General features: G+C 40.4%; 6 protein-coding genes and 2 long non-coding RNA genes across 8 annotated transcripts in view; 3 read left to right on the plus strand and 5 right to left on the minus strand.

Moving 5' to 3' along the window:
- Positions 1 to 1,286, minus strand: part of LOC145459434 (gelsolin, cytoplasmic-like) — an 8,147-nt gene extending 6,861 nt beyond the window's left edge. The window contains exons 1-2 of the mRNA XM_080338069.1: positions 1,129 to 1,286; positions 570 to 711 (exon numbers count right to left, since the gene is read on the minus strand). Of these exons, the coding sequence (XP_080194195.1) occupies positions 570 to 711; positions 1,129 to 1,179 (193 nt within the window). The 5' untranslated portion in view covers positions 1,180 to 1,286. The remainder of the gene's footprint in view (positions 1 to 569; positions 712 to 1,128) is intronic.
- A 3,869-nt stretch (positions 1,287 to 5,155) lies between these two features.
- Positions 5,156 to 14,716, minus strand: LOC145459437 (bifunctional methylenetetrahydrofolate dehydrogenase/cyclohydrolase, mitochondrial-like). The gene is made up of 8 exons (XM_080338071.1): positions 14,534 to 14,716; positions 13,542 to 13,726; positions 11,336 to 11,467; positions 9,809 to 9,952; positions 8,802 to 9,002; positions 8,390 to 8,515; positions 6,308 to 6,406; positions 5,156 to 5,549 (listed from the first exon to the last, which is right to left on the minus strand). Exons 1-8 carry the CDS (start codon positions 14,647 to 14,649, stop codon positions 5,500 to 5,502), a joined length of 1,053 nt encoding a protein of 350 aa, XP_080194197.1. The 5' UTR covers positions 14,650 to 14,716; the 3' UTR covers positions 5,156 to 5,499.
- Positions 14,717 to 14,719: 3 nt separating this feature from the next.
- On the plus strand, positions 14,720 to 16,630 carry LOC145459439 (uncharacterized). Its single transcript, XR_013921417.1, has 2 exons — positions 14,720 to 15,432; positions 16,187 to 16,630. It is a non-coding gene; the product is annotated as an uncharacterized LOC145459439 (long non-coding RNA).
- Positions 15,870 to 18,246, minus strand: LOC145459438 (uncharacterized). The gene is made up of 3 exons (XR_013921416.1): positions 17,559 to 18,246; positions 17,327 to 17,485; positions 15,870 to 16,153 (listed from the first exon to the last, which is right to left on the minus strand). It is a non-coding gene; the product is annotated as an uncharacterized LOC145459438 (long non-coding RNA).
- Positions 18,247 to 23,370: 5,124 nt separating this feature from the next.
- LOC145458620 (leukocyte elastase inhibitor-like) lies at positions 23,371 to 31,181 on the plus strand. Its single transcript, XM_080337039.1, has 8 exons — positions 23,371 to 23,541; positions 24,214 to 24,414; positions 28,414 to 28,615; positions 28,989 to 29,138; positions 29,724 to 29,886; positions 30,289 to 30,419; positions 30,485 to 30,670; positions 30,775 to 31,181. Exons 1-8 carry the CDS (start codon positions 23,462 to 23,464, stop codon positions 30,943 to 30,945), a joined length of 1,284 nt encoding a protein of 427 aa, XP_080193165.1. The 5' UTR covers positions 23,371 to 23,461; the 3' UTR covers positions 30,946 to 31,181.
- Positions 31,182 to 33,244: 2,063 nt separating this feature from the next.
- On the minus strand, positions 33,245 to 42,923 carry LOC145458645 (uncharacterized). Its single transcript, XM_080337081.1, has 17 exons — positions 42,033 to 42,923; positions 41,488 to 41,651; positions 41,013 to 41,131; positions 40,619 to 40,881; positions 40,319 to 40,547; positions 40,096 to 40,218; positions 38,787 to 38,933; positions 38,433 to 38,720; positions 37,676 to 38,140; positions 37,562 to 37,616; positions 37,025 to 37,237; positions 36,783 to 36,967; positions 35,893 to 36,752; positions 35,416 to 35,827; positions 35,302 to 35,349; positions 35,064 to 35,241; positions 33,245 to 33,408 (listed from the first exon to the last, which is right to left on the minus strand). Exons 1-17 carry the CDS (start codon positions 42,180 to 42,182, stop codon positions 33,336 to 33,338), a joined length of 3,972 nt encoding a protein of 1,323 aa, XP_080193207.1. The 5' UTR covers positions 42,183 to 42,923; the 3' UTR covers positions 33,245 to 33,335.
- Positions 42,924 to 45,229: 2,306 nt separating this feature from the next.
- On the minus strand, positions 45,230 to 56,439 carry LOC145459311 (uncharacterized). Its single transcript, XM_080337960.1, has 4 exons — positions 56,237 to 56,439; positions 55,981 to 56,171; positions 52,059 to 52,137; positions 45,230 to 46,131 (listed from the first exon to the last, which is right to left on the minus strand). The coding sequence occupies exons 2-4, from the start codon at positions 56,113 to 56,115 to the stop codon at positions 45,500 to 45,502; spliced, it is 846 nt and encodes a 281-aa protein (XP_080194086.1). The 5' UTR covers positions 56,116 to 56,171; positions 56,237 to 56,439; the 3' UTR covers positions 45,230 to 45,499.
- A 14,920-nt stretch (positions 56,440 to 71,359) lies between these two features.
- LOC145459445 (carbohydrate sulfotransferase 10-like) overlaps positions 71,360 to 72,089 on the plus strand; it is a 10,462-nt gene continuing 9,732 nt past the window's right edge. The window contains exon 1 of the mRNA XM_080338080.1: positions 71,360 to 71,910. Within this exon, the coding sequence (XP_080194206.1) occupies positions 71,827 to 71,910 (84 nt within the window). The 5' untranslated portion in view covers positions 71,360 to 71,826. The remainder of the gene's footprint in view (positions 71,911 to 72,089) is intronic.

Genomic DNA, 72,089 nt, shown 5'->3' on the forward strand with positions numbered 1-72,089 from the left:
CGGAAGACCTGAAATCTTGATGGGCTTTACAACAACATATGTCATGAGGTCATGCATGTTGATTTAGTCATAGTGACGACCATTTTGTGTAGCGACACTACAACGAAACGCTATAGTCATAATTATGATTAACAAATATGAAAATATTCATTTTGATAGGTGGAACTGGTAATTTAATTCTGTGAAAGGTACAATACTTGTAACTAAACCGACTTTGACTTCACATATTGACACGAAAAGTAAACGTAATCGTAATCAATTTCCAGGAGGCATTCGCGTGTCTGACTTAATTTTACATGATAGCACCGTGTAAGGTATAGCCGCGAGTGAGTATTGATTAATTGGCAAGCACTTGCATTTGCGTGAACCTATAAAACCCGTAATATCGGTTCGTGCAGCCGGCCGCACAATGACGTATCTACCGCATTCGTGTCTGAAAACATACGCTCAAGCTTAAATGCGCGTGAGCCGAGAATACTTGGAAGCGGATATCAACACAACTGATGTGTATGTAGATGTACGCGACCCGTGTAATAGCCCATGTGATTGAATGCATTTCCTGCACTTGCCTTGCCAGTAATGGATGTTCCATTCTAGCGATCCCGATTTCGTCTCCATCGTATTAAGCACGATATAAGAATCCCCTTTGAAGAAGTAGCCGTACTCTTTCTTTGGTACAGGTACCATTTCGAATTTCTCTATCCTCCATATCTAAAAAAGAGTATGCGAAACTATGATAAGATAAGTGCGACTCTGTTGCTATCCGAGTATGGAATTTCCACATTCTAATTCCCACTTGGACTTACAAGTACTACTGCATGCAGTTCACATTGTCATTTTAGTTACAGTGTGGTCACTGGTCACAGTTGCCCTCGATCATTGCAATGATGAGGGTCTGTAATAGCTACGCAAAGGCTGAAATAGTTGAAAATACGCTTTCTATCGGACGAAATTTAAGCGTAAAGAGTAGGTAATTCGGCTTTAACGCTGTTGAAGTATACGTGAAAGTAATCTGAAATCAGAACTACAGGAAAGTGAAAGTCCAAGTTGAACGAAACGAAAAGCGGTAAGTCAAACGATTAATTAAACAACACTCGCCACTGTGCCATTCGAAATTACTAAACAAACCTGCAATCCAGGGGCCTTTCCAGCCGACTGCATTTCTTCGCTAGTTCCCATATTTCAAACGTGATAACGCACTGACAATTCAATCAGCACTATAGCAAATAAAGCTGCAATGGCACGAGAAGCAAATATTTAGATATCCGGAGAGACGCATATTCAAAAATCCGCAGAAGTCACAACTGAACTGTCGAAAATATGCGGTTGCTTAACTCTAGTTTTTCCAGCAAGTCGATACAGCTAAATTGTCTTCTGAGCGCTACCACGAGTTTAGCTGCTAGGCTAAATGTCACCAACTCAAATACAATATCGAACTTAATACTGAAAATGACACAATTCTTACTGCGTTCACTTCGTTTAACCTCTACAGCTCCTTACAATCGCTACGACGTCCCGTACAACTTAAAACGAAGCAGCTCAATATAAGAATAAGGAGGATGCTTGTTGCGAAGGTCAATGAGTTGAAGTGATTGTATTGAACGCGTAGGTTGTAGATCGAACATGGCATATGTAGGCCTACATTGTACACTTGTGCAGTACACTATCCCTCAACACATACAGACCAACTCAAGAAAATTTGTAGACGCAATCCGAAAGATCGATAGCGCCTTCGATATAACGTGTGCGAATCGCAGCCGAGCGATGCCGGTTGGAATCAAATCGTTCTTTTCGCGTCCAAAATGCCGACTGCTTCCTACGCGCGTATATATTATTCATTGTCAAGACACGACTAAATAATTGAAGATGATTACAGTAGTTGAAAAATGGCTTGTAGAAATTATATTCTGAATGCATTTTGCTGACACAGAGCAATAATTATTAATCTATATGTCCATGCGGGATGCTGATTGGATGATGAGCGATTTGCGTGCTTATTGCAAATCTTACGCCTCAAGTGTAGGTCTATAAAACCGGCAATGTATGCAAGGAAAATACTTTATTTGGTAACCATATCAGGGGTGATTATAGGAGCTACACGTCTGTGGTCTCAGATTAGTATGATAAAATTTATTGCACTACGCCGCGTTAACTGGCTTTGGTGCCATAACAAGCTGCTGATATTCTTATCACTGTTTTGCTTTAGGGATTGTATTTTTATTTCCGTTTAAATTAATCATTTGCGCTCACCTTAATAGTATTTTGATGTAACTCAAACATAGTTTCGTATGCCGGTATGTAGGGAGGCTATATCAACCGAAAAACAGATGCCGAGGCATAATGCCCGTGACGATCATAAATGCATTACACAGGGTGTTGTATGATTCTTAACGACGATCCAGGCGATACACATTTTGTTAATGATTATGAATATACAAGATGTATTATACATTTTATTCACTTGTCATATTCACACCACTCCATATAGCCAATGGAAACCAAAAGCTCGTCCGAGTCAAGGAATGTATCCAATTAAACATCTGGCTGTTTGGTATGTTCGCAGACCAGTGCTGAAAAACTAAACAAAATTGCCGTGGCAATGCGGACCCACTGCGATAAAGCCTGTCTGCTCACGGTACTTAATATGCTCATGCTCACATGTCCGTAATGTTGAAATATCGGCTAAATCCAAAAAATCCCGTTCGTTACATTCTGTTTAGGCCTACACGCTGCCACACCAATTCAAATGTAATACGCTCGACGTAGCGTTGCGTCACCAGACATATATGGCATCGAATCGAGCTATATCACAAACTCAGGTCGATCCCAAAAACTGTAGCAAAACAACAGAATCGAGTGGTATTTTCAAACACGATTCATAGAGGCACAAGGCAACTAAATTGGAATATTTATTGGCTCTCGACATTCAAACTGGTGTGATTTTTCGAGAAACGCTGAACTATAAGTTTAGGAAGGTCTGACAATAATCGGAACAACAGCAATACCGGTATATGATTTGCCTATCTTATGACGCAAAGCTACCAACCCTCAGGCACTTGAAGCTGTGGCAAATCTGGGAAGTGAACCCGACGATTACTCTTCAGTGTTCGATGTTCAATTGTTCATGCATTGGAGAATGTACTCCTTGGAATGAATACCGGCAAACACATAACACTTACGGAAATTTGGTGGGTTCTGCAATCTGGGTAATATTGTAACTATACCACATCCTCCACCTCCACGACAGACACTAACCAGAATTACGCGATAAAAATTGAACACGGCTCATGCGTTAGCTCCCAGCCACCATCTGTTTCTGACGAATCGCGAATACCGAGCGCATCTACAGATATCCCATGAGAATATATGAGACACCCACACGAAGATGAATTGTTTCGGACAATCATATTTAAACCACCGAAGTGATTTCAAGTATGATAAAGACGTGATACGGTTTGTTCATTGTTCAGCTACGCCCGGCACGTCATTTCAATAACAAATGCAATGGTGACTGTTTGAGTTGAGAAATGCATTTGCATCCAACGTATATAGTAGGCTATAGCATATCGACAACAAGTGGGTCAAAAAATGAAGACAACCATAGGGCATGTAGGTACACTCAAGGGACAGCATATTTTGAAATCCAAAAAAGAGGACAATTTTTAAAAGTTATAAAAGAAATAATAGCGGACGAGAAAACTGGTTATTTAAAAAAACGTGGAATATGATTGGGTTGACTAAAAACAAGGTCATTTTTCCAACTCGAGTCCCAAAAGACCCGCTGCCATGTCAAATCGGTTTACGTTGGCCATTTTTCAGGCGAATTTATCGTAATTGCAGTCGAAATCCAGATTTTACGTCATTTATGACATTTTTTAGTTGTTCCCATACACAATCGCCTGGATGTCAAAAGCTACAAAGAAAGACGAATTGTCAAAAAGGATGACATCTTCGATTTCATCAAAAAGAAGGCCAAATCCTCCAAAAGGAGGACGTATGGTGATTGGTAACCCTAGCCAACCCGGACCCTTCAATAACGGCTCTGAGAATCCATGACGCTAGAAAACATGCGAGGCATGCGAGAAGATTATGATTTTATATGTCACTGGCTAGCTTCTCTGCAAAGTTACGTGATCCTCGTAAAATGCACCATCGAACTGGCTTGCGCTGTATCTTGTTGCTATGGCTGACGCCAGATCGAATACTAGTCCACACCACGATTCATGCCGTTGCTCGGCAGCAAAATAGTTCTACACAGTTCTTGGGCGTGGTATAAAATCACGATTTTGGAACACGTCCACGGAACGTGCGGCACCCATCGTCGATAGATCCACGCCGCATCACGAAAACAATACGAATAACTGAGATCGATATATGCGCCACCGCGAAGCTCTGCAGACATACGTAAAAGTGACGCTGGTCAAGCACCACAGCGTACTACTATAATTATAGCATCCGTTGCATCACTATGTAATGAACGGATGGAAAGATATTTATCAATCTAACATTGACCTAGGAACTACTGATAATAATGCCCGACATAACAGTGTTCAACTGTTCAATCAAGCACCACAGCGTACTACTATAATTATAGCATTTGTTGCATCACTATGTAATGAACGGATGGAAAGATATTTATCAATCTAACATAGACCTAGGACCTACTGATATTAAAGCCCGATATAACAGTGTTCAACCAAGCACCACAGCGTACTACTATAATTATAGCATTCGTCGCATCACTATGTAATGAACGGACGGAAAGATATTTATCAATCTAACATCGACATAGGACCTACTGATATTAATGCCCGATATAACAGTGTTCGATCTTTATCTTTCCATTACCATCCGTGTACTCGTTCTTCTTCGCAACCTGTAGTGCCAACCTATTAACCAACGGCGACATCTCCCCTGCCTGTCGCCTCGGCACCATTGCCAGGGGCGCAAGCATCAACGCACCATCAAATTTTCGACATGACATTCTGACGTCATTCATGACGACTACGACACAATGGATATTCATGAAGCCACGACATTCAAGAAAATTTCGACCGTCATGTTTGCCCTGGCTACACCAAATGCAATCAACTCCTCAATAGAACAACCCCGCGCCTCTGAATCCCCAGCAGACTAACCAACATAGTCACACGAATTCAGTTCACGTTGTGCAATAATTATCAGGCAAAATTTCGTGACATGGTACACCCAATAAAAACGAATCACGAATATACATCATACAGCCAACCTCACAGTCTACTAAAAGCTACACAGCTACCACGGATCGCGTGCGACTCATTTTGGATCCAATATAAACAGGAAATATGAAACACATTTTGATTGCGACTTTTGTGTACATAAAGTGATATCAGGCTGTGCTGTTGTTGACTCCCGGTCAACCTCTACAGATGGTAAAGTCAATTAGACGAAACCGGCTTCGAATCTACCACCGCCCAGCTATTGGCACCATATCCGCACACGAAGCAAAGTGTTGCCCGCCTATAGCCGCCAGAGTCTGGTTGAGGATGGTTGCTCGGCTTTATTGAGCTCTGATCAAGATGGCAAAATGAATGACACGAAGTTAAAACGGAACTCAAGTGCACGGTAAAAGTACGTGTGAAACAGTTTTCTCATCAGTTACAGAAACGAAGTCAAATGTGTGCACTGTGCAATCGTTTAAAGCCATGCAATAGATATATTTGTGTAATGGAGATGCTATGGGCTAGCAGATCGAACAAATGTAACAGTTTCAGACACAGTTTTCAGACCAAACACAGGTTATTCGTAATATAGGTAATATAACCAAAATTCGACACAGTAACAGTCGATAGCATTCAATTGAAAGTAGTCACGGTTTGACATATGGAATTGGATGGCTATTGAGTACAAGAGCTTAAATACTCCAATTTGTGAAATGATAGTAGCTACTAAATGCAATAATATAGGGTACCGGAATTCTAGTCACTCGAAAAGATGTGCTCCCGCATTCACAGTATTGAGACATGCCCATACACACGATATGAATTTATACATTAAAATGGGTTTCACCCTAAGCTGAACTTGAACTGCTGAATAATAATTTTAAGCCAAAAACAATGAAAAGTGCCTTTTGAAAGCGGTCTGTTAGAGACAGTATCAATCAAAACACTTAATTATAAATCGTACGGAACTACACGCTATCACAGAGAAAGTTCAAAAATAAACGTCATTGGCTACAAGCCGTCAAAATCCCTACCAGGGGAACAGCAACTAAATTTGACACAGTGTAAAATGACAAAGAGCGCGAACACTCAGAAGACGATTTCACCTTTCGACGCGATCAGCGTGTTTCTACAGAGCATCGCCACAGTCATAGGACCGACGCCACCAGGTACGGGTGTAATGTAGCCGGCAACTTTTCTGACACCTGCCAAGAGATCGAATTGTTATCAAACTCAAACACACTGGCACACTTCATAGTATCTCTGTTAAAATCTCCGAGTTACATAATGATGGTATCACAATCACATGGCTATAGTAGCTGGAAATACGTTGAAAATTTCAAGATTCAATTCCCGGAAAATATGTTATAGAACGGCTGATATAGTGCATCTTCTCAGAGTTAGTCACTAGCATATGAGCTCAAGAATTTCCCATAGGAGTTTGTTCATTCGCCAACCAAAGAAATAGGCATTGCACAACCAGTTCTAGTCAAAGAATGAGATATGTCTTATTATAATTGCCCAACAGATATAGCATGGTAAAGGCATTGGGAACTTAACAAGCAGACGTAGCCAACCTCAACGAAATTTACTTGGTGCTGCAAATCCATGTTAACGATGTGTCATACAAACATTATATCACCAGGCCCTATATCAGTGGTTCTCAACCGGTGGGGTCCGCGAAGCCTCTAAATTTACAAAATAGTTGATAACCTAATTCATATTTTTTTAATCAGGAAAATCGCGAGGCAGTTTTGCGTCATTACTAGGCCAAGTTTTTGCAACTTTTGCAACTTTTTTTACAGCTTCTGGAAGCTTCGTAAATACTCATAAAGTATGTAGTATGGTGTTTTAATCTGTTTGGAGGAGTTTTATGTTGCAACTTTTTGCAACTTTTGTCTATATTTTTCATGCAACTTTTATCAACTATTGCGCAAAATACGCTATAAAACTATAATAAAGACTAAATTATTGGATTTCAAGTGACAATGCGGCCCACCATAGGCGGCGGACGCAGGTATACTGGGTATGCCGTGTTTACCTAGCAATTTTTTCGGGCATGCGGCATACCCACTATTACATTAGTCTAGTCATGAAACTCCCTGAACCAACTGTGCGAACCCTATGTAAATAAAAATGTAACCATGATCGACTGAATAGCGAAGGAAGAAACGGACCAAGCAGACACCATGCAAATTTTAAACTGCTGGAACCTTACGAGTATCTCATACCCTCATGATTTCAAAAAATTGTATAAATGCAACTTCTGCAACTTTTGTTAAAATTAAAAAAATAAATGCAACTATCTCAGGCTTTTAGTGCAACAAAAACTTGCCCTAGTCATTACTAGTATTAAAGCTCCAGAACTCACATAAACAGAATGGCTGTCAGAGATGAAATATCCTACTGGGTAGACTCATTTTAATTGCTAAATTACCAATAGTCTACTGATACATATATTTTGCTGTTTATAGATGTATTGTTGCGAATTGTGGAAAAAAAGTTGGAGATTAGTGAGGCAAATCATGGTGACTGCAAAAAATCCATTTTCTCCTGTGATATACATAACCATTTTCCGATAAGTTCAAGATGTGGTGCTTGATAGAAATGACCAGGCTTGACGTTATATGTTCATTACAAAATTGTTTGTCAATTTTGGTGCAATATATTTTTGCGATCATACCCAAATATGTCGTCGGAAGCGTTCCGCGTTATTTCTACATTCACCACTACCTATCTCTGTGGAAATGGATTTTCTGCAGTCGTTCATATCAAATCGAAGGCGCGGATTTTCAAGACAAAACCACATATTTCAAGAAATACAGTTGCAAAATTCAATTTGATATAATAAAAGTCAACCCAATTTCTACATAAATAGGCCTATGATTTTTTTCAAGAAAAGACATTTTGTTGCTGATAATCACTAGCTTACAGATATCATTTGCACAAGATTGCACGATATTGGAGCTAAATTTGAACTAAAACTTCGGGAGGGTCCGCGGGGGACCGTGACTGTCCAGAAGGGGTCCACGAAGACAAAAAGGTTCAGAACCACTGCCCTATATACTTCAATCACCGATCGACAGATAAATAATTTCCATGGTAAGCAGGATACCACTGATCAAGTGAGATTCATGGAAACGCAAGGATGGGAACTAACAAATGTGATACAGATACGTTGCTTTTACCTTCAAAGTCGACATCCCCAACAAGTTTAGTTCTGCCAGTCTTTTTGTCCTTTATACGATTTATGCCCACGTCGATGACGCAAGCACCCTCCTTGATCATGTCAGCAGTAATAAGGTTCGGTTTTCCTAAAAAAAGTCCGAATTCAACACAGCAAATCACCAAAAGCAAATGTTTCCACGCAAAATAAGGATGAAACTGCATGAAATTCGCAGTATAATCACCGACGGTGTAAAAATGTTGCACAAAAAGGCAGAACAGAATCTTGGCAAGAAAGGCAGACACACTATTGCAGTCATTCAAGTGAAGTGGGAAAAGCCACATGCACAATTTGCCAACGTAGAGTGCATTCATGAAAATACAATCCAATGATATGTTAGGTCTACTCAAGCGTAGAATATAACAGGAACCTACCAGCAGCCACGATAACTATATCTGCCTGTTTCGTGAACACTTTCAATTGCTCCTTCGGTGTGAATCTGTGAGTCATCGTCACCGTGGCATCTCCGCCTGGCCTTTCGTGCCTATGGTCGGTGTGTAGCAACATCGCTATAGGCATCCCCACATTTTTGGAACGTCCGCACACGACAGCCGTTTTTGCGAAAGTATCGACACCTGATGGAGGAAAAATCATATTAGAGGAGCACCTGTAACCTGGGCAGCGAACAAATGCAAGAGTTCCAACTGCAATGATGAAGTCAATTACAGATGCCTTGCCACCGATTATCTAAAGTTGAACCAAGTCTCAAACATAAGAATCCACAATACGGCCCGCATCCAAATAGCAAGTGCCATGATAGTACATCATTAAAAATAACCCAATACACGTAGCAGATTAAGTATTCGTCTAAATATCGTTTTATGCAGTGCAGCATGGACTCACTTCTTTTGATGTATATAATATGGCAAGATATTCTTGACCATGTCATTAGTGCATGACGTTAATTTTACTAAAATTAGAAATTGCAAAATGGAAGAGGTTCAGAGGTTAGTCCCCCTCTCAAATATTATCATTTCTCGGCGGTGGAAGATTGCTCGTAACATCAGCTACTCTCGACACAAAATCGCATCGCTAAGGTACTTCTATACTTGGACAAGATGGAAATTGATGTACGTTACTGCAGTAAACACCAGTTCAACTTCATAGTCATCTGGCATTGTTTCATCGTAACAATTTTTATAAGAGGCTGGTATCAGCTCAGTGCGGAAGTAACTGGCTCCGCCAAACTTTCTTGGCCTCTTCTTTGATATTAATGTACATTGCTGTAGTAAACACCAGTTAAACTTCAGTCATCTGGTATTGTTTCGTCACAAGAATTTTTATAGGAGGCTAGTATCAGTTCAGTGCGGAAGTAACTGGCTCCGCCAAACTTTCTTGGCCTCCACATGGCAGGACTACGATACTTTGTTAAAAGTCTTACCGGAACGCTGTAACATCTCCCAAACTCCAGCAGGGGTGGCCGGCAGAATAGACGGAATATCGAGGCATAACCGTCCGACGTTCGTTACATGGAAACCGTCGACATCTTTTTCCGTTGTCACAGAATTGCACACTGTTCTTTCATCTGCAATTTTTATTGGAAAGTAACAGCAGGATGCATTGCAATACAAGTTGCAGACAATTTTGATTTATGTTGACTTGCACATTGTGCAACCATGAAATGCAAACATGCATGTGAATTCTCAAGCACAGATCACGCTATAAACGCTCATATTCCTATGAAACTATTAATGGGTTGAATGATGCTGCATTGATTCAAAGCCAGAAGTCAAATAAGATTACCCAAGTTCCATTTGTCGTCGCCCTGAGCTGACTGTTTGGTCAGGGTGAAATGGTATGGTCAAATCAGATTAAGGTTGTACTCGAAGCAAGTATGGAAAGAAGTCATGACCTTCCTTGATTGGATCAAGTCTCAAATCTGATTTGACAATAACATTTTTACATATTAGTTACCAGTAATTCCCATGTATTGAACATCGGTACATAAACGGTTCAAGCATCTTGGCAACTCGGTGCATTATGGTTTTGGCTTGAAATGAGATAATATGCGACAACTTCCAAAATTAACTTGCAAAAGCATATCTCAGAAATGCAGATAATACCTCATTTCACTCATGTATATTTTGATGTACACGAACTGTGTTACCGTCACACATATTCGTTCCGTCTCATTTTCTTCAGTTATTAGGCCCGTTAACATGATGAATTTACTTACGAGTTGAGGTATCTTGGATTTAGTCATGAGAAGGCTTGGAGAATGCAATTCCATTTACAAGAGCCTATTTGTATGGCCACGGCCATTCACAAATGTGCTTGGGGATTATGCTAGGCTAGTTGTAACAACCAGTTGACAGTCCTAGAATGGTCAGGCATACCTTGTGCATTTATCATCCACTGAACTGAGGAAGTCATATTTTGGGATATAGCTTCATATTTTGTGGTCACGCGTTACTGACACTAGAACCAAACACTTTTATTTCCATGTTGGTTTGGTACCAGTACTCACATAGTCCCTACGCCTATCTGCTATCTTATATATGACGTGTGCACGAGAGAGAGAGAGAGATATGGTATTCTTTTTCGCCTGCACCATCGAGATGCTTTGACGACGGAGTTGCGATACGGCCCCATCAGGTCATCTAGTCTGCGCCCCCGTTTTTTTTCTCCTCCATGCTATCCGTGATTGCTGAGCGCCTAGCACCAATTTTCGAGTCTTTGGTATGACCCGGCCGGGGATCGAACCCACGACCTACCGCTAGAGGAGCCGGACGTATAACCATTACACTATCTCGAGAATATGGTTGGTACTGAAAGCAAGATACTAACAAGACTGATACTGCTCATGCCGTTACTAAGTTCAAGACGTCTTGAAGAATGACTAAAATCGCTATGTAAATGAGCCTGTTGATTGTCAATTTGATAACCAAGTCATTAACGTGTAACTCACCAATGTGTTCCGGCAGAGGCAATTGGACAAGTAGACCGTCTACAGATGCATCATCATTGACTGTGCCAACAAGGTGCAACAATTCATCCTGTGTGACTGCTGTTGACACGTGTATTGTGTTGCTGGTTATTCCTGTTGAAACAACTTCAGTTCAAAGCAAGGATTGTCAATTGCAACCATGAATTGATGAGTGTATGATTGTAAAGAGAGAGCTATGAGCTCACGCGGATACCAATTAGCAGTTATGGACAAGTCTGATGACTTTGTCAGTCAACTGAACAGATTTTAGATAATACAAAAATATTATTGGCCTTTTACACCTTTCTTACTGGATGCAAGGAACAGGAACAGCAACTGTTCCGATTTGAATTCCCTTTTCTCACAACAAGTGATTATAACATCACTTAGGGAACGCCCTCTATTTGAAGGACGCACCCCTTTTCCTAGCCAATTGTGTGTTGCTTTGCTTCCAATGACGCCTCATTTTGAATAGGTCCTCCAATTCAGGAATTCAATTGTAAATATGACTCATTTTGTAACTAACATGAATTCAACCCACAAAACGTGCTGTGATGATGAAATACTTACATTTTGTTAAAGTGCTTTATTAATTGAAATTACCCAAAATTACATTATAAATTATTTTCACTTATAATACGATCTAATTTTCTACAAAAGTGATAACATAAGCCCAGTCAAAAAGTGTAGACAAACCAAATATTACGGATTAAATATTATTAGATAGGCCTACCGTAGCAAGACAGTTTCTTCTTCATTCACAAATAGCCAACAGAACAGATATTATAGATGCATTTGATACCAGCCAAGATTACAAACTACAACTATTTGCCTATTGACATGAATGTAACATGCAAATGTTATATTGGATTGCTGCTAAATACCAAATACAGTTTCTGAGTGGTCACTATCTCTATAGTTCTTGATATTTGTGCATCCACAACATTAATGCAAGACTAATGTTAAGTAGAAAATAAACTGGAGTAACTTCGATAACATATTAAGTCATGACACTGTGTACACCAGTGGTTCTTAACCTTTTTCATATCATTACCCCCAAGAAGAAAATCACGGGATTCAATAATCCCTTTTCAAAAAATAACAAGTTACAGCTTGCACTCAATTAATTGTAAAACAGCACAAGTAGGATGTCATAATGTACACTGAAATGCACGTTAGAAAGATCAAGTCAATGGGATCTGGCAGTTGTTGTTATCCAGTGGTCAAATCTATACCAAGGGTAGGATAATGGACAGCATCTCATGTAATTGTCAATCACAAACATATTTCGTTTTGATAGATACCATTGCAGAAACTCCTACTTCACAGCAATAATTTGAAGGAAATTCAATTAAAATGTTCAATACAATCAGGACAATGATTGGTTATTCATTTTGAAGGCGAACACAAAAGCCATTTTGACGATTCCAGACTCAATTTTGCTGACTAGAGTAGACCTCTACACTTTTCAATACTAACAACTATATTTCTAATACATTGATATTACATTATAGGTGTAAAGCTAAACTTAGACGTCCCTGTTGTCTTTCAATTAAACAGCATGGACAACAATATATGATCTGCACTATTGCAAAATAAATTGGACTTACCAAGCACTATACTAAACTACATTCGGTCCTGTTATTTATAATCACTAATGGTTACTATATCACAGCAGGGATGGTGTGTTAAGTGAAACGAAATATGTACAAGCTCGCAAAAGTATATGTTAGCCTACATTAATATTTACGTTTGAAAATACTTCAGTGCATTGTTATAAATACCGGTATATAAAAAACGTCAATTCGAATTACCCATAAAAAAATTGGTAAATTACCCCTTTGGGGGTAATTACCCGAAGTTAAGAACCACTGGTGTACACGATTTTTTGTTTGGAATTTCATTTTGAATTTTGGAAATGCTACTATTGTGTAAAATAAGGACCTGCACAAAGTGCACATCTTCAAGAATTTAAACAGCGGGCAACAGCATGTACCGGATATCAACAGCAAAATAGCGATTGCGGTAACTCGTGATCCAGATGGATGACTTTTTGCTCAATATTGGGTGCAGAACCGACAAAGACATCGGGCATGCACATGACATCATCAATATCATACTGGCCGACAAGTCATTCGCACCAATGGCGTACTAAACTCACATGAGAACAGATACTTTGCAAACATACCTACATCATTACAAGCTTTAATTTTATTCCGGACATATGTTTCACTAGCTGCATCGTTTCCCACTAGGACAGCGGTTAGATGTGGTGGCTTGTGACCTTCCTTAGTCCTGGAGGATATCTCCTGTTTAATTTCGTTTCGAATCTGCTTGGCCATCGCCTTTCCATCAATAATTTTAGCTTGATGTCTGCATGAGAAATTACGAAACTACAGCAATGAAACTTCAAACCACGCTTGTTTCGATTTTCAAGTCGATCATGATACAGTGGGCTACATGCCCCACGTCTCGCAATATTTCCTATCGTATCCAATCATTCCTGTTTTCTTGGGGCTTAATTGATGCGTATCACTGACTATGGTCAGGGTTAGGTCTAGGCGACTACAAACCAGACTGGAATCACTGGTTGTTTTCGGCAATAAGTTGCGCGTGACAGAAGGGTTTCTTCCATAGAATAATTAAGGAATGAAACGGAAAGTTGCGCGTGACATTTGCCACCATTTCCACTCTGGCAAAACATAGGGTTCTCCAGTTTTGAGAGAGAGGGTGTAATGTATGTGACAAGGGCTACGGGAGGAGCATGGCTCTAGAGCTGGAGACAATGATTCGCGTACTCAAATCTGAATAGAGCATTAATTCTAATGATTTGAGTTGAGTAGCACAGTAAGATATGATTTTTCAAGAACTGAAATTATACGATCCTTGCCACTGAGAGTTAATTTATCAAGAACTATAGTTTCGACAGTAATTTCAACTGTGGACGGTTGTATTGTAGAATACCAAACACATTAAAGATATGCAGCACGTTAGTGGAATGGAAATGACATATCTGCGAAGTCGAGATCAATCGACAGCATTGTCACAAAGTGCAATGAAATTCATAAGGCGTATAAACACCCAATAACGTGATGTAGAACTGGGATTTTATTACTTGTGGCCGCATTAAAGATACATTTCCACATCATTCACAACTATTTAGGAGCTGCTGCAACTCACCTTTTTTCTGAGCTGTGAAAAGTTCGTTTTTGGCTACTGGAATTCGAAGTTCGATACAAAGTTTGAAACGATAAATGTATCCGGCAGTATAGTGTTCTCGGTAAGACAGCCGCCATTGCCTTGATTCGGCGGCGTCACAGGCTCACTTCCTGGTTCCTTACAACTTCGAACTTCAAATTATAATAGACACTTACGTGACCTTTGACACGAACGAATCAGGTTGCAGTAGGATGTAAACAAAGAACAAGCCCGGGCAAGCTTACTATGAGCTCTTATGGAAAAGGGTTGAAAAATATAGGTTTTTAGCAAAATTACATTGAATTGGGAATAGCTGGCTTTGCTGAATGGTAATAACGTAGAGCTAGTATGTATATGCAGTGTTATAACCTACAATAAGCATGAATGATGGCAAGCACGCATCAGCATGGTATGTCCAAATGAATGAATTTCTGACAACTTTTCGGATGAAGCAACTATTGCTGTATTATCCTTAGTCGTATACTATAGGATTGTTGTAGCGAATAGAGTGTATTAGAGGAATATTGAGTCAGGATATGTGTGGTATCCATTATGTGGCGTTATATGCGTTCTATTTATGGAATCGACATTTGTATATAGTAGTCTACAGTCTGTATCATTATCTAGCAAATTACTGTTACACTGGACACTTGTCTGCATATTCAATGATCATATTAATATGATATATGTTAGGCAACATGATCTGTTCCCGGCTGAAATCGTCATTTTTTGTTCTAGCTCGTGTATTGAATCTATCAGGATAAACACTGTGCTAATAGCCTGCGTAACATGGAGATGGCTACCCAGACCTTTCCTGGTGTGCGCTTTTACCTTTCCCAGAGCCAATGACATGCATGGAAGAATGTAAAATCTGGATAAAGGCATGTGGACTTCCTTGTAGTCATCTGAATTCTCATTTTATTAAGAAAATGACATATCTATTATTGTACCAAAAATATTGAATCGTGACATAATCTAGAATCTAGATCAGTCGTTCCCAACATGGGCGATTTGGCGGTCTAGGGGGGGGCGAAAATGACGAAGGGGGCGACAGGGGGGCGAAAATGGACAAAGGGGGCGAAAATAGCGAAGGGGCGATTCGGGGGGGCGATGACGCGTCAAAACGGCTGACATTTTTTCAATTTTTTTTTTATTTTTAGTCAACCCACGGAAATTTAGTTACAAAAGTGTGTCAAATTAGACATCGAGCCGAAAATTTGACCCTTTTTTTTAGTCAACCTGCCGATGATTACAGGTTTGTATGCCCAATTTTCGGTACACAAAATTTGGGGGGCGATGATCGGTATTGACCTTGAAAAGGGGGCGATAGGTCAAAAAGGTTGGGAACCACTGATCTAGATGAAACAATTCTGTGTTTCAAAATGAGTCCAATCTGAAATGCAGTCACACTTGATGCCACAATCGACTTGGTGTGTCTCGTTTTATTCCACTCCAGTTTTGTTGCTTGATGGTGTGTAATGTATTGAAATTGTTGAAAACAATGTATTCAATAATGAGACGAATAGTTGAAATTGGTAGCGGTGATACGTTGTACGAGTCGGACGAGTACGCCTTGATAGGTGCCTGCACAGCAGTATTGCTCTGTAAAATAAACATATTATATATTTTGTGCAGGCTTGATGGATATCTTTTATGAAGCTGCAGAAAGAGGAAGTCGATGGATAAAACGCAAGAAAATCAAATTTCTGGAAGAAGCATAGAAGCACAAAACAGTAAACTCGTCCAGGAAAATTACAAATTGACGGACAATTATTGCTAGTGAAGTTCAGTTCTCAGAGGAGCATCATAATGTCAAAAGATGCGGAGAAGCTGAAATTTTATGCTAGACTACATTAAATTCTTTCTGAATTGCCCGACTTATCCTACTGACGTCAAATTTATAGTATTGCTGTAAGCATAGTATTTAACCATTGGGTCAGCCATATGTAACTGCTTCATTAAATCGCGATTTGGCCATGTAGATATGTGGTTCTTGAAAATGCACCATTTGCATTCATTCATGATTTCTCAAATCTAGAATGATTATTGACTGTCAATAAATCACATACAACTTTGAAAGGATTGATGGATTGTGGTACACTTACTTTTGTGCAGGAACTATTTACAGGGAGCATTTCAGATCGAAATATTAGTTAAATATGTGGATTCGACAAGAAATGTAAGAAAATGATGGAGTTCAGCTATGGTGAGCCAGGCAATGCTATCATGGCAGAAAAGGGATTCACCATTGAGTCTGAAATCAAGAAATTGAATCTAGATTTAAATATTCCTGCACGTGATTTACACACCGTCAAATGCCTGAGCCAGACTGTTCCACAACAAGAAAGATGGCGAGAGAACGTATTCATATTGAACAGCTGATCGGAAGAATCAAGGAGTATAAAATTTTGTCTGGTGTCATACTATGCAGCATTGTGTATCACAACTAACCAAATATATATGGACTAATTGCATACTCTAATTCAAGATTGAAAATTAAAAATGAATGACGCAACATATTCGGCAATTGTGCAAATTCAGTTCCATTGTCAATATCGTAATGCCTAATAGCATGCTACGGATCGTAATTGCGCGGTGCCATGGTCAGTCTGTACCAACAGTGCATGTCTAGATATTCCAGTGGTGTGTATTATTGAAGCTCATTTAGATGCCCAATTTGTTGAATGAACAATTCTCCAGATGAAAATGTTCTAGGATTATTTGTGTTTGATGGAATGTTATAAAACTGAAGACACCAGATACACCAAAATCTACCTTGAGGCAGGAGTTGATCGGTTGCGAGTACGGTGGAGAGATTGCTTGTCAATCACGATGGAGCTCACTGATGCTGATGCAAATCACAATGTAGTCCTTTTAGCTTCAGGTGCTGGATTGTCTTAATCAATGCATATGCATGAGAGCATATATCAGAACCTAATATGAAAATAAATCATGGTTAAAATATCTATTGAAGGAGTCTCTGAAAAATGTCTTTTTCCTTACTTACCCTGTCTTACAAGTGCAAGACGAATCAATAATGGATTTTCCGAGAACGTGTATTTCCATTGAGTGTGTTATCTCACTTTTCCGCAAGTTGCTATAACATTGGCTGTTCACTAGAATATTGCTTCTAAAAAGAGTGGATTGTCTCCTCAATCTTTATCCCTAAATCGTGTGCATAGCGCTCCATGAAATACTTCGTAGCTTTCTCCGCGGTGTTAGAAGAAGATGCTGTTCCACTCAAATCCATAAATTCGATAGAATCTCCATAGCTTTCAAGTTTCATAATCAATACACAAAAATTGTGATGTGTGGCAGCAGCTATATTTTATAGTATATATATTTCTGAACATGAGATATGCTTGAAAATTTTGCTCGAGACCTGGAGCCTATGAAATCGTCAAAATATGCATTACCACAATCCTATAGTATAGTATACAACAATCGTCGCCTAATCAGAAAAGTTGTCAAAAACCCGTGCATTTGGACACAGCACGCTGGTGCGTACTTGCCACCATTCATGTTCATCCTAGATTAAAAGCTGCAACCACATACTAGCTCTACGCTATTACTATTCATTAAGGCCAGTCATCCCCAATTCAACGTAATCTTGCTTAAAACCTTCATTTTTCAACCTTTTTCCATAAGAGCTCATAGTAAGCTTGCCCGGGCTTGTTCTTTGTTTACATCCTGCTGCAACATGATTGGTTCGTGTCAAAGGTCACGTAAGTGTCTATTGGTAGTTTTCTTTCTCGACATGGTCGATTTGTCTTATATTTCTCACTGATATCGGTGACATTACGAATCTCCGCTAGGTGGCGTCCAAGATTAAACTATATTAGACGGCAAAGACTTCCAATCGAACACCCAACTTGGCCTCTGAACAGGACCGTAACTGCCGCACGAGCTCGAAGAGAGCCAAAATTATTTGGAAAATCAACGTAAATTTTAGAGCATTTTGTGGAAGATTTCGAACAATTTCAAAATTTTCTTCGCGCTTGGCGTGGTTTTGTTTAATCACATGATGTCCACTTTTTATTATGGGTACCCACAGCGCGCCAAGAAAAAATATGCATCATTTATGAAAAAATAAGCATTTCAGAGCCGGCCGTTACTTCTACTCGACACACCAAGACTTTTGAAGTTTCAGCCAACCAACATATGCGACTTCCCGCAGTGTGTTACCAAATAAAATCGTGACCGAAAATTACATCCGCATGTCGCCCGAAACCATCACAGGATCACAGTATATAGCCTTCGGAGTTGGATCAATTGTAATTTGTAATTGAGCTGAATCTAATTATTACATTTTTCCATGTAATTAATACGTTCGAGTTTTTTTGGGTTAAAGGGTATTCTACGTATCATGAATGAAGCATGATTAGCTAGAGATTGTTTCTAATTACTAGGGATGGTGTGAACCTCTGAAAGGTTCAGGTTCGTGTGAACGCGAACGTGAACCTCATGACGTCACGTGACGTCATATTGCTAATTCCAACCCTAAATTTCAGTGAGGTGATAGAAGTGATGATCCCTCTAATTTTGGACGAGTCTGCGCACACTCACCAACTCACTGCGCAGACCCTTGGACAACAGTGCGTAACGACTTAAAAAAAGGTCATCACGTCTGATTTTTTGTGCGCAACTTACTTTCTGTGCGCAGATACCGTGTCAGCACTGCGCATTTGCGCACGTGCGCAGCTTAGAGGGAACATTGGTGTTCGCGTATATATTAATGTATACGATACCAGATACCTATATAGCGACGACTCGGGCCACATATTGCCACAACGCTGCAGCACATATAGGCCTATTGACGTTTTAAACTTCGCCAAATGTATCAACTGGGGCAATCAAGTGATATAATAATCTCATAAAACTAATGTCTTCCGTCGATTTGCCAGCACTTTCGACGAGGACTTGCAAGGGAATATAAGCTTGCGCTTTAACGGTCTAGGCCAGACCGGACAATGTATTGCTACGTAACATGTAAAATATAGTAGGAAAAAAATGTATACTATTGGACGTGAATTGTTTGTGAACATTGCCTTTACTATATTTCATGGTTGACGAATAAAAGAATTCTCTCTCTCTCTCTCTCACGTTGATATTGAGCAGAGTGTAAAACGGGTTTCTATACTTGATACCGATCAGTGTTGGGATCAAGTCACTTCCTTCGAGTCACGAGTCATTTCGAGTCATTGAACATTTTGACTCGAGTCAAGTCAAGTCAATCGATTTTCGAAGGTGACTCGAGTCAAGTCAAGTCACTCAATTTTTGGAGGTGACTCGAGTCAAGTCGAGTCAAGTCAAGTCAAGTCACGAGTCAAGTCACAATTCAAGTCAAGTTGCCTCTTCGAAGTATGAGGCATGATAACGTCATTGCATTTTGCTAGCTGTCTGAATTACAGATTTAGTGGTCATTGATTCTGAACCAACCGATGAACGAATATAGAGTTAAATATACACGCAAGAAGGCGCTGTATCGCTCACATATACGAAGAACAGCTAAACTACATTAGTAATTGCATAGCCTCAGTTTATAGTTACCAGCCAAAATAGAGAATAGAGAAACGAATTCATAAGATGCAACACATTACCCATTTACAAATTGATATGATACAATTCGAGCCTGTGGCAATGGTTGAGGACTATACAAACTATGTTCGAATTCAATTTCAGTAAAAAAAGAGGTTTGGAGTTTGGTTAAGGTAAGATCAGAAAACAGAAATATACATTTTGCTACTAAATTACTTTACTGTACTAGTTTACGACAACGTAAGCTGTAACCTTCGATCAATTCGTTTGCGGACAATTTATTTGTGAGAGAACAATGGAGGTTCAGTAAAACGTACGATCATTGAATGATTGGTCGCTCTCACGGGTTACACCAGCGTTTTGCGAACAATCCGGCCATATTTAAGATACAGTGATTTTTATCGACACCAATTACTTGATGACTTGAAATTGACTCGTGAATTTTGCTCCGAGTCACGAGTCAATCCACATTTCTGATACGCCGAGTCAAGTCAAGTCAAGTCATTTTAGCAAAGTGACTCGAGTCAAGTCAAGTCATACGAAAAAGGTGACTCGAGTCATCCCAACACTGATACCGATATTACCCAATTAACAAGTTATACAGCAGTAGCCAACACTCCAATCTCACGGATTTTCTTTTTTTTATGATACAATAAACACATATGAAGTCAAGATTGAACCCGTACGCCTGCTATATTTTTTACATCAGACAATGATATCAATTTCATTGATTGGTTGAATAAGCATCATTCGTTGACTACTAACTTATTGAAGTTGTGTGATTGCGGGTCAAGTTCACAGCAGAGAGTCACTAAATATTCACAAACATATTTCGAGCAAGCTTTTGTAACCAGCAAGTAATATTTTTGAGATTGGTAAGGTGCATGCCAGTGTTGGGATCAAGTCACTACCTTCGAGTCACGAGTCATTTCGAGTCATTGCACATTTTGACTCGAGTCAAGTCAAGTCAATCGATTTTCAAAGGTGACTCGAGTCAAGTCAAGTCACTCGATTTTTGGAGGTGACTCGAGTCAAGTCAAGTCAAGTCAAGTCAAGTCACGAGTCAAGTCACATTTCAAGTCAAGTTGCCCTTTCGAAGTATGTATGAGGCATGAATACGTCATTGCAATTTGCTAGCTGTCTGAAATACAGTTCGAGTGGTCACTGATTCCGAACCGATGAACGAATATAAAGTTAAATATAAGCGCAAGAAGGTGCTGTATCGGTCACATATGCGTAGAACTGGTAAACTACGTAATTGCATAGTCTCAGTTTAGGGTTACCAGCCAAAATAGAGAATAGAGAATCGGAATGATAATGATGCAATACATTGTAGCCTACCCAGTTACAAATAGATACGATACTATTGGAGCCTGCGACAATGGTCGAAGACTACATAAACTATATTCGACTTGAATTTCAATAAAACAAGAGGTTTGGTAATGGTAAGAACAGATAACAGAAATATACATTTTGCTATTCCATTACTTTACTGCTTGAGTTACGACAACGTATACTGTAAGCTTCTATCACTTCGTTTGCGGTCAATTTATTTGGGAGAGAACAACCGAGGCTCAGTGAAACGCACGGTCATTGAATGATTGGTCGCTTTCACGGGTTACACAAGCGTTTCGCGAACAATCCGAACATATGCAAGATACTGTGATTTATATCGACACCGATTACTTGATGACTTGAAATTGACTCGTGAAGTTTTCGGTGTTAATTTGCTCTGAATACTCATTAAGGATATGTCCTACCACCACATCATCTACTGCGAAGCCATTTTTCTCCAGCGCCCCCCATATCGCCCCCCTGAGCCCAGCGCCCCCCATATCGCCCCTGAGCGTTTCCGCCCCCTTCAAAATCGCCAGCGAAAATCCTGGGTATTACGTGACTTTTATGAAAATTAAATGTAGGACGTAGGTACTACGTGAAAACAGCCCAGAAATTCCTTATTCTATCTTTCTTATTGGGGGATTAAACTACTTCTACTTGACAAACTCAAAATAGCGAAAAGTAAGTAAGTAATTCACATAATATTACGAAGTAGAAGTAGCGAAAAAAATATGTACTTGAGTAAGTACCAGAAGTAGAGGAAAACTACTTGAGTACTTCGAAAAAGTAGAAGCACTTCGTTACTGACTACCTCTGTAGGCCTATATATCCCTGGGTGAAACCCATTTGAGCAATTGAGCATATTTAGGGATAGGATATGTTATATGTGTATAATGTATGCTACCGTACATGGACTAGCATACGAATAAAAACGGAAAACTGAATTTCCGAGAAGGCTCGAACTTTTTTTCAACGTCACTTTACCTTTTAGATATGATTACCTCAGTATCAATATATTAATGTAGTTTACATGTGACAATGTGCCATAGCCTCGTCATATTGCTATGGTTTTCCGAAAACATGCATCATCGACTGTTATTCAAGCAGTGATGATTGCTAACTGTTACATGGTATCTTAGTATTTAGAAATTGAAGTTGCTCATGAAGAAGAAAATCACTGAGCAAATAAACGATGCCTGTCGTAATATTACCTTATAAGTCTGGATTTTGCCTCGTCGTGGGTGACGTGCATATGACGTCAATCCACCAAAGAAACCATCGTAAGAAGTCCTTCCACGAGTAAATTTCCGGTACAGGCTTATTTAAGAATGATCTCTGACCTTGCGAACCTACGATCGTTCCAACGAGGTGAACTCTATTTATCTTGTGCCCATAAGTCAGTCGTTTCAGTCGTGAATTATTTTAGATAACTCAATCTAATTTCATCGCGCGCTTGTATCCTACATCGCAATATAGCAGTTACTGGATGACTGGAGTCTTTCTCAAAGTTTCAATCAGATAGGAATTTGGATCGAAACTATGCAATTGAAGGCATAACAAAATACGAATTTCGACAATGATGTCACAGAGTGTATAGCTGACGTCTTCAGGTCTTGACTAATACTAGTTACCCCTAATCACTGAAGCGAACTGCCGGCACGCCGATTGAGAAAAGGAAAAGGGTATGATGCCATTATGCAAAATGTCGTGCAGCTCTGGCCAAAAAACTGCATCGTTCAATTACTTCCGAAATTTTTGTAATTGTATAAAAGACCATATTGCCTCACTCTTCGAATGGGACGCACGCAACGCTATGAGACTGTATAGGCACTTGTAGGACTTTGCAGTCGAGTAATTGCAGTTTCCATCGTACTGAGGGTTTCCACGAGAGAGACATGCAGTCAAACCACTCTCGGAGGTTGACAATCAGTGAAATCGATATCCAACAATTTTTACTTTCAGGTATATATATTAGACCTATAATTATAATTATAATTCGCGCTATAACCTGTAAAACACGACGTTAGCGTCAAGATGAATACGAAGTTTGGAATCATCTTCTGCTTGCTCGGAATAGCAAATTTTGGATTTGGATCACCTACAGGAATGTGCGAGTAAGAAGTCCGCGATAGTGCGTTATTTGTGTTGCATTGGACAATATAGTAGGGTTACCATACGTACTCCTTTAGGAGGATTTGTCCTCCTTGTTCAGGTTTTTGAAAATGTCTTGCGAGGACGCCTAAATGTCCTTCTTTTCGAGATTTTGTCCTCTTTTTTGAGAATTTTCGTTAAATATGTAGGGCAAATTCGCCTGAGATACAGTAAATCAGCACTGAAGTAACGCTCCGGCGGCTATTTCGGGAGAATAGCCGGAAAGTTAACCTTTTTTTAGTCAACCGGCCATGAAATGGGGAAAATTTACCATTTTTCAAGATTTGGCTCCGGTATTCTGAGTTTGAAAATTTTCCCGATTCCAGGTAACCCTACAATATAGCAATATATATAATCTAATTTTACACCAACCCGTATCAATAAATGAAAATACTCCGAACCACAGTTGACGAGATTACTTAAAACACTGTATGAGCGGCTTGATGAGTGGCAATGAGAAGCCATGGATATTTCTCAATACTCAGCAGCAGTATTGCGTCGTCGGCGTCGGTGAAATTTCTAATAAGAGTAATTCTGGGTCTTATGACCACTTGGTTTGCCCTCTTCTCGGATTAGGCAACGGATATGAGCAATGTCGTAGATAAGCCTACTAACCTTATGCTGTTACAACACAGTTATGGCGCAGTGGCACAAGCAAGCAGGAGGTTTGCTTTCGAGCTGTACGAGACGGTCTCAAAAAGTGATGACGTCAGTGATTCGGGGAATATTTTCCTTGCACCTACCACTGTGACATCAGGTCTGACAATGATCCACGCGGGCGCAGACGGAAATACGAAGGATCAGATATGGAGAGGTCTTCAGCTAGACGCTACATAGTAAGTATAGAGTCTCGCTATTTTGAATGCCTCACTATTATTACGCTCGCCGTTTTGACACTCGGTATTTTGAATGGATACCGATTTTGAACACGCTAGTTCGATCAACAAACCTTCGCCCTACTCAATTGAGATTACAAAATTGGTAGAAGCTCTCCCAATATGTTGCCCATAGATATATCCTCCGGATCTAAATGCAACGTATTTGTTGAAGGAATAAGGTTTTGAAATATATTTGTTAAATATTTTATATTGCAGAGCACCATCCCAATTTTGGAACAATTAAACTACAAAATGTGAGGTTAATTTTACATTCCGTCCCACCGATCCATCGGTATCATAAGACCCCATTCATAAGTAGGGCGATTTTTTTTACCAAAAAATGGAAAATTTTTACCTATAAAGTCAAAATGTTGATTTTTATTGACCTAAGCCAGTGGTTCTTAACCTTGCCTCCAGCGCCCACAAGGGGCGCTGGCGATTTTGAAGGGGCGGAAACGATCAGGGGGCGATATGGGGGGCGCTGAAGAAGAATGGCATCGCAGTATAGATGATGTAGTAGTAGGACATACCCTTAATGAGTATTCAGAGCAAATTAACATTCAACAAAACATGTCAAATCCCGAAATTCACGCTACGCGACGATGTTTGCTACATATGTTTTCACAAATGTAGTGGGTTATTATAATTCATGTAAAATGAATTGTGCGTACTTTTAGATCGCCAATTTCCCGTTAAAACACTGCCGGCACGGTTGCTAGGGTAGTTTTCAATAAAATGTTTCGGATTAGGTATTATATCCAGCAGCGCAAAGCTTGTGGAAATGGAAGAAGAAGGCACTGTATATCACTTTTGAGAGTGAGAGCCCCTTGAACATAAAATATGTTTTGAAGCTATGTGCACGAAATGAATAACTAAATATACTTGTATTTGAGAGCTACAAAATTAAATCGTCATAATATTTCTTCATCGTAGCACAAAGGATGATACTTAGTGTTCTGGTTCACAACCTCACATTGAACATTATACAATATGAGTTGCTTATTTTTTTGGAATACATTCATGTTTAAATTAATTGCTGGGTATAGTACTAAATTCAATGTGAGCAGATATATGCATCCCATTCTCAGTCGACTTACCTAGTCACACAAAGCACTAAAATAAAATCCAATACCATTGATTTCCCCGTATGGCCAATCCCATATGTGAATTCTGGATGGTCCGAACCACAGGGTATGGGACTGTACCCGATTGTTGTTATAGGAACCGGAATATACCACATACAATTATTATATGGTTTGTTATAGTCGAGTGGTCCTCGAGCACGATTGAAGCGCGAAATATTTCTAATACTGAAGTCCCGAAAAGACCGACCAGACTTTGACCTCTTACCAGGACCGAAACTGCTGCAACCCAAATCCCCAATCAGGGAGGGGATCAGCTGGAAGGGTGCCCTAAATTATTTCGGTGAATGAACATGAATTACACATCATGTATTGACGACTCCCCCACGAAAAAATACGCATAATTATAGAAAATAGAAATAGGCATTTTGGCGTTGGCCATTACCACGCCACGATGCACGTAGATTTATGAAGTTCTGGCCAATATGTGACTCCGAGAAGTTTGCCGAAAGATCGTCATCGAGAAAACCTTAGCCGAAGATGATTGTCCTTATGTTGACCGTAATCGTCGATGCATAGGCCTATAAGTCTAATTGTCCATAGGTTCTTAAATCGCTCATGCCGAATTATCATGTCGTCGGAATCTGCACCCCTTACATGACAAATAACATCCATCAGAGAAAGATCATTTGCCAGTGAAGAAATACCAATTTGGAATCGTGCGCTTATTTTATTTTAATAAGTTTATGCGTTTCAATATCTTTTGACTATATAGCGGACAAGAGGTAACGAAATAACAACATGTAACCAAGTAATTGTACCAACGGGCACGCCCGAATATGTTTAATTATTAATTACGTGGCCTTCATTTTCCAAGACAACAGGTCACTCAGAGCTACTGGTAAATCTGATTACGTAGGCTGGGAGGATAAAAGGTTTATATCGACACATATATGCAATAACCACCTACTCATTCATGTATTAAAGAAAATTTTGGCACCTCCATAGGGCGACCAGGCCACACAAACTTTGCTGACTATCGAAATAACGCGACGGGGTTCTTGCCTCCCTCTTACCCATTGTCTTTATTACAGTCCTTACAATATGGGGGGGGGGGCGCTAGAGCCCGTTAATTTTTGAAAGGGGGCGCTTGAGGAAAAAAGGTTAAGAACCACTGACCTAAACAAACTGAATTTTGACCAAATTTTGACCTAACGTAGGCAAATTAGGTGTTTTCCCACATAATGTTACAATTGTACCAATTATATTCATTTCTAGTTGGAATTGGCTGTCCAAACGAAGTAGTTTGGCCTGGAATAGCGTTTTTGGCTTAGAAGCAGGCAAATTTTTACATGAAAAAACAATATTTTAACGAAATCTCACCCTATGATGAATTCCAGTAGTTAAAATACGTATTATGGTAGAAATAATTAAAGTTTATTGTAGTACAACGAGAGATACTTTCCTACATTCTTGGGTAGAAAGGGCATGTTTTTACTGAGAAGCTTTGCCAAGAATGCCGAAAGAACGTTCAACAGTAGCAGTAGTTAGAACAAAGCACCAAAGCTAGGGGTACGAAATGCATTGGTCTTGCGTCCGCGAATTGTGTTATCTGTTGTGAATCATGTGTCTAATGGTAGTGATGAAATGCTCCGTATCACAAGTTGTGTTGAGAGTAGGGATGGTGTGAACGCGAGGTTCACGTTCGTGTTCTGTGTGTGAACCTCGGAAATTTAGAGGTTCGCGTTCACAACAGAACCTCGTTAGGTTCTGCACTGTGAACCTTTTTCATAGATTACAATTTTCACTTCATTGTAACATCTTTGGTTCAAATTTATTATATTTCAACTGCGGGCCACTCTATGTATGGCGCTGGCAGCATTAAAAATCAACACTAAACGAACATGCACCTTGACAATCTCAAAAGTTTTACTTGCTTTGTTACAATAGTTTGCTCGAAATATCCAGCTTTCCGTTTGTGGATATTTAGTGACACTCTGCTGTGAGCTTGAGCCGCAATCACACAACATCACGAGCCGAATACGTGGTCAGCGAATGATGCTTATTCAACCAATCAATGAGATTGATATCGTTTTCTGATGCAAAAAATCTAGCAGGCGTACGGGGTCAATCTTGAATTCATATCTTTACTGTATCATTAAAACCAAATCCGTGCGATTGAAGTGTTGGCTACTGCTGTAGAACTTGTTAATGGGGTAATATCTGTAGCAAGTATAGAAACCCGTTTTACACTCTGCTCAATATCAATGTAGCAATACCCAGACGCCGAATACATTGTCCGGTCTGGCCTAGACCTTCAAGGCGTAAGCTTTTATTTCTTCGTATGTCCTCGTCGAAATTGTTGGCAAAGCGACGGAAGATATTGATTTTATGGGAGTATTATATCCTTTGATTGCCTCAGTTGATACATTTAGCGGCGTTTAAAACACCAATATGTACTTCAGCATTGTGGCCTTATGAGGCCCGAGTCGTCGCTAGGTATCGTGTACTGTACATTAATATAGGTTATCGTTTCATTGAAAGATAGAGATGAAATTAGCAAAATGACGTCACGTGACGTCACGAGGTTCACGTTCGTGTTCACACAGAACCTTTCAAAAAGGTTCGCGTTCACACGAACCTGAACCTTTCAGAGGTTCACACCATCCCTAGTTGAGACCCATATGGGTGCCCAATACCGGGGTCTGGTGGTGGCCTGGCAATAGGCAAGGGTAAGGGAGATTTTTATGAAAATCATAGGAATACGAGTGATAACAGGGTGAAGAAACATTGGTCTGACGTATACGTATATATATAGTTCAGTGTTCGCTGAAATATTTTTATAGCAGAAACAACTTAAATCTGTCTCGTACAGTCGGCGATTGTCGGAAGCTGATATGCCTTGCGTCATCGAGCTCAGTAACCCGGCTCAACCGAATAATGAAGCTGGTATTTCAATCCCAAAAGATGACGAGGTAGTGTTTCGCACAGTCACTCGTCTGTATGGAGAGAAATCATACCGATTCCGGCGCGCCTTCATCATGCGCACGAAAGAACTGGGCGAAAAAATGAAAAGGGTAATTAAGTCGCAGTAGTATATATAGAGGACATGGCATACGCTATACCTAATCGACGATTGACGTTTCACAACAGTCGTTTTTGGCTTTTAGTGCATTTATAAACCTTGTAATCGGCCCTAGTCAATTCTGGTCTCTAAAGATTAACGGCGGGTGCAATCCCGGGTTTAGTCGAACTATACCAGAAAGTTCGCCGAGAATGGCAACATCGTTAAACATCTGCACTCGTGCGCTATAGGCCAATATACTTGATGATTCATTTTGAGTCCCTTCTTATAAGCCCATATATTGACGGATTAGGAGAGAAAACATATTAATGACATATAGCACAATTTGATATTTAAACTATTCTAAACTATTCCTCATTTCGTAGGTGAGTTTCTCCACGGAACCCAGGGACAGCAGAAATCGCATCAATCACTGGGTTTCGAAAATGACGAACGATAAAATTCCGCGACTCTTCAAGAAAGCCGATATTACTTCAAACACAGTGATGGCAGTTGCATCTGCTGTGTATTTCAAGGTAGGCGTATATTCCTTCATATGTATATCTTCGCGGACTTGCGATTTTATAATTGCTTTTCAGTATTAGGCCTTAACCATTTTTCCGAAATTTTCCAATATCTATCTAAGGCAGTAGTTCTAAGCTTTACTAACCCGATGAACTTCTATGCTAATTGCCAAGCATTGGTGAACCCCAAAATTTCGCTTGACCCACAAAAACAGAAATCTACGATATTACACATCTAAAAAGTTACTATGGAGTACTTGCAAATCATCATGACTTCTGCTGTATGAGCTGGGTGTGTGTCATGACATCCGCTGAATCCTTGAGACTGCATCAGCGAACTCTCGTTAAGAATTACTGATCTCATGTAATGTGACGCACACACACACACACATACACATGACCATAAATTGACGAATGCTGGACTGCTGGTGCATGCGAGCTGAATTACCAGCCATCATGGAGACCACAAGGCTCACGCTCGTACACAAGTCTCACATCTTCGGATATTGGAAAGCTATACTAATGATCAGACACAAAATTACAGATCGGTCCGAAATCTAATCTTCTGGAATTGAATTATTTTATTTCGATTTTTAGGCCCCTTGGCAGACACCCTTTCGTGACTTTAGAACGGCGGAGTTCACGACAGAAGACGGCAGAGGAGTGATGGCTCAGTACATGAGGAGTTTAAGTCAATTCAAATGGACTGTTTCGGGTGATCTGAACGCGGAATTGATAGAGTTGCCTTATAAATATTCCGGTAAGTCGATTCCATCTCATTAAATAATTAGATATGGATAATATAATCTCGGGGAATGCGGAATATAGTACCTAGTTAGTTATATAGTAATGTATAGTGGAACGAAGACTTTAGACGAGAACTTTACAATGAGCACAGAGCCATAAAATAGTATCAACTTCCAAATTTCTAAGAAGTATTTCTTCAACTAATGCGAAAAACGACCAATTGGTAATTTAATGATGTTGCAACTAGGTGTATGATTTCGAAAGTACAATATACAGAGTACATATGCTCGCATAATTCAGGCAAATATGCCTATGACGATTTCCTTTCATAGAAATGACTCGAATTCATGAACGACATATACGTCGCAAGATATAAGTACTTCGATTTCAAAAAGCGTTTTCGTAATAATTGCAGACGCGGTTGGCTCGAATATCAGCATGATAATACTAAAACCAACCACCACAATGGAGAACTTGGAGTACAGCCTAACGGAGCAAATTACACACAAAGCGATACTGGAACTCAATCAGGCTCCGGGGCAAATGGCAAATAATTTACAAATAATGTCCGTATATATCCTTAATCTATACTATTTTAATGACCTGGACAGTGCGATGTCGTGATACCGAAATTCGAGATGTCTCTTACGTACGATCTAAAGCCTCTTTTGGGAGCGATCGGAATGGACGATATGTTCATCAGTGGAATTGCGGACTTGTCCAGGATGGCGGATCCAAACCATTCACCGGCCGGTGCGCTGTATGTATCGTCCGCTGTTCACAAGACATTCATCAAGGTAAATAAATTTTCCCGGCTTGTTTAGTGCAGAGGTCAGTGCTAGCCATATTTGCATTTCATAGGCTTTGCATAAACATGCACACTTCGTTATTTTATGTATAGGTGACTGAGTTCGGCACGGAAGCAACAGGCGCAACAGGACTCGGCATAGCTAATAGAATGCTACCGTTACCAGTACGCGTTAACAAAGCCTTCATCACCTTGATCTACGACAAAACCACCGAAACAGTTCTGTTCATTGGAAAAGTCAATGACCCATCTGCAACTGAATGAATATGTCCAAGAATGTAAAGCTGAAGATATGATGCAGCTTGCTTTATCCGTTTATACCTCTGATATGTCAATCGTGCCGTACCGCATAGCATTAGCACGAAACAATTTGTGTGACCGCAACATGAATTCGAAAGTGTTAATTGCCGGACCTTCTTTTTTGTTACTTCTTGATTTGTCTGTTGCTGATTTCCATATATGTAAGAGACGGGAAGAATTATAATTCAAATGGTAATCAGTCTACGAGGTTTCAATCCAACGGAAATTTTCGTGAATCGTGAATACTGACACTTCTAGACCAGTGGTTCTTAACCTTGCGATTTTGAAGGGGGGCGGAAACGCTCAGGGGGCGATATGGGGGGCGCTGGGCTCAGGAGGGCGGTATGGGGGGCGCTGGAGGAAAATGGCTTCGCAGTAGATGATGTGGTGATAGGACATATCCTTAATGAGTATTCAGAGCAAATTAACACCGAAAACTTCGTTACATATAGCCTTCAAAATACATATAGGTTTAATTGTCCATGGGCGCCTAAATGACTGACACCGAATGTTCCTGTCTTGGCAATCTGAACCCCAGAAGACGAATTCCATCTGGCAGGGGAAAATTATATGTCAGTGAAGAAATACCAATCTGAAATCGTGTGCGTCTTTTAGTTTAGTACGATTGGGCGACAGGGATATTCCTGTTGGGCGATATCCCCGTTGAGCGATTCTATATTTTTTGATATTGCAGACAGGGGGTCACGAAATAACATCATGCAACGAAGTCATACCAACGGGTTCGCCCGCCCGAATATGTTTAATTATTGGTAACGGGCCCTACAGTTTCCAAGAAACCTCACAATGTTCGCTTTAAGTTTTGATGAGTCTGCGCACACTCTACAACTCACTGCGCTGACCCCTGGACAACAGTGCGTATCGACTAAAAAAAGGTAATAACTTCGGATTTGTTGTGCGCAACGTAGATTTTCTGTGCGCAGAGACCGTGTCAGCACTGCGCACGTGCGCAGCTTAGAGGGAACATTGCACCTCACTCAGCTCTACCGGTAAATGTGTTTAAGTGAGCAGTGAGAGGATAAAGATTAATCTCAATTTACATGCAATTCCCGATGATATTGACCAATTCAATCAATAATTAGTGAAATTTTTCGCGCCTAGCGCGACTAGGCGAGAATAGCTGCCTCAGTAAAGGGACACCCAATGTAGATACCTAACAGGCTTTCAGCAAATAGAGGACAGCCTAATGGGGTCTGGGAGTGAAGTCTCCCAGAAGCTTTGTTTATCGCCCGATGGGGCCCAGGACCAACGTTTTTTGTTTGGGGGGGGGGGGGCTGACGGAGTGCTGTTACGGCCCTGGTAACGAATAATTGTACCTGCGGGCACGCCCGAATATGTTTAATTATTAATTACGTGTCCTTTATCTTCCTATACAACAGCTCACTCAGTTTATCGCGACTTATATATGTAATTACCACCTATTCATTCATGCATTATAGAAAATTTTGGTACCTAGGGCGACCAGGCCACACAAACTTTGCTGACCATCGAAATCACGATAGGGGGTTTGTGGGGGCGAAGCCCTCAGAAGTTCGGTTTATCACGTTATGGGTGCGCAAGGCAATCGTTTTTAGGGGTTGACGAAGTGCTGTTACGTCCCTCCCTCTTACTCATTGTATTGATTACATTCCTTACATTATGAAGTTGGGGGGGGGGGGGGGGGGGCGCTGGAGCACGATAATTTTTGAAAGGGGGCGCTGGAGGAAAAAAGGTCAAGAACCACTGTTCTAGACGGTTCAAAAAATTACAATGCCACGAAAACGTTGCACGCATTCAGGTTACTAAGATTATTGTTTTTAGTTATTCGTGGTGTGTCGACTTTACTGGTAATTATTCACCATTCTGATATCCTTATTATGAATATTGATCTGTCGGCTTGTGGCACGCGATCAACTTCCGTTTGTAAGATGCCGCTTACCGGAGGATACTTGACGAGGCGGATCTTGGGTTAAACTCCAACACCTAGGTCGGATTTCTGGAGTTGACGTCGGTTAGAGTAGAACTCGGCGCTCATTGGTATCGCAGCGGTGGAACGTATATACCACTACGCGATCTCTCCACGCACAGATGGGCTGTAGCATTTTGTGCGGTTTCAGTTCGATGTAGTGACTGTGTCTGGTATATTTCCATGAATGACTCACAAAAATATGATTTAGACTGGATACGCCGATAAAACGAGAAAGCCTGTATTTTCGAGACCCTAAACACGACTGCTTAACCGGAAAGATTAAAGAATCAGCCCGCATTGTTTGCACTAAAAAATTTCATGTATAAAGGCGTACTCAAATGTACAATGAAAGCCAGCAAGCGTAAGCGACTCTTTTACAAGGACACTTTCAAGGCATTACGGTTAAACGACTCCATGATTTCCGCTCCTCTGCATCGATTGCCACGAGAGATTCTGTAAGACTGAAACGATTGCGTTAAAATCGGATATCAAAGTCTGGGAGTTAGTGAATGAAGTATACGCCACATACGAGAGTACACGGTTGTACTGGTAGCCTACAATACCAATACACGTGATAGGAGCCAGAGATGAGCGGATTTGAAATTTCTATGTCCTAATCCAATCCAAATCCGAACCTTCAAATCCAAATCCAAATCCAAATCCATAACTTTTTCATATTGAAGTCCATGTCCAATCCTAATCCGATTCCAACTGGAAATTCAGAAAAAATACTAATTTATGCAATGGAGGGATTCGAAAATTTTCTTTCACAACCAACGATTCACTTGATTCTAGATAACTTAGTAACCATAAGTACATTAATAACTGATCTGAATAAAGTTTGTCGCCATTCGCCACACGACATTTCAATCTCCCAGAAAATAGATAAATCCAATCCAAATCCTAATCCGTTCCGAAAAAAATGTCTAATCCAAATCCAATCCAAATCCGACAAAATTTCACAAATCCTGTTTTTTCAAAACCTAATCCTAATCCATGCTCATCTCTGATAGGAGCCCATCGTAGGCTACTACGGTACGTGGCTTTATTTTTATATCAACGACTAATATCTAGAATGCGCTGTTCTACAAAATATTGAACTAGGGTTACCGTATTTTGGAATCGGGAAAAGAGGTGATCGAAATTGAAAACAACTTATTTTGTGATGTTTCCGGAAATCTTGTTGTGTTGACTAAAAAAAGGTCATCACGTTAATTTTGTGGGATTGACTAAAAAAAGGTCATAACTTTCATTCGACTCCCGTATCACCTATTTCACGTCATTTAGTCCATTTTCAGTTGAATCGGTCAATTATGCCAGCTATAAAAGCAGGAAAGGAGGGCGAATTACCAAATAGGAGGGCATTTTCAATTTCCTGAAAAAATAGGACTAATCCTCCTGATAGAAGACGTATGGTAACCCTATATACTTAAACGAGCAGGCTTAAACATTATATTATAACACCATAACAGTGCTACCGTCAATTTCGTAACATACTCAACTCGTGGTTACGCTATGGAAGAAAATCACATGCTTTTTAAACTCCTAGCTAAATTCACAACAGTAGTCCATCAAAAGTTTTAATGACCTGGACAGGGGACACATTACATCTTGAGCTATGAAATTTAAATCATGGATGATCTCATCTATACATCTAGGGTTGAATTTAAAACGAAAAATCAATTTAAAACAAACATGTTTAAAACAAGCTCATTGTTTAAAGCATGTTTTTAAAGCCATGACGTCACGAATATTCAATTGCGACGTCATAGCGGATTGACATTGACAATTGAAAATATAGGGTAAAAATAGCTCCTTTGACGTAATATCTGTACTATTGCTGTTGGACCGACTATTTTGAGGGTTCCAATCATCCCATATCGGTATACGTCGGCTAAATCGGGTGGTAATTGTCCGTAGACTGATACAACATGTTTTTTGGAAAGTATTTACACAATTATGGCATAATTTTACAACTTGAATAAAAACAATTTTTTTGTAAAAAGGCATTTGTTTAAAACACCGTTTAAAACATGTTTAAACAATGTAATTTAAAACACCGTTTGCTTTAAATGCAACCCTAATCTCATCGCTGGCTATTAAGTATAAGTCTTACATGATTTTCTCCATGCATGGGTGATTCGCCACTGCCGCCATGATGATCATCAGGTCAGGATGCTTGACGACCGTGTTCGTCATATTCAGCATGCGAAGCCGGCAAAGCGCGGCGAGATGTTGCTCCATCAGCCTCACAGCATCTTTTGTTAATTGGAGAGGTGAGTCCACAGATATTCCTGCAATGCACTTCTATGATAGGAAACTGTTACAATTGTTGGGGAAATTATTAAGCAGACCTGACAGTGTGAAATCCGATATTGTTCGCTTTAGTTTGCAACTGTTACCTGAAATATGATAGGAAATGTAGCAAATTTCGGAGAAATTCATTATATGTCAACGGGTCTTCCTACCCATCCAGTCAGAGATGACTGCTATCGCATCGGGAGGTAACGGGTTCTGTCCGATGCTAAGAATCTCCAGGCATTGAAGTTCTGTTAAGCTAGAGCGCAGAGCATTGAATCCAAGCTTGCCCATATGTACATAATCAAGCCTGAGTTCTTGAATGTGCGGCAGATTTTGTAATTGCGCTGCCAGCACACATGTCGTTCTATCACCCAAAAAGTTTTGACTCAAATTTAGACTTCGCAGCATGCTCAAATGACCAAGGGAGCTGGCAAACTCAATGAGAGGATCCTGTTCATTGATGTGATTGCCCTCTATCGTTAGGACTTGTAAACTATTTTCCAGCCGCCTTGATTCGAATGATGATGTCAAAATGGATAAACTCTCTGGTGACAGGCAACAATTTTCCAATTGCAAGACCTAAACGACAAGAATTATATTTATCTCTCTGTTTTTAGTGATTGAATCAATGTGCAGAATATTACCCGCAAAATTCGAAAGCGGCTGAAGGCTTCGGGGAAATAGCGCAAGCCGTCGTAGATGGGATTTCTTGAGATGATTAAACTACGCAGAAATATGCACCTGCGCAGCAACCCACCTACTATGGAGCAACTGTTTCCCATAACATGACAATTCGACAAGTCAACACTTTGTATCGGGACTACTGTTTCGGACTTGTCGAACAGCCCCATGAAATTCAGCAAAGTTAGCGGGCTTATGTCAAACCTTTCCAGAAACATCAACCGAGCAAATATCGACGAGAGTATTTCAAAATCAGGCACTTTGCGCAAATCAAACCGAGTTTCGCATAGGAATGAGATTTTGAGATTACTGATTGCAGAATTTACCTCGGTATCTTTTGGCGTTAAACTGTCAGCAATCATCGCGAAATCAGCATGCGAATCCAGCAATACATCAGTCAGTGACAGTGAGCTTAGGAACGGCAAGTGAGCAATAACTGAGGCTACAAATTTCACCACTCGTGATGTAATGCTTGAAATGTGCAGATCGCTGATAAAAGATGTCCCACTATTTGGAGACGGTGGACGCAATATCGGGAATATCGTCCCAGACCGTGCTAATCCAGGTCTGCACGCAGCTACAAATGAAAGGAAGGACTCCCTTGATTTGTGGGACAGGTTCTCGGGTGAGTCGATGGTCAATGATAATGCCAAGTCTTGATTTAAATAGTAGTCCGAGGCATTGTTGTGGTTGTGGTCTTTCAAAGCACTTGCAATATTGCGATGACCGTTCCGGGATTTGTTAGAACACAGTTGAAAACATCGCATGCTAACTGAAATTAGTCTTTCTGCTTCTTCACCACTGCTTTGAGTAACTGTAAAAACGAATCAAACATACCAATATTTTACGTTGCATGGTTCATAAGAATTTGGGTAGAAAATATACTTGCCTAATTTACTAAGCTCATCCAGTATGAAATCCGCGTTAGTGTTGTAACCCTCACAGCAAAATATGAAGAAGTTTTGTAACCTAATCGCATCTGTGCTGTCATAAAAATATGGATGAAGACACGATTTGTTGTTGTTTGCATCGAAAACCCTGCAGATTTGAACGGAACGGTAACAGATATATTCATGGCCTTATGTAATCTCTTACTTTGCCGCAATGAAGTCTTTTAGCAAAGGATGTGAAAACACTACTCTGCCACTAACATTCAAAATGTCAGGATTCTTTATCACTCCCAGTGTAGACAGGCTTTGCAAGTCATCGAGATAATCGCTTTTAACTGGTAACACCGAGCCTTGCAAAGTCGATTCGAGAACAGCTAATCCGAATTTGCTCGAAACGATATTCGAGTTGTCGAACCAACTAAAAGCGACGTGAGGATAAATTATCTCCTAATTTTTACAGAAACTTGATCGAAGGCTCCCAACCATTGACAAACCGCGCACCTTTACAGATGGTATGATGCGCAGTGACTTTAGTCATTTGTGGTATAGCTAAACGATGAATATTATGCTGACATGACCCGATCTGATAGTCGTACAAAAGTCAATATATATATCGAACTAAAACGCTAAAAAATTCTATATTTCCAAATGGCCTCGTGTCCCTTCCATGAAAATTTTTATCCTGGCGCTTTGGAGACTGGGAATCAATAAAATAGTTTATTATCAATGCAAAAGAAAATACCCGAAAAATATTGTTCCAAGAGCTTGACCCATGGTCTGTGGTACCGTGTGAATTCCTGTAAGAAATATATGTGAAGCATTATACTTGAAAATATCGCATTCTAGTTTACTCGACCTTTAGACAGGATACTCATCCGCATACTTGTACAGAGGATGGCACACAACACCGGGCTGCCGTGGCGTCCATCGTATACATCCCGGTGATAAATTCCAACCATATTCAGGATATGCCTCGCCAGTGTTGTATCATATTCGTTCGAATACTTCGCAATTACATCACCAACACGTCTTTGAACTTCTCTTCTGACATCAAACTTGTTAAATCCATCGATGTTACAAAATCGGTAACTCCTCGTTGCGCTAAAAAGTGTTTTACTGTCGTCTTGATTCATTTCGTCGGATGGAAATGGTTTTGAGGTCGAAATTATCCCACACATCGACCACGTATTACTCTTGATAACGTCCCAAAATTCGTACATCTCCTCTGATTGATTCAATTCGTCAATATTGTCAAATAGGAAGAGTATTCCTCGTCCGTGGCGCGAATTGATGATACGTTCGAATTCCTCCAGTGATATATCTGCGAAAAATAGCATCATATATATGGATTTGATCAGCTACGTGATTTAAGCAATTTCTTACAAATCGTGATTGCGCATACTGTGCATCGGGAGTTTCGAAATAAAACCGAGTGTTTGGATCATGTTAGTTGGTCCCGCTATAGGCTATATTCTATACATCTTTTTAGCATCACTTGAAAAATTATTAATATACTATCGGTGAACGGTTTTTTATCCATGGGATGATTGTTTGGAAAGGTTCCAAACCGATCATTCCAACCACGCTGTCATTATTGAGGCCAATACACTCACCCTTTGCCAATTTAGTATCGGTTATTTGATCCAGTAATTGGCGTTTAACGCAATCCATAATTCTGACGTATGGCTTCTCCAACTTGATTGAAGCAAGATCCAGGTAGATTACGATATCGTATTGCGCCAATCGCGGACAATCGTTGGTTGCGCATTGATAAAAAATCTTTCCCAAAACGGTTGTTTTTCCAATACAAGGTGAACCGGTTATGAATACGCGGGTAGGTACAGTCAGAGATCTGCTTGATTCCAATAAAACATCAGTCCACTCGATGAAAGTACCGGTATCTGGTAAGATATGAATCAACGTGTGGTATTCCATTCAGTTCGGCAGTTTCAATTTTCAGCTAATACCATCGCTCAAGTTGAATGTAATATCATCCATAGCAATAGTTTCATTTTTGTAATAAGGGAAAACGGTCACATTGGAACAAGTTTCAATTGCGCGCATCTTCCAAGCCATTCGAATCTTCGATGCCAACTCTGAGTCATCTGAAAGATCTGAAATTAAATAAATAAAGGCTCTCGTTCAGTAGCCTCACACTTTTAAGTCCCCTGCCCCCTCACAGATTGTTCAACCCTGCGTGGGGAGATTTCCTATATATACTTCTCTATTATACATGCGACACTCCAAGTTTTCTCATTGCAGCACAACGTTCGAATCGCCAAATACATAGGAATCGCTCAGTGATCTCTGTTAGGATTATACTCCATCCGTCTAGGTATATATACTTGAGTAGGCTATGCCCGGCACCTCGATATTTAATTGAATTGCCATGCTGTTTTTCCCTCTGAGGCCGAGGGCGTGACATCGAAAACTATCAGCCAAAGTTGAAATAATTGCAGGATTTTCTAATTATCGCAATTATTGGCATCGTGATTGTAATTGTAAATGAGGGAAAATTAGTATTTGATTTTAATTAATATTGAAAAAGTTTGACGAAATTGTAATTGTATGCGGTCGGTTCCTGCATTTCAAATTTCATGAAGTTGATTTTCGATTAGTCACAAGTCCTGATATCCAGAATTGGTTAACGGCTGGGGATTTGAAACCGAAAAGGCCGATAAAGAATTAATGACGTTTACCGGTAACTAAACAATTGTAATTAAATATAGCTATAATAAGATATTTGGAATCGTTCACATATATTAACTGTTATAAATATGGTATAGGATGCGCAAAACCGCATATAGATATAAAGTTATAACTAGGGCAAGTTTTTGTTGCAGTCAAATCCCACGAAAGTTGCACTTATTTTTTACAAAAGTTGCAGCAAAAAGTTGGATTTATTTTTCACAAAAGTGACACTACGAAGTTACATTTATGGACAAGTTCCTTGAAATTACGAGGGTATGAGATACTCAAATCGATCCGCATTCAAGGCACTGTAGCAAAACTCAGTGTTACAAAAAGTTGCTCTGTCTATAGGATTCCTACAAACAGCTTAAAACACCACACCACATAACTTCTGAGTATTTATGAAGCTGCCGGAAGCTGTAAAAAAGTTGCAAAAACTTGCTCTAGTTATAACACTCAATATTGTTTTTTATTGATCAGATCCACCACATCAATCCTTCGTAATATGAACAAGGTAACATGAGTAGGAGCACGAGCTATTCACTCAGTCGGAGCCTTCCCATGTTTCAAGGGACATACGCTTACCTTTGATAAATACAGATTCATCAATCGAACAGTAGAGTGTTTTTTCCTTGGCTTTCAACACCTCCCTACCCCTCCACTCCTCTTTAACCGGTTTAGGTCTCAGAGACGTCACTTTGAAATCATCTAAATACAGAAACAAAACAATCGTGACAATCAATACATTTCTAATTGTGAATCTGTGCGATGTACAAAAATGAGCCAAATGCCGGGAAGAACTTATTACCAGGTATTGACTTTTTCCATATGCTATCCATGACAGCTCTCCAATTCAGGGAGAGATATATATCGTCAGGAGCAGGCAGATATCCATTGTTTGAGGGGTCGTTGGAAGAATACACCAAGGTCCGTAATTCCTCTACTTGGCTGTCTAGTTCGTTTACTTTGCATACTTCGAGATATTGCATTTGTCCAAAATGGGAGATAAACTCGTTCCATTCCAGCAGCTTGTTTCCCTGATGGATACCGAAAGGCAAATGATTTATGATTCTTACATCAAAAATCCAGGCGTAGTTACGTTTATTACCGTAAACTTGATAAAATTTTCTTTCAAGACAAAATAGGTCTCGTTTCGTTCCGCAACTTCTAGGGTTTGCCATCTCATTATCGACAAAAGTGTCATTGGTTTTCTTTCTCTTGTTAGTTTTTCGATTCCACAGTATGCTACGACGTCGTTGTCCCACCTCCGAGCTGATAACTTGTAGCCGCGTAGTCGATTGCATAGCTGAGTGACGTATTGGAACGCTTTCTCGTAGCCGTCAGTATCTATTTCGTAATGATGGACTATATCTGCAAACATCAATAGTAACATATCTTTATCTATGTATGTATTATGCATACTTTGCAGACTGATATAGCTAAGTATCAGAGATCATGGCCTGCAAAAATACTTAAAATGAGAATCGTAGATTTGCGCTCACGTTTCATTTTCGTTTTAAATCTTGCCAGTCGTATCACGTCAAAGACGGGTGCTTTTTGGTGCGCTCCAGGGTCTTCATCCCACCAAAGCCACGTCGGCGGCTTTAATTCGCATAAGAATCTGTGCATTTTATACCTCCGCCATAAATTATGTGGTGACATAGGGTAAAAATTATTACACCGCAAGTGGATATGAATGACGCTTTTTGTCAGCGACTCTTCTGACTGGATTTACAAATTCAATGATGACCTATTGAATACGGATAGGCTATTTGGATTAAGGTTTTTTAGTAGTCAAATTAAAAGCAGATCGGTTAGCCCGTCGATGATCAGCCTATTACGCCCTACAGCAGTACATAACGTTAGAGTTTTGCTGGAAAAAGTGAAAATCTTAGCAAACGAAATGTCAGTTTTAATAGCAAGTCCTTAACGAAACAATATAAAGCGGGAAACGGTATATTCAACCTGTCTTTTTACCTAATGAGAAAGAAAAGTAGGGATATCTCCATATTGCCAGCATCCGGATCAGTACTGTCAATCGGAAAGAGAATGTCAAACATCTCATGAGCGAATCCAAAATTTTTACTTGCGCTTTCATCTTCAAGAATGTCTTGAAAATCCCGCTTTCTGTCTTGTAAAATCTGTAAGAGTAGAATGTAGGGTCTGTGTAATACGTAATATTATATCGTGCACGCTTGTTTTAATATGAAAGAGTTTGGACATTTGACTCATTTTTCTCATCCACAGAGAGACTTATCGTCAATGTTTAGCACACAAATTAGACGTAAAAAACTTCGATCAATAGCATTACTCTTGCCGCCTGGTACGATAGCTTCACAATATTTATATTTTACAATGTTGAAATTTTCGTGTCTCATATATGCAATATGCAATCCTTGACATTCATTTGCACCAGGGATGCGGTCTTGTATTTGGAGTCAAAAGATAAGTAATTTCCATTGGATTAAATACTAAATATCGATATTATTGTATCAGATAATGAAACAAGTGAAGCACTTGACCTTCTGAAGATTAGGCGCGGAATCAATTCGTCGCGGGAGATTGTCGAATAAGAACCACCTTAACACGTCGGTTCCTTCGTTTAACAATAATCCAGATAAACGACTGGCGTATTCCAGTTTTTGATCTTCGGATGTCGAACCCGATTCCATTTGTTTATAATATTGGTAAGAATCTGATTTATAGTCTTTGTGCTGCTTATTCCTTACTGGAAATATAGCGTCCTTGCGACCAAAGGCTATAATATGACAAAATAGTGTTTAAAGCGTGTCAACAATCAATGCCCGGCCGGGTCAGGTCGAAAACCTGATCGTAAAACTGGTCTCCGCGCTTGATACTCGGCACTGTGGAGTCGTGGGGTAGCGTGAATTGGTAAATGGCGTAAATTATTCGATAACCTTGCGCTTTTACTATCTCAATCGTCCAAGGACATCAATTGTGTAGATTAAAATCAACTGCCTTCCTTCCCTGTTGTCAATTCTTGTGTGATTTAATGTGTGTGCAGTGTGTATATACCTTGTTTTGTCATAATTTTTCATTATCACTATTTGAAGAGGGACTGGTTGATAGGTTTATAGTTTCGATTCTTACCTGTCTTTTCATATTATCGCATACATATTGTGGTGTTTCGAACTGACCAATATATATTCTGATAAATATATCTTCTTAATTCCCTCCGGCTTATTAGATGGAATTGTCAACTGTTCTTCTACTTATCGAACTGTCCTGCTGTTAATGTTAATATCTGATCTGCGTCTAATGCTTTGAATTTTGTAACTGGAAAACTGTGAGATCATAAACATGAAGAATAACTTCAATGTCCTAGTTTGGATTAACATCGCAATCACAAGTCAAAAAGTATACAAAGTCACAACTACTAAATAAACATAGAAGTAAATGAATGCTCTACATCGGTTTGAACCTCTATATATAAGTTGTTGCCATACATTCGTGTGAAATTGACAATCCAGTTCACTTTATTCACCGTGTAATCACTGATCCCACGAACCTCATTACTAATCATCAAGGGGCACGTGAACCTCGAGCTGTTAACCACTCTCTGATATACCCCCTTGTCACCATATAGTCAGTGGTGGCTTTTGGGGTGGGCGAGGTGGGCGGTCGCCCGGGGCCCCACCTGGTCGAAGGGCCCCCCTATTTCGATTTTGCGCTTTTTTCAAGAATAATGACGAATAAACATGGAAATCCGTGTACCAATCAAGAATATGATTCCGTACAGATGTGTCAATCATCATCAAATCACTGAATTTGTTAGAAAAGTCTTGTATCCTGATAATCATCACGTCTCTGCATGCGGTAGAATTACTTAGTTTCGACGTAGTCTATCCTTGCACACATGCAAAATAGACGTGGCCGAATCCAGCACCTGGGCAACCCTTTGCGATGGTTAAAGATAGACAATAATAACCGCTGCGAAAGGGGGGTCTGCGGGGCAGAGCCCCCCAGAAGTTACGGATAGATACTTATAGCCCCCCCCGGTAAGTCTCGCCCAGGGCCCCCCGTTCGTAGGGCCACCACTGCATATAGTGAAGTTGGAAATCTCTTTACTTCATAAGTCCTTGCTCTTGATAACCTTTAGATGCTGATGCTAACCGTAGCATACACTCTCAAGAATTCACATCCCTTTCTGATACACGACCATTTCAAGGATGGTTTCAAAACGGAAATATATTCATATTAACCGGGTAACTTGAATTTATTTTCCATACACTCATTACAAAGTCCAACTTGTATCCTAATGGACACATTTATGCCTAGAATTATTACATGGGGATATATGTGATTTATAACCAGAAAGTCTCTGAACGTATCGCGAGACTACAGGGATCACATACACATAGATATATATATGATCTTCTATACAAACGTACCAACCGCTACTTCATGATTACAGTAGTTGACCAAGTATATCCTCTTCTATCACTGGTTTATGAACCATACGCATCGAGTTTCGTCGGCGCCCTCGCTGCGTATTATGCCAATCGCCCGCTACCTGCTGCTGCTTTATATCATAAACCACCAGGTCGCCATAGGCCTGATCTTGAATTGGAACCAATACTTTTTAAGCTATTGTTGACATGAGCACAACGGATCTGTTTGGTTACCATTCTTGAGAGTCATATAATCCCGCGGAGTAAAACTAACAAAGAGGTATGGACAATAGCAGCGCATAAGTGTTCTTGAAGTGTATCGCGTAATGTGACATAACTGCTGGGAAGCACGAGTGTAACATGTCACTGATTCTATCAATTATACATAGCAATGTGAATTATCCTACTTTGATATCCCTGTTCAAGATTCCACCATAACCAAGCGCTGTACTGAGTCAACGAAATTACTATTGCCTCTACCTACAACTCCCATTCCCACTAATGTAAAGTCGGCTACCAGTATATGTAGGTTCAAATCTTCATAAGAACATTACTGCTGAATGCGTAATGGATTGCCACAAAATGACAGTTGTGCTGCTTTCCGTACCAATGTCCATTGCACCGCAGAGGAAATGAATAACGTCTCAACGCACTAGGCAGAAATTTGATTTGGAGGGGGCATGTCCGCCAACTCCTCTATGTGACTATATACCGATATATATATTTTCGTTATAGTCAGTTTAGTCAAGATTCGTCGGTAGTACACTAAAGCTTAATTTGTTTAATGAATTGCGAGCATTAACATCCATTGCTACCTGCTACTACACCGTGACTAATATTCTCGGGCAAGCCAAATATGTAATTGCATCATGGCCAGCATGATTGTATGCTACGATAAAGTTAAGGCAGGCTGAGGAGGAATCGCAAGGTTATCAAGTCAGCACCACCATTTTTACAATCAAGTCTTTGGTTTGAACCGACCAGGATGCTGACATATAAGTATATTTTACTAAACCTGGTGTTTTTGTGACTTCTCTCAACCTACTTTCGCTTAGCTCCAACGTTGCAGGCCGTAAGGTAAATTAGAAACGCATTTGGATAGCCGCACACCTTCCAGTATATGCACTACTTTGCGTGCCGCACAATTTTTCTATGCGGGCCACACGCTTCACAGTGTACTACTGCATACCCTGCTTTAAAGCACCACTCCTCTGAAACCTGAATATAGGCCATTATCACCTTGTAGTTTTCTACTTGTCCCATTTGGATTTTTTAGCTTCTCGAAATCGTTTTACAAACAGATAATGTCGGCTACAATGACCAATTTATGTATATCATTTACAAAATCGTTCACAGAGACAGTTGGCGCTGATACTACGCTACATTCGTTGGGAGCGGTAACTCTGGTGGCTTTGGACGATGATGTGCTACCGCAGACCTTCCATAAATATATTTTCAATCGATACAACACTAATATCCGTCGTAAATAGACCCATTTAACAAGGTATACCGAAGACCAATGATCTTCATTGGATATGGTTGGATCAGCGATCTTCCTGGGCATGAATGGTTTCAGATCATGACGTTTTCTCCACAAGAGAAGCACTTTTAGCTCGCATGTTCCTCAATTTTCGCGAGGCCTTCTGAGACTTTGCTTCCATAACTGACGACAAGTCCGCCTTTATCTTCGAGCCTATGCAGGCCATATCAATGGTGCCGTAGTCAGTCGAGAACTTTTTACCGAATCTCGACTGACCGCTTTGCGGTCTTCCGGTCAGAGGTTTGGACTTGGACCACGGCGTCAAGTTCGGTTTTTTGTACTCGATCGTTCGTTGAATGGGAGTGCTGTCTTTCGGTGTTGTGAAAAAATCGTCGGCATCGATAAGCTGCGCTCTTTCACCGCGCCCCTTTCGCAAAATGGCCGTTCCCTGCACGCTGGGCCGTCCGGAATCTGAGCCTTCTTCGTCGTCACCCGCGATGCCGGTGTAGGACGACCTTCGGGGCGAGTTGAAAGGCGTGGCGTTGCAAGTCGATTTGATCTTGTCATACAAGCTTTGACATTCGCTGAAGAAGGCTCTGCGTGGCCGACGCGAGTCTGATATGCGCGGGAGCATCCTGGCGGATAGAATTCTGGAGCCTGTCGATTCGGTCACATTGGGAGGTTGACGGATTGTCTCGCTGCAGCGCTGTTCCTCCTCTGAGTCGCTATCTGTATGCGGAAAATAAAATAGTTGTCTCACTTATGGGCTTAAAGAGCAGTGGTTCCTAACCCACTATGGCTGGGTGAAAGCGAGTACATATGCTGTCAGCGAAATGATGTCCAATGTAGCTTGCGCTAAGCTAAGCTAAACTTGACTAAGAAAATAATTGAAGTTAGACGAAACATGCATATTGCGCATTAATATTTTGACAAGATTTATTCGATAACCTGGTCAGGTCACGTCATGGTCAGTAAGGAAGTAGGGGGAGACCGGGGACAATTGTAAAACTTTTTGTATTTACTAACATGACGTGTTTTTCTCGTGGATATTTCATTTCCAAACTTTTATATAAAGAAGCCATCAACTCGATAGTTGATAAGAAAAACTAAAATGTAACTCAATCAACAATCAATCATGGAAATTTCGGGTCGCGAAAGTCATCGCTCAAATGTTATAATCGCCCCGTACCCAGGGGCAATTGTAACGCCCATGCGGGGCAATTATAACATTGCTATATTTATGACTATAAACAAACGAAATGAAAAACAAAAACGGGAGCACAAATTGTATTATTGCATTGAACTAAAAAATAGAAGTTTGAACGCTTCCAGGCTACGCCCCATCGCATGTTGGGCATCTGAATAAAGTAGCACCCTTCGTGCCTTCTGCATGAGCTCAAAGTGTACGAGAAACACATTCATTCCATCGTATCCCTACACATATTAGGCCTCTTCTACCAAGGTGCTGTAGTTCAGCGTGCATGATGGGTTGGACATTCGGTCATCTACGAAGGTGTGAAACCGACCTGGCTAAAATAGCTTGGTTGAATGGGCTGATGATAGTGTACAGTAGGGTTATGACTAAAAAAAAATTTCGCCTGTTGCAGGAATTGATGAACATTTTGGTATGAATTAATAAAATTATAATCATTTTGTTCAAATCGAAAAAAATGTCCCGCACAAACTAACATCAATTTTTGACACAGGTCCAAATATGGAAAAAAAATTAAAATTCAAAGATATTCTTTGCTACAAATTTAATCTTCAAATATATGTCCTTTTGCATTTCTTGTAAAGTTCATCCATCAATTTGACTTCCCTTTCTGTTATTATGTTAGTGTCAGGGACATCTTCGACGGACATATCCGACTTCCAATGGGGTTTAGGGGTACTTTATCGCTGCAGGACATTCGACCGCAAAGATAGCAGCAAATAATCTTTGGTATATGCTAGAGCCCGACCGATATTTGATTTTTTGGTCGATACCGATAAAACCGATATCTCACACCTTGACCGATAACCCCAATACATTCAGCCGATATTCAAAAGAAGTTGGATGTATACATAAACACATTTTCAAAGCTTCAGAGGGCATTTATTTGAACATCTTTACAGCCATTGTTATACTTGAACATGAAATGAACTGCATCTGGACACCTGTAAAGTGTAAGCATTTATCAATATTCTCAGTCTAGCGGTCAAAGATTATAGTTTTCTGACTTTCTACCTCCATGTTGTGACGTCACACGTAAATTGCCGCTAATTTTTCAGCTCCAATGGCCGATACCGATAATTCTTTCAAAGTGTGATATCGTGTCGATATTATCGACAAACCGATAATCGGTCGGGCTCTAGTATATGCCATCTTTAGACATCTGGTTAGAATACCAGTCTTCCTGACACGCATTTGCGATAACTAAGCATGTTATCTCCAGAGTTATTCTCTACCTGGGGATTTGGAAGTACGCAATGATGGCCCTTGAGCACCATCTCGCATTGCGTAGAGATGGAACTTTATGCCATTTGATTAGTGGTAATCTAAACTATTTTCTTTGAAAGAGCGGCATGTTCTGCACATGTCATAGATAAACTTAAAATCATCCCTACATCCTCGGTTTTCTAATATTTTCATCTGAAATTCTGGCTTGGTGGATTGCACCTAGTTTTAGTAGTGTTTTACCACATCATCTCCAAATTTGTAACTGAGAGTTGGATTTGTTGAAGACGTTGGATTGAAGAACTCTAATATATGCTTTAAGAATCGATGATATGATGTTGGCAAACAATATATTGTGGTTTATGAAAACCCATGCTCATCATTGCATTTCGCAGTTTCGAAACAACGCCATTCTGCCGTCCAGTATCAACAGATGCTACGGTGTCACATATGATATATGATATTTTCAAATTTTCCTGTGCATCACATTCTTCTAATCGGTTTTCTAGACCGCTGAAAATACCTAGAGTTGTTCTACTTTCGCCTTTGCGAACACCCAGTTTGATTTGTGTCAGACAAATTGAAATTATACGATATATACAGTCTACATCTAAAATTGGAATTAATAATTATTTAATAATTATTTAATATTGACTGTAAACAAGAACACGATAGGAATAATTCAATTTGGGCGATCAAAATGTACCAAAATACTATTTTAAATCTTTGCAATTGGAATTGAGTCAGGTAAATTCAAATCAGTCGGTATATATATTATATAGTCTGTATCTACAAAAGAAAGCCTATCCTTCATACAGTGAAAACTAGAAAATTTTTGTGCGGGAGGTTTTTGTTCAAACAGTCTTAACTTTCGTGAGTTTTGAAATCAGGACACAAAAGTTCATCATTTGTGACTACAGGACACACAAAATTTTGAAATTTTTTTTGCTAGTCATAACCCTAGCAAAACGAGGACACAACATTGTGTGGCATCAAAGCAAATGGTATTCTTCTGTTCTGTACAAAATTAAAATAATTTTTTCACACAAAATGACAAAATGTAAGTGGGCCATGCTCAAAGTCAGGGAATGAGGATTCAGTCATGGGCAAGTTCCAAAGTGACCACTGAAGGTCGACACACCAAAAGTCGGTCAACATGAGATAGGTTAGTAGAATTACGGAAATAACCGGACCATAAGATTCACATCACCACTTCTGTATGGCCGTTCCGACAGAGGATAATGTTAGAATTGGTATGGAAAGGTAGTGTCTGTTCTGGTATTGAACTTCTGGCTGTTGCAAGATTAATCTGCAGTAGATAAATGGTTATAACAACAAATGAACACAGATATTCAGCATTAAAAAGATATTGCAACGGGGCAAAAGTAACAGAAGGTTACAATTTCCCCTGACACGCTCGACCGTGATGAATGTCTCAGTATGGTACCTTCCCGGCGATGCATGTCCTAGTTTTCCTCTCATCACGGTAGACCATGGTAATATTGTTTCAGCTACATATATTACGTTGTAACCACTCGAGGTATTATTCTTCTGAACAAATTATTCCATACCAGAAAATATTTACTCAAGTGTACAAAATTTCGTTTTTTTCAAATTATTCCGGGGTTTCGCGCCGTTGTTCAACGTAACTTCAGGTATGTTAAGAGACATAACCAGTAACCACCCCATGTGCACTCAAAATATGAAGGTGATTTCTCCATCCTACTAGCGGTGAGGTCGATTGTTACATTTGCGCCGTGTTACATCTACGTGAGTAGCAATGTTGACTACGTTGTAAACCTCCGATTGTTATGGCGTGGACGTGGAGACCAACCTCCTACTTTGAAGGTCTGATCGTGCTGCTGTATATCTCGTTGTTAATTCAATACTGTTTGGCGATTTCCGTTTCAATTCAGCGTATGATAATAATCTCTGCTATTAATGCTGAGATATACCAATAAATCTTCAACGTACCTACTTTCTAGCAAATAGATGCCAGATTTAACACTTTCGTGAAATATAGTTGTATACATTTCATATACCGGTCCATTACTACATCTCTACTTGGGGTTTCGTATGTACGATGAATGACTATAGAGTGAACCAAATTTTATAGTGAAGATGAATTCGAGGAGATCTAGGGAGAATTTTAGTGATATTTGTGGCTGGCCTGGTAGTTGTGCATTATGCAATGTCTGTTCATTTCTCTGATTGGTAAATGTTAATGTGTCTGTTAATTTTACCCAGGTCTACGTAGTGTTAGCAACTTTTTTATGCTCCAGATCTGCGCACCCAGGTATATCTATCAATCACAAATAACCGTGCAGTACATAGTTCTTGTGATGTCGAGATTGTTCGCTATCATGAAGGCTACAATCCCGGTATCCGCATGGTGTCGCGAGTATCATACAGTTTACAGTAATCATTATAATGATATTATCAACGCAACTGGGATAACTCATTAGTCAGAAAATGTCAGTCAGCATCCCAGCGTAGTGTTACGACATCGTGTTATCGACAAGTTTATCTGGCAGTTACAAGTGAAAACTTGCATATGAGATATTGGGTCAGAGCAGCAGATTGGCAAAACTGACGGATGTTTAGTGTTTTAATGAGGACAGTGCTGTTATGATATCTGTTTACTCATCCGGAATGGTTGTTCGGTATTCATGGTATTTCGAAATCAATGCTAGTGATTTTTAGATCGGGCGGATGGTCTGATATATGATTCATTATTAGAGACCGATATCGGATTATTAAGCTGGTACCAATAGAATCGATACCTAGTGTGTTAACCGATTACCCCGATATATTGGGCCGATATCCAAAAGTTATGGCATCTAGCTTAACGCGCATTTCCAAAACTTCGGAGCATTTATTTGAAAAGCTTTACATCGATTGGTATGTTTGGACATGAATTAAACTAGAAAGGCTGCATAGGTATACCTGTATGCTAAAAATACAGTATATCAATCTTCACAGTCTAGCAGTCGCTGATTAGTTTAGTAGACAGGAGTATCTTGGAATTTTCTCCAACGAGTGAACTTCTCTAGTCACCACAAATGAGGCCTATACTCGAGGCAAGCCATTAAGAGCTCAGTGGGCCGTGGAGACATGTTACCTACAGTCTCCGAAAAATGTGTACATGTAGCCAAGTGAAGACGCGACAAGCCTTCTGATTCCCCACTTCTACTATTTTTCATCTTTATTGGTCGATACCGATATTTTCTTATACAAATTGTGAACGATGCTCTATTCCTGAACTGCCGACTTATAGCGACTTATATATAACCAACTCGAAACATATCTGTCCCCCTTCGTCCTAGGATTTTGTGACGCCGCTTAGGCCAGTGATTCTTAAATTTTTTTAGCGTGGTCCCATTAATTTTATTAGTGGTTGCAGACCCCAAGCAGTACTAATATGTCAACCTTAACATGTCTATATCTATAGGCCTAACTAGATATTGTTTCGGCCGTTGATACCAAGCAAACATCTATTCAATAGCGCAACTCAATGGATGCTTCAAAATCTGTCTGCATTCAACCAAGGTGCTCGCGCTAACGTTGTCAGAATAGTAAAATGTTCACTCACGACATGCAAATTGCACATGCACATATGTATATATATTTGTAAATAATTGACAACGATATCGGAGAGCGAATCGGCTGCGAACAAAATCAAATGCTACTGCTGCGGCATCAACATTCAGCACCGCCCCTAGACCCACTTTTCCTCTATACGGGTAATTTCATCACTACACATACACACACATCAAATACACACATTCTTCCCGTAGCGAACCAACTCTGGTATTATGCGATTCTCGAATGACCCTCAATATGTAACGATGAACACAGGACTTTTCTGTTTATGTCTGTCGGTTTTATACACATTTGCCAGGCACAGTCGATCTTGTACCCTATTCCGTGCTATTTTGGTTGATCTTCACAGACCCCAGTTTAAGAACGCCTGGCTTAGGAAGATCGAATGGCGATGAGCAACCTAGATAAACCACTAACATTTCGAAAAAAATATAAACTTTGGTGTCGCACTCGAAGATTGCACTGAGGTACGTACACTAGCCTACTCCCCAATGCAAAAAACCGAAGTCATCTGACGCAAAAACTAAAAAAAAAACTAAATGTAAGTAAGGAAATGAATTTCATTACAACGAACGAAAATATCCACGGTGCGCATTCATTCAACCAACCAACCAACCTTCATTCCACCTCTTCGATGATGACCAGCTGTCCTGGAGATTCGGTAAAGTCCGATCAGATTCGTGGTAGGACCCAAACTGAAGAGATTTTGCTTGTTAAATCACGTCGATGTTTTGGACGAAATGCGAACTGCCTACAAGCAGTCATAGAGGCCAATAATGAATGCACTTGGTTTCCCACTAAATATCAAGCATATGCTGCAAACGCCAATAAGGCGATTTAGATTCTAGGAATGTAGCCTATTACGCAGGCTAGCATGCACTGCACGTCGCACTGGCGGGCTGGGGACAACCACGAATCGTTTAGATTCCTGTGTTTTTTCACACCGGCTTATCTCGACACGAAATCGCCAGGTTATCATTGGGGAGTGTGGGCACACGTGCCAACAAGTTGCTAGGGGTATGTACGTAGGTTAGAGAGATCGGAGAGAGAGAGAGAGAGAGAGAGAGAATCTTTATTCGTATACATTACATATCAACATAACACTACAAAAATGTAACAGTGAAATGAGACATGTAAGGTAGACGGGAGGCTCGATATGACATAGTCTTCAGAGCCGAGCCACCCGGGACAGGAGCAATTTTCACAGTCGATAACTAGTATATAGGAGTATATAGGAAGGTGCTACCGCTAAGCCATCAGTGGTTTCCGAACTTTTTGACCTCGTGGCCCACACGGAAATCGAAAAATAGTTCGCGGTGCACTTCGAGTAGCCTACTCTTGGTGAAATAAAATTTGGCAAGCTGGTTACTGCATGAAAAGATCATCAAAACGGACCTACATCCGCAAATTTTGGTGACCGAGGGTGACTATGTGAATGGTTATCGGAGGTACTAATATTACTATATCCGCACAAAACACCCAATATACAATGCGATACACAAGACACGATAGGATGTATTCAATAAGGCTGAAGAGGATGCCGAAAATTTCAAGTATGTACTCAAACCAGGCCTTTGCAAATGGTGATGGCGGTGACTAAAAAGAGGCAATAGACGTATTATTACTTTTATCCTCTCAAAACACCTAATGCACAATGCGATGCATAAGACACAATACCATGTAATAAGCTGATGCATTCAAAACAACCTGCTTGGTGGTGGTTGATTTCTCTCTACGCCAACTACCGTATCACTTTCGGCCCAGCCTTAATAACGGCCCAGCCGACTGATGATAATATTTTGTAGTCATCAGCTTCCCAAATGCTACTAGGAAATTCGATGTCCTTAATTTTAATATTAACGGCAAGTCACTTCTACGCCGCCTTTTCTCGCGACGCCCCTGATCAGTCGAATCAGTACCCTAGGGCAGGGTTGTAATGACTCGAGTCATCACTCGACTCGAGTCAGACAAAAGTCACGATTTTCTGATGACTCGACTTGACTCGAGTCATTTTCTCAAAATGCTGAAATGACTCGAGTCATTACGCATGACTCGAACCAAGTCATATGACTCGAGACTCAGAAGGCCAAGAGCGACGTTTCATTGTAATTTCGAATAGTAGTAAAGTATAACAACCCTGTTGGGAGTTCGTCTATTGGTACTGGTACTTGAAAATGCGACCAGAAACTATTAAAAGTGAGGAAAATTAGTACATTATTAATGCGTACCATTCGATATCACCAAACAGAGTTATAACAGTGGGTTTAACAAGACTTTATCTGGAAACTGAGCAGTCAACACAATGACTTGGACTCGGACTCGAGTCATAAAACCATGACTCGGACTCGAACCTCTGCTCGATGACTTGGACTCGGACTTGACTCAGTGGCGAATTGAATATGACTCGACTTGACTCGAGTCAAAATTAAAAATGTGAGATTGACTTGTGACTCGGAGCCCTGTGACTTGGTTACAACCCTGCCCTGGGGTGCCGCGGCACCCCGGTTGTGCCAAGCATGATATAGCCTACAAGTTACAGCATATCTAATAGCAATGCATTTGCTGAAAAACTTTTTCGCCAAATTCTGCATAGCGGCGATGTTTTTGACCATCGTTATAGCTGCAATAAATTTCGAAGGTCTACTCATGGTGCGCGATTGCCAGATTCTTTGGCACCCGTCATTAAAATGCTGTAGGCATAGCCCATATATGTCCAGATTGCCCAGCCACCCAATTGCGACAACAAAAACCTGGAAGGGAATGCTGGCTTGCATCGAGGCTATGCCAGATTCGTCATCTCACGCCACAAAACGCCATCAGAACAGCACTAAGCGAAGCAAGTAGTATATTATGAGACACCGGCATTGCTTTGAGGGTAAACGTAAATGTAAAATGACTCAAAACTGGAAATGGAAGTTGATTTGCAACGAAGTTTTGCTCATGATTATCAGGTTACTTGGCATACGCCACCAAACGCAATAGGCCTCCGTATCGCGCATGGTACTCAACTATAACTGAAACTGGTACGGAATGAGTGTTTTTATGATGATGACCGCTGACCGTAAAAAGGATGCATAACGATGTAATCTTGGTGAAATAAATTTTTGGTTTGTTTATGACAGTGGTCGGAAGCCTTTTTCGTCGAAGGAGCCATATTTACCCTAGATTTTCAATTGTCAATGGCAATCTACATCCAGTTAAAGATTAGGGACGTCATGGCTAGAAAAAACAACAATAATAAACATGTTTTAAACAAGGGCGTTTGCCTAACGACTGTTCCGTAGTTGAAGTGCTGCTATTTGTATCGGTAAACGCCCATAGTGCCTACAATTATGACCTACGGCAGAAGGGGCAACTTCTCCAGCCGGCGGTCCTGATATGGGAAAATGAAGCACTCAGCGAGCCGCATTCCTGAATCGACACATCAATCGCGTCTTTATCCACCTACACAAGCAATAAATCATAATGAGTGTAGATTTTAAGTTTAAAGCATAGAGAGAGACAAAACCAGTATATGAATTTATTAACGTAATGTACTTCAATAGCTGTTGAAGTCAATAAGACGCATGTGGTCGATTAGAGTTGTCATTCTTTGAACTCTGGCTGCATGTCGGATGTAGGAACCTTTTGTTCATTATTTGTGTCAGTTCCACCATATTATTGCTCTAATCAGCCCAAATTTCACTTTGATCAACTTTCCGGCATGAGACAAGGTAAAAATGACAAGTTCCTATGTTTGTCACGTGACTAAAATGGAAAACAAAGAATCAAAGAACACTAAGAAAACAGAGAACTGTCATTATCACGTAAGACCGGTAACTGATGTCTGCGGGCAGCTCAAAATCCCGTCGCGAATTGTATGTTGCCCGTCCATGACCTAAAGACTAAGGCCCGTGATGACCATCCCTGAACTTCCGACGACGCCTAACGTACAGTAGTGCGAATGTTTTATAATACTAAAGCAAATTTTCATTGGTCTTGTCTGATTTTAGCAATATTCGTGCAGCATTGCGTAGACCAGGGGCGGGCAACATACGGCCCGCGGGCCGGATATGGCACGCGACGTGATTTTGAGCGGCCCGCAGACAGTTTTTGGCCTTAGATGTTAATATGCCGGCGGTCACAGTATCCCGCAATTCCCCACCACCGATTACTACGTCAAATTATAGTTCATGTTGATTATCCTTTTTTTTTCGGACACAAATAATAGTTCTTTGTCCTCTTCGTGTCCGACATGACGCCAGATTTAAAAAACCGTGTATACAACTACGATCGACCACAGATGTCTCATTGACTTCAACAGTTATAGAAGTGCCTTACGTTCATAAATTCATTGAATACTGCTTTGGTCTCTATGCTTCAAATTTTAAGTTTTCATTAAATGTTATTAATCTTTGTTTGGATGGATAAATACGCGTTCAATGCATCGATTCATGAACCCTGCCTGCCAAGCACTTCATTTTCTCATATCCGGCCCGCCGACTGGAGAAATTGCCCGCCCCTGGCGTAGACTGTAATCAACATATATACTACTATACCTGTTTTCCCGACCATCGCTCTGTGCACGACAAAGGTGTCTGCGAACCCAATACCACAGTTTCGCTTAAAGACTGGTCTCGTGCTTCCAACATATGCTGCGCAACTTTAAGCTTCACCTGCGTTTTGTCAGCCATCGGTATCGACAAAATCAATAGCACGAAAGCCCATGTAGCAGGTCTCCTACGTTCGACTTCACAATAACAAAGTGATAAAATGTCAAGTCTATGCCTATCAAGAACTGGCATTGGACTCTACCACTCTCGCGTCATTTCAAGGGTCCTCGTCCGGTACGCGACACAATGACACTTGGGTGTACATTTTGTTAACGTTGTCGTATCAAAGGAGGCATTCATTGCCTTCTTCGGGCTGCAGTCTAACATGACAGGCTGGTTTTACGCTCGAATCACATAAATTCGAACGCTGAATGTTAATTCCATCAGATTCAAAACAGTGGTATAAATTCAAATTCACAGCCAAAACTAGAACTCAAATCAACGGCTGTATAATGTGTTGCATGACTACGCGGTTCATTTCAAAAGCTACCACATGCGGTGGAAGATCATCTATTATGACACATTTCTTGTTCATGATGATAAAACATGTCAGCATGCTGATGATTCGTGACTGAAAATTGTGGTTTAGACCAGTGGTTCCCAACGTGGGCGATATCGCCCCCCAGGGGGCGATTTGGCGGTCTAGGGGGGCGGAAATAACGAAGGGGGCGATAGGGGGGGGCGAAAATGGACGAAGGGAGCGATAAGGGGGCAATGGCAATGTAAAACAACTGTATGGAGTCAGGACCGTAACTGCCGCACCCTAAATCCTCCAATTGGGGGCCCGAAATTATTTCGTGAATTACCATAAATTATATAGTAATTTTTTAGAAATTCATGCAACTTTTTCAATTTTTTTTTAGCGATTTAATGTTGTCATATATCTTGATTTTGGGGTACCCTTCCTCCAACAAAAATACGCATGATTTTGGGAAATGGAGACTTCGGCGTCGGCCATTACTGCGCCACGACACACCAAGACATATGAAGTTATAGGCCATGTAACATACGACTCCGAGAAGTATGCCAGAACGACCAGCAGCGAGAAGATTTTGGCCGAAAAGGAATGCCCTTGCGCTGACCGAAAACTTAGATATATATAAAATATATATATATGTTTAATTGTCCATAGACGCCTCAATGGCTGGCGTCGAATGTTCCTCTTCTGGTGATCTGAACCCTCTACAGGACAAATGCCATCCCGAAGAGAAAAATTATTTGCCAGTTAAGAAATACCAATTTGAAATCATGTGCGTCTTTTTGTTTGGTACATTCTGGCGATTTCCATAAATTTTGACATAGCTGATATAGGAGGTCACGAAAAAGCATCATGCAACGAAGTCAATACAACAACGGGTCCACCCGAAAATGTTTAATTATTATTTAAGAGTCCTACCTTTTCCAACACACCACACTCAGCTCTGCCGGTAAATCTGATTACGTGAGCAGGAAGAGGATAAAAAATTGATAGCAATATATATGCAATTCCCGACCATATTGACCGATTAAAACATGAATTAATTAAATTTGTCGTTCTTCGCGCGCTTAGCCGAAATACGGTGACTCACGAAACAGTACATGAAATAGGGTAGCGACAAAATGTGATATGTAGCGACAAAATGCCCACTGGCTGAGGGGGGGGGGGTCTGGGGTTTGGTTTATCGCCCTATGGGGGCCCAAGACCAACGTTTGGGAGGGGGCTGACGAAGTGCTGTTACGGTCCTGATTGGCGTCAAGTTGGAGAAATGACTTTTTTTTTTAGCCAACTCACGAAAATTTAGCTGCAAAAGTGTAATTTCTAGGTCGAGCCGAAAAGTTGACCTTTTTTTATTAGTCAACTCGCCGGTGATCCCAGCTTGTATACCCATTTTTCGGTTCCCAATATTTGGGGGCCGACGATCGGTGTGGAGCTTCAAAAGGGGGCGATGAGTCGAAAAGGTTGGGAACCGTTCGTAAAATTACTCGAATTCGGACTGACTGGGTGATAAAATAAAAATGACTCGAGTTGAATTGGGTCAAACTTTAAAATCAGAGAAGGACTCGTGACTCTGAAAGCCTTGATTGGTACGATCACGGACGCAACAAACTATCAAACTGTCATGGGAAATAGTCATATATAAAAAGGTCGTAGCTGCGTTTAGTTACGTATATAGCTATCTAATCAGATCAGTATGTAAATCATTGGCCTTCCGCATTCTGCTGCCCTTATGATGTATATTTAGTTAAATCCTGCGTGATCTTTGGTGTCTTTATCCATGTTATTATCGCCGGTGACCGAGTAAGGTGGTGGTACGCTCCACCGCTGTAACACCAACGTATTCTCCAGCGATTGGACATTTCCATTCCAGGGGCTCTTAACGAGAGGTCCGTGGGCTGCTTCGGGGTACGGAGCACCACATCAGGTGGCACGACATGTATTGCGGAGTTAGGCCTATAGGCTATGCTATCTAGAACTTAAAGTTATATTTCAAACCTACAAAAAGTGGAATATTTTCTGGGCCGACTTATTCAACAGAAAAATATTCTCTTCACTATGCGCGATTATATGTGAATAGGCTTTTTGATTTTAGTATTGGCACCATCAGAAATTTTGTTGAAAATGGACAGGGGTACGAGAAATCTTATTGGAAGCACAACGGGAACGATGGCAAAAAGGTTAAGAAACACTGCTATGAATATGAAATATTCTACCTATAATTGGGGCACGTCAAATGTCCACTATAGCTGCAATATTACAGCGCGACAGCTATCACGATGCCATGATGGATCTGTCCTCTTGCATGGTGGCTATAACTCATAATTTTGACAAATTATGGCCAGCACAAAAACAATACAAATATTTGAAAATGTGATTTTTCTCCGCGCCAAGCATGAATATTGAAAATAGTAAACTAATTTTCACGATGTTTGTGTGTGGAAGACCTTCTAATATAGTCGGTGCAAAGAGATGCACAATAGTTTTTAGACAGCTTTATTTCTGCTTCCTCACGGTAGCCAGTTCAAACGAGACGGATATGCATTGTCATGTGTCCAGCAAGCAGAGGTGGTCAAAGTAGCCAAGAAAGCTACTCAAGTAGAAGTAGAAGTACCGACGAAAAAATCTACTCAAGTGGAAGTAGAAGTACTTCTTCCATAAGCCACCTAAAACTACTTGAAGTAGAAGTAGAATTGACTGACTTTAAATCTACTCAAGTAAGTAAGTAGTTTTGAAAACAGTCCTAATTCGTTCGCATGTACTTTCAAAAGCTGCAATTTGAGCTATGCGGAAGGTGCAGAGAGCTTGATTCGTATTGATGCATCCCAGGAGGAGGAGGTATCAATTTTCGACAGAATGAGGATTCTTTCACATCATGGGATGCAAATTATAGTATTGATATGAAAATTAGATACTAACCCTTTGTTTACTACAAGACCCCGTTTTAGAGAGCTTCATGGTATGACGCCCTACCCCATATGATAAGGCCCCAAGTTTAGTCGAAGAGCAATACGGAGAAGTTGTATCGGATACGGTTTCAACACTTTGCATTATTAGTATACGTTAATTACAAATATCGTGGATCGTAAAATTTATATTCAGTGTAGCTTTATTTTCGGAAAATAGAGCCAATACTACACTTGCTTTTTATGCTTAAACATGTATGTTCTGCAGACAAAAGAGCTGAAAGTAATTAGAAATCTAAGTATGATGCTCGGAATTGAAAGTGAAATACAAATACCACTCCTAAAAAGCGGAAAATAGATCTCATGTGTTTTGTCCGTAAAGCTCCAAAGGTGATCCGCTAAAACAGGTGTAACGTGAAAAAAAACGGATTTTCCAGATTAGCAGGACACGTCATGGGCTGCTAGATTGCGATATGATAGATAATTGCTAGATTGCGAAGCGATAGTTTCAAACGTTATGGTGGGCCATATTTACTGTGATGAAATATTTGATATGGGCGACAATGCGGTGTGAGCGGAACCAAGCAATCCGGTACTTAAATTATATTCACTGATACTTTCGTGAAAACTAGTTACTTCATAACTACTGTGCGAGAAGCGCAACAAAATTTCTGGGATTTACTTGACTTTTATGAATATTAAATGTTGGTACTCCTTGAAAACAGCCCCGAAATTCCTCACGCAATCTCTCGTATTGGGGGATTAAACTACTTCTACTTGACAAACTGAAAATAGCTAAAAGTAAGTAAGCAGATCACAAAATATTACGAAGTGGAAGTAGAAGTAGAGAAAATCAGATCTACTTGAGTAAGTACCAGAAGTAGAGGAAAACTACTTGAGTACTTCCAAAAAGTAGAAGTACTTCGCTACTGACCACCTCTGCCAGCAAGTGTCCATTTCACGTATAGTCTGTGCTAGACACTTGGCGGCCTGAAAATAATAGTACCATCACAATAGCAACTAACAATCGTTACCAGTGTTGCCAACTCCGGATGGAAAAAAATCGCTAAAACTGGTGTCAAAAATCGCTAGATGTCGCTAAATATTGAGAAAAAAAGCGCTAAAAATAGCGCTAAATCTGCATTAATTGCTAAAGGTATTAAATTAAACCATAATATCAAAGCATTCTTCTCGGCTATATTTTACTCGTCTGGAGCCAAACACACTTATCATATTCCTAGTTCATAATACGTAATAGTCATCTTTAAGCGGGACAAAACGTGCAGTACATTACGACAAAGCTGATCGCTTTCATCATCATCATCATCATCATTGGTTTATTAGCAATTTTATCATTTCAATACACCACAAAAAATGCGATACAATAAATAGACAGGAAGATGTCGAAGCGACTTGGGTTTGTCTATGGAATCAGACACCCACCTTGGCCTAGGCGATGTAAAGAGTAGGCATGCACAGATTGCACACTGAATGAAAGTAAAGAAGACGGTAAAGAAAATAATGCGACAAGAATAGGGCGGCATGTCATGGGAAGCGAGATCGATGGTCGCTCTGCGTGAGCATGACCACCGACCAGGTTTGCAGGTATAACCGCTCACTATATAAGCGTGCCTTGCTCGATGCGTCCGTGAATACGTGATGCAATGTACCGTGGAAATGCGCTTGATTTCTCTAAACTGTGTTGGAGTACTTGAACACGACATGTGACTTGACACACTTGTACAGGTACACGACATGCGACTTGACCCGACGCAACACGACTTGAACCTGGTTTGACAGTCACTATAAGTAGAGACCTTAAGAAAATAATCCGATGACCAACCCGGCGTATGAAATTTAAACAAATCTGGTCTTGAACGAAAACTAGTATCACACTGATTCCGACAATACGAATTAAATCCTTGTCAAGACAATGAAACGACCTCAAAACAGCCCCTAAAGTCTGAAAATCGGCATTGATCAGAACAATCGCTGAACGAAAGTGGTCATTGTTATGCTCATTGTGTTGCGGCTCTGCCATTGTTGGAGCAATGCCGGTTTTCAGACTTTGAGGGCTGTTTGGGGGTGCATGCATGGTTCCATTTACCTGAAAAAAAAATCAATTTGTATTTTCAAAATCACTGCGACAACAGCTTTCGATCAAGGCCAATTATATTAAATTTCAGCGCTCAGGTCCCCATATATAGCACTGCCAATTATGCTACTTTTAGATTACTCCGCAAGAAGAGACACTCATTGCCCATGCGTAACCGCCGGGAGTTTAGTATCTATCCGTAGGTTAGTAATCATCGGAGTCCGCTATCTGGTGGCCGGTATATAGCCAATGCAGTTTGTTTGTTTGTATGTAGTATTCATGGTGTTTGTCGACTACTATGGTCATATACACCAGGCCGATATTCTTCATATTTATTCCGTAATAGCCGACTTATAGCACGGCCCACTTCTAGGCTTTTTTGGTAAGACACCGCTTACGCCAATCCCAATGCAGCCAATGCAGTCGTCGGCCAGAACTGTTCTTTATTAGTTATTTTCGGTAAAAAAAAGCGCTAAATAATCGCTAAATACTTTTCAAAACTCTCTAGATTTATCGCTAGGCGCTAGATCCATATTTTTGGCGCTAAACCGGATGAAAAATCACTAGATCTAGCGCGAAAATCGCTAAATTGGCAACACTGAATTCGTTACACAACATACATACACCCCTAATGAGTGTGCTGTCACATGTGGAATGTCAGTCACCTGCGGCCCGCGGTGTCTTCAAAACTAGGAAATTGACCCGCGAGCACATTTGAGTTTGAGACCCCTGATGTATAGAATATTTTTTAGCCGATTTATTCAACTTGTAAATTTTCCTCACCCTATCCACGCGATTATACCGTCGGTAGATTTCTAAGAAATAAATAATATGCATACCCTCATTATAGCATCGGGATGAGTGTTGACTAAATAAGGGTCTAGTACACCCGGTACGCCCTGTAGAAGCGGTACACCCTTGAAAAATTATGGTAGGTATCGTACACCCGGTCGACGAGCACATTATTACCTGCATTCCGTTCGCCGTTTTATTTACGCAGACACATTCCTAGCATGATACGAAGTGTGCCAATGGAATGATGTAGTGAGGGAGGTAACCGAATCTATCGCCGTCAAGATTGTGCGCAATGCGGCGGTAACGTGGTCGGTAGAAGCCCATGGGAAAGGCGATGATCTGCTTCCTGTTCAGCCTAACGTAGTTGTAGTTCTAGTTGCGCATTTAGAGAACCCGGAAATTTGTACAAGTCTGGTTGAGTATAGCCAGAACGCAACCTGGTTCGACAAAAATCATGGCACGTGTATATATAAAGCCGATGCCGACAACATGCACTATTGGTCACCGAAAATGAGGCGTGACGGTTCTGAAACACCAATAGTAAGATGTATCCAGTAACTAAGGCAAATGTGAGTTGAAATGACCAAGTAACAGTTTAGATATAATATATAGCCTAAGATCGAAAAAGACAGAGAGAGAAAAATAAACACAGGGCCACGGAGTCGCAGCAACAGCAAATTTTCATCCTGGGAATCGTATAGTCAATAAGTCATATTATTTGCCATATTAACATGTAGAAGTGGAGAAATGTTGCATAGTTAGGCGGTGATTCCTCTCTTGCAGTATACGCCAATGTAGGCCATAAGATTTATAAGTTAAGTATCAGCTAATACATTTGGCAAAACTTACTACTATTGCAGTGAACGTGTGATTGTCAACAGTTTCAGAGAGGCTGGTGCCTATCTGTTGGATTTTCTTGCAGACATCTGGCATTCGTGATTTGTAGTAGTACACGATTTCGATGATTGCAACATCTTCGAGTAATCGTAATAATCGATTGTTCTGCGTATGCATAACTGATTGCTTGTAAGAGGAATATCACTCAATCTTTAAGTTTTACAAGGGCTATAACATGACCTGGGCAAGGAATAGTTCAATGTGCCATATTGTCAAGGTCAGGGGTTCTCAAACAATGTGCCATGACCTATACTGTTGGGCCGCAGGAGCATTTTGAGGTGGGCCACAGAGCTATTTGGAAAATTCTAGATTTAGTGAAACTTTAGTTATATTTGTTATGTTATTCTCTCAAAGCATATATTCATATTATCGAATTATACGTAGGCTACATCAAGCTTTTCAGCTGATGAGACGTAGTGACACGTATGAAGTCACAATGCACAAGTCAATATTGGGATGGAGAGACGGTGTCTTTTGTCTCCCTGCTATGCCTATGATGACAACCGACGACTTACAGTAATGAAAATAATTATGTAATTATGTAATAACTGAAAATTGATGCTGAAGTATGCAAATACTCCAGCAATGTCATATGTCGTATTGCGATTTCATTGCTTTACGGTTTAATATGAACGGTAATAAAAAATGCGCGTAAAAATAGATATAGTGGAGCCGGGATATTACCACTCATTGAGCAGGACTTGAAAGGTTGAGAACCCCTGGTTTAGGGGTACCATATTTTTAGATTCGAAAAAGAGGACACTTTTTTCAAGTTACAAAAAGAGACATAAAAATGAAAAAAAATGTCCGTTGCAGTTCTGCAAAATGGGGGCGAGTTGACCTTTTCACTCGTCTCTGTATAGTCGCCCAACACTCTAAACAAGAAAAAAGGACAGATTGCGGAAAAAAGGACACTTGGGAGTCCTCGGAGGACAATTTTATTTTATTATAAATATAGCACAAATCCTCTCGAAAGAAGACATGTGGTATGTGGTATCCCTGATATTGACATTAGAAATGCTGGATCTGTGGAGCTCAATGGTCATTATTACATTACATGCAAAAGCTGTTATACCCATCAATTGCATCGTACCCAAGTTTGTTCCACCCGTAATCACGCAGTCGGTAGATATGCGATCTTCGATGTGATAGTATGATTTGGAAAACCACCTCTCTACAATATCTCTGGTCACCAATAGGTAGAACGACTGTCACTAAACTGCGATTCAACATTGTTGGCGACGAGTATCCTACGCGAGCCGCATACATGCCCCACTTGACCGACTATAGAATTGAAGATCTTACAATATTCAAATAATGTATCAAATCATTACTTGAAGTGGAGGTATACCGCCTAAGCGTGTTACGTTACGAGAACCACTATTCGTTATGGATGAATTTTACGTTCCGATGTTACCCCTGGAAGGGGGCTACAATTGATATTTCGTCAGCCTTCACTCAAAATTTGAATCTACTGTCACTGTGTTGATATGTGTCGTAGCTAGAATGAAAATTGATAGTGCTGGCCACATATTGTGACCGATAACGAAGTAACAGGTAAATGAGCTCACAGTTCTCAAGCATTGGCAGCCTAATCTCAATCGTTATATTGTCTTCCAATATGTTGTGGGCTCAAGTTCAAGGAAGCAAATAAATGTAATGGTAATCGTAATCGACTGATCTGAGACTATGTGGCAGGGGTGTCAAACTCAACTGGCGTCCCGGGCCGGATTCAAACTTTCAGCTCGCGCGAGGGCCGGACCAGTCAAATGGTTCCAAAATGTTACCTCAAAATGTATGCCCTTGTTTCTCACTTGAATACTTTATTATTCTTCCTATATACATAATAGTAAATTACATTATATTGCGGATCATGGGAGTTCCATTTCAGCTACACCTTTATTCGCAAACAATGGAATTGACAAAATACGATGCTTGGCTGATAGAACACAGTTATAAACCGCCAAAACAGTGGCTCTATAAACGACATGAGTTGGTATCTCTATGCTCCCTTTAGTTCAGTCGTAGTCAGGCGTTAGCCCTGTGTATGCGTTGTGGGGAATACAAGAGCTTTAAACGTTTGGATTCTATTTTTGTGTAACTTTTATATTCTGTAACTTGCATATAACCGCTTTGCATTGGCGTTTTCGCTTCTGTGCCTAACAACGTCGCGGTTCGGATGCGTCCTGCGGGCCGTATGTTTGACACCCTTGCTATCTGGCAGGGGCGGGAAACTTCTCCGGTCGGCGGGCCGGATATGTAAAATGAAGCACTTAGCGGGCCGGATTACAGAATATATACATTAATCGCGTATTTATCCACCTATACAAGGAATAAATCTTATTTAATGTGAACATTCAAGGCATATAGACACTAAAACAGTAACCTATTTAATGAATTCATTAACAGTAGCAGTTGAAGTCAATCGGAAATCTGTGGCCGGTCAGAGTTTTCAACAGGTTCTTCGGACGCTGGCTGCATCTTGTATGTAGAAACCCTTAGTAAAGACCGTACGTTAACACCCGTTATATTGGAACGTAGCCTTGTCTCGTTAATGTTCACGGTCGAAAATATATGTACATCCGAACAGAGCAAGTAGGTTCATGTCCATCTTTCCCAGGTTGGCAAACTTGGATTCATTCTGTGACGCGTAAAATTTGTCAATACTTTCAGATTAAAGAGTTTCTTGGAGGAAAAGAACATCAGTATACAATTGAATAGTATATTCAGTAGGGATGGTGTTCACGATCGCGTTCTGTGTGTGAACCTCAGAAATTTAGAGGTTCGCGTTCACAAACTAACCTTGGTACGTTTTGCACTGTGAACCTTTTTCATAGATTACCGGTTTTCACGTCATTATATAACATCTTCGGTCGAAATTATTTGCATTTCAACTTCGCATCACTCTATGCATGGCGCTGGCAGCATACAAAAATCAACACCAACCAGGCATCCACCTGCCAATCTCAAAAATTTTGCTTGCTTTGTTACAAAAGTTTGCTCGAAGTATCCAGCTTTACGTTTGTGAATATTTAGTAGGGATGGTGTGAACCTCTGAAAGGTTCAGGTTCGTGTGAACGCGAACCTTTTTGAAAGGTTCTGTGTGAACACGAACGTGAACCTCGTGACGTCATATTGCTAATTCCAACCCTTTCGATCAATGAAGTGATAGCCTGATATGCCCTATAATAATGTACACGATACCTAGCGAAGATTCGGTCCACATAATGCCACAATGCTGAAGCACATATCGGCGTTTTAAACGTCGCTAAATGTATCAACCGCGGTAATCAAAGGATATAATAATTGCATAAAATAAGTACATTCCGTCGCTTTGCCAACAATTTCGACGAGGACTTACCAAGGAATATAAGCTTAAGCCTTAACGGCCTTAGCCAGACCGGACAATGTGTTCGGAGTCTGAGTATTGCTACATTGATATTGAGCAGAGTGTACAACGGGTTTCTATACTCGCTACCGATACCACAAACAACAAGTTATGCAGCAGTAGCACGCACCTTAATCGCACGGATTTGGTTTTAATGATACAGTAAAGATATGAAGTCAAGATTGACCCAGTACGACCGAGAGTCACTAAATATTCACAAACGGAAAGCTGGATATTCCGAGAAAATTTTTGCAACGAAGCAAGTTAAACATTTTTATGTTGTCGAGGTGCATGGTGCATGCTCGTTTAGTGTTGATTTTTTATGCTGCCAGCACCATGCATGGAGTGGCCCGCAGTTGAAATGCAATAAATTTGAGCCAAAGATCTTATAATGGAGTGAAAATTACAATTTACCAAAAGGTTCACAGTGCAGAACCTACCAAGGTTCTGTTGTGAACGCGAACCTCTAAATTTCCGAGGTTCACACACAGAACGCGAACGTGAACCTCACGTTCACACCATCCCTAATATTTAGTGACTCCGAGCTGTGAGTCTGACCCGCAATCACACAACATCAATAGCGAAATACGCTACATGTAGGTAGTCAGCGAATGATGCTTATTCAATCAACCAATGAAATTGATGTCGTTGTCTGATGTAAAAAATCCAGCAAGAGCATGGGGTCCAACTCGATTTCATATGTCTATTGTATTATAAAAACCAAATCCGGGGGATTGGAGTGTTGGCTACTGCTGTATAACTTGTTAATAGTGTAAAACCACTGAGCTATATAAATACCCGTTTTACACTCGGCTCAATATCAACGTAGCAATACTCAGACACCTACTACACTGTCCGGTCTGTCGCAGACCGTTAAGGCGTAACTTATATTCCCTTGCAAATCCTCGTCGAAATTGTTGGCAAAGCGACGGAAGATATTCATTTTGTGGGATTATTATATCATTTGATTGCCCCAGTTGATGCATTTGCGACGTTTACAACGTCAATATATACTTCAGCATTGTGGCACTATGTGGTCATTCATACAAGCTATCACTTCACTGAATGTAGGGTTGGAATTAGCAATATGACGTCACGTGACGTCATGAGGTTCACGTTCTCGTTCACACAGAACCTTTCAAAAAGGTTCGCGTTCAAACGAACCTGAACCTTTCAGAGGTTCATACCATCCCTAATATTCATATTGAAATGTACCCGAATATTTTCGGCTGACATTTGTCAGGGGTAATCGTCAGCAACTAGTAGAGAATTCAAAAGAACATCGCATATCAACAATCGTAGCACAAAATATGACATCACCAGCACGAAATGTCGAATACGAGAGCGTTTAATGTACTATTTTAGATGATACACGAACTCTTTTTGTTGACAAAGCCTTGGCTGGTGTATTTTGATAAAAGTCGACTCCAAGGCACACAAATGAAAGTGTCAACGACCCTTTCCGAGTATGTGAAATCTCTCGTCTCGATAATTTTTCGCACAGGCGGGATTATCTAACAAGTGTTTGCCAATTGCAGAATTTATGCCATTTGATTGTTCCGCATCAATCTTGAGCGGATGACTTTCAGATTAGAATTTTACTTTCACGGTAGAAACTCTGTGCGGGCCGTATGTTGCCCGCCCCTGCTATATGGTGTAATGGGAATCGAAATCGTAACCGTGATCGATTGCATTGATGCAGTAACCCGCCCGTGTATGGTTTTCTTCAGTGATTATTAGGGCAAGTTTTTTCAACTTTTGCAACTTTTTTCACAGTTTCCGGGAGCTTCCTGAATACTCAGAATATATTTAGTATTGTTTGGAGGAATCTTATATTGCAACTTTTTGCTATTTTTCATGCGACTCTTTAGTGCAACTTTTTTCAAGTCTTGCGCAAAATGCAAAGGAGAGATTAAAAAAATGTTACAAAACGATGTCTAGTATGGTTTTGCTCGTTGATTGTCTTAACAAAGAACTATGTGGTGGATTAGCCGCATCTCAATACTATCTATGAAGCAATGGCGTGCGAGCTAGAAGTTTAACAATCCCAGACAAGCACGACATTACCCGAACTATATGTAAATAGATCGCTTTATTAATCCAGTGTCGTTAAAATTTGAGGTCCTTTACCAATTCACGGACGCCCAGGCGAGACCGCCGAAAATTACATTTTCACTGGGTCACATTTTCGAAGCTATTGATTTTGTTAAAGTCGCCAACACTGAATTTTGATGCATTGCCGTGGGCCAAGTTTGGCAGTTTGCAGACCTGGAGTGTTTGGTGTACTGTATGGTATTTGACTTGCTTTATGGACTATCGCTTTGCTGTTTGGCTATTTGCGGAAAATAGTTTCCGTTATTTTCTTGCTTTGGCTCTCTCGCCAGGCCGTCCGTGAAATGTGGCAGTTCTGCAGGCGCTGGCAGCGAAATGCTGTAGTGGAGGTTTCAAACCTATTGAACATGAAAATGTATGCATGATCGATGGAATAGCGAAGAAAGAAATGAAACATGCAGATTCCCTGTAAATTTTAGACTGTTGGGTTATACAACAGAGCAGGACCGTAACTGCCGCACCCCAAACCCCCCAATTGGGGGGGCCCGAGCTCAAAGGGGGCCCAAAATTATTTCGCGAATTAGCATAAATTATAGAGTATTTTTCAAAAATTTATGCAGCTTTTTCAAAAATCTTTCGCGCTGCGCGCGATTTCAAGTTGCCAATTTTCTTCATTATTTAGTAGCCTAATCTTCCCCAAGACAATATACGCAAGATTTATCGAAATGGACATGTCGGCGAGACATTTAAGGTTTTAGGACATGTAACATGCGACTCCAAGAAGTGTGCCAGAACGATCGGCAGTGAGAAAACCTGGGCCAAAAAGGACTGCCCCCTTACGCTGACCGAAAACTTCATCATATATGCAAAATACATATAGGTTTGATTGTCCATAGGCGCCTAAATGACTGGCGCCGAATGCTCATGTCTTGGCAATCTGAACCTCACAAGACAAATACGATTCCGCAGGGAAAAATTATATATCAGCGAAAAAATACCAATTTGAAATCGTGTGCGTCGTTAGTTTAGTACATTTGGGCGATTCTGTATTTTTTGATATAACAGACAGGAGATCACGAAATGACATCATGAAACGAAGTCATACCAACGGACCCGCCCGCCCTAATTCAGCTGTACTGGTAAATCTGATAACGTGAACAACGAGGACAAGAAATTGATAGCAATATATATATGCAATTCCCAATATTATTGACCGATTTTATCATGAATTATCGAAAATTTTCGCGCTTCGCGCTGGCTCACTAAACTGTGACCCTTATTTCGTGACAAAAGCGAACAACGTGATGGGGGGGGGGGTCGTTTTATCACCCTATGGGAGCCCAAGACCCAAGCTTTATTGGGGGGGGGGCTGGCCAAGTGCTGTTTCGTTCCTGCGAACGGGTATACGCCCGAAGATGTTTAATTGTTATTGAGGGGTCCTACCATTTCAAACACACCTCACTGAGCTCTACCGGTAAATCTGATTACGTGGACAGAGAGAGGATAAAAATTGATAACAATTTCCCGATCATATTGACCGATTCAATTATGAATTTTGAATTTTTTCGCGCTTCGCGCGTCTAGCCGAGAAAAGCTGACCCACTAAACGGACTCTCAACACAGATGATGAGTAGCGGTAAACAGCGTACAGTCAAGGGGGGTCTGGGGGCGAAGCCCCCCAGAAGTTGAAGTTCGGTTTATCACCCTATGGGGGTCCAGGACCAACGTTTTTTGGGGGGGCTGGCGAAGTGCTGTTACGGCCCTGCAACGGAGCTTTCCGAGTGTCTCATACCCTAATAATTCTAAATATGTATATAAATGCAACTTTTTACTGCAAATTTTTTTAAAATTAAGTGCAACTTTCACATGATTTTTAGTGCAACAAAAACCTGCCCTAGTGATTATACTTACTCGCACAAAATCATTGCACTTCCTTTAATCCGCATTGTTATTGCTTTATTCTACATCAGTAATTCTGACGGGGTAACAGCGGACTTTTCGTGTAAACGTTAGCTTGGTCGCGGTAAAGCTATTAATAATTTCCGCCAAATCAACTGTACTGATATCAATGTTTTGTCACATGAAACGCATATTGATAGCGAATCATTGTGGTTCCATGGTAATGTAGACTGCGTACATTTTGGGCCAAGCACTTGGCGGTGACAGAGACGTGTCAAGCTGTCATCACAACCGTGATAGTGTGATTCTGATTGAGCAATACCAAGTAATATCGGTCTGGTGTAAATGACCAAAGTAGTCGAATCACCATGAACAACAACAACAATGGTTCGCGACCTTTTTCGTCTCGTGGACCCATTGGCCGATATTAGAGTCAAAATTCCCCCCAAAGAAAAAGTTGCCCGGTGACTAAAAAAGGTGCTTTTTAACGCACAACCAGTTGCTGGCTGAGCAATATATGCCCAAACATATTTAGATATGCCCAAACTATGTCGAATGCGACTTTGGTAAAGTATCGCTGGCTACTTCCATATCAATCATTTAACACTAGGTGTATTGTTACTTAGAAGTTAACGAAATCAAAAGAAATTAGGTCATCACTGGGGCGATTTTTTTGACATGTCAAAAAAGTCAATATTAGGTCACAATTGTGCCGTTAGGTCAAAAAATTTCAAAATTGGTTACAAAGTCAAATTTTTTTTTGCAGCCTGCATTTCGTTTGTATCGTAGATTTTGCACTGTCGGCATGACCTCCCTGCTTAGTAGCAAGGCAGTCGCGGACTCAACGAAATCGTCTCGCGAGCCTCGCTTTTTCAGGGGGTAGAATTTCTACGGAAAGGAAATATTTAAAAAAGCATTTAAACAAATATCTAGCTAGTAATCCGCCAAAACAAACATACAATTACAAAGACGAACTAGTTTTATAATTTACAGTTCTATCAAAGAAGTCGAAAACTGTTGTGAACCCAGCTTATCTTGCGTTACAACCCTAAAGCCCGATTCCCCCCTAAAAATTTCAGAATTCCCCCCAAGGTTGGGAACCACTGCCCTAGTACAATTCTACAATACTTGGAACCAAATTATGATTAGTACCACATGTCTATCATCCAACTGTCGGAACGTTGAAGATTAGTTGAGGAGCATTGACAAATCTACTATATTATTTTACAGCACATGTATTGCACACATATAAGAGGTTTGTGAGATGTAGGTGATCGTCTTTATAATGACTAGGATTTCCAAGACATTGCTGCTTCTGTCCACCGCTTTCGGGTTGGTTATTTTGGTCGCACTACAAAAGTGGCATGGGGTGAGTAATACTTTGTAACCTATTTGCATTCGGTGGTGCATGATTTTCATGGGACTCGATTTTATTTACCGATGACACGGTAGCGTATAAATCGCCCGAAATACAACAGGGTGAATCTAAGCTGCCTATCCAAAGATGACGATCCTGAAATAAGCCGGAGCGTTGGCACTCACGTCGAC

Source organism: Botryllus schlosseri, chromosome 16, assembly GCF_051294905.1.
Source record: "Botryllus schlosseri isolate E-star chromosome 16, Bs_hap1, whole genome shotgun sequence".
Classification (NCBI taxonomy): domain Eukaryota; kingdom Metazoa; phylum Chordata; class Ascidiacea; order Stolidobranchia; family Styelidae; genus Botryllus; species Botryllus schlosseri.

Excerpts from the sequence above, each read along its gene's own strand:
- LOC145459437 (XM_080338071.1), bottom strand. The coding sequence starts at position 14,649 with ATGGCGGCTGTCTTACCGAGAACACTATACTGCCGGATACATTTATCG. Across the intron at positions 9,003-9,808 it reads GGAGATGTTACAGCGTTCCG|GTGTCGATACTTTCGCAAAA; the intron begins GTAAGACTTTTA and ends TTCCTCCATCAG. Across the intron at positions 6,407-8,389 it reads TGGGGATGTCGACTTTGAAG|GTGTCAGAAAAGTTGCCGGC; the intron begins GTAAAAGCAACG and ends ATCTCTTGGCAG.
- LOC145458645 (XM_080337081.1), bottom strand. The coding sequence starts at position 42,182 with ATGGAATCGGGTTCGACATCCGAAGATCAAAAACTGGAATACGCCAGT. Across the intron at positions 35,828-35,892 it reads GCCGCTTTCGAATTTTGCGG|GTCTTGCAATTGGAAAATTG; the intron begins GTAATATTCTGC and ends CTTGTCGTTTAG. Across the intron at positions 35,242-35,301 it reads ATCGGATTTCACACTGTCAG|GAATATCTGTGGACTCACCT; the intron begins GTCTGCTTAATA and ends AGTGCATTGCAG.
- LOC145459311 (XM_080337960.1), bottom strand. The coding sequence starts at position 56,115 with ATGGCTGACAAAACGCAGGTGAAGCTTAAAGTTGCGCAGCATATGTTG. Across the intron at positions 52,138-55,980 it reads AGCGATGGTCGGGAAAACAG|TTTGGGTCCTACCACGAATC; the intron begins GTATAGTAGTAT and ends AAATCTCTTCAG. Across the intron at positions 46,132-52,058 it reads ATCGAAGAGGTGGAATGAAG|ATAGCGACTCAGAGGAGGAA; the intron begins GTTGGTTGGTTG and ends TTCCGCATACAG.
- LOC145458620 (XM_080337039.1), top strand. The coding sequence starts at position 23,462 with ATGAATACGAAGTTTGGAATCATCTTCTGCTTGCTCGGAATAGCAAAT. Across the intron at positions 28,616-28,988 it reads TGGGCGAAAAAATGAAAAGG|GTGAGTTTCTCCACGGAACC; the intron begins GTAATTAAGTCG and ends CTCATTTCGTAG. Across the intron at positions 30,671-30,774 it reads TTCACAAGACATTCATCAAG|GTGACTGAGTTCGGCACGGA; the intron begins GTAAATAAATTT and ends TTTTATGTATAG.